Source organism: Amborella trichopoda, chromosome 10 (assembly GCF_054954075.1).
Source record: "Amborella trichopoda isolate Santa Cruz 75 chromosome 10, AtrichopodaSantaCruz75HAP2 v2.0, whole genome shotgun sequence".
In the NCBI taxonomy this organism is placed as follows: domain Eukaryota; kingdom Viridiplantae; phylum Streptophyta; class Magnoliopsida; order Amborellales; family Amborellaceae; genus Amborella; species Amborella trichopoda.
The window spans coordinates 1358676-1427118 of record NC_142345.1 but is presented as its reverse complement, the minus strand read 5'-3'; the positions used below and the strand labels follow the sequence as shown (position 1 = coordinate 1427118).

Here is a 68443-nt window from a genome sequence, read left to right as displayed (position 1 = left end):
TATATCTTGAGGACGAGATGATCAAATTGAAGGTTGTTTAGCATCAAAACAACATCTTCTAGTGAATTTTTGAGGTATGCTTTGATTTGATTATTTAGGACCTCACCCTAATATAATATTTTTTTAAAAATAATATATTAAATGATTAAACCAAAAATAAAAAATAAAAAAATAAAAATATTGACTTTTAATACGAGGAGATCGTAATCTCTCTTGTTCGATTGTAAGTATGTCATTGACCAGATTCAATGATTGTGACCTCCTTATAACAATAGTAATAGTCTCATAGTATACAATCCCATAAAATAAATAAAAAACATATATCAACCCAACATATGTACTAAAGTTCGTTTAACATAATCCCACATGATTATATATATAATGGTTGGACGCCGACAGACCCCGACCTAGAAAAGAGATAACGGCAAATATATTTTTTATTTAATTATTTTACATGAAATTTGGGATGGCCTTGCATGGAAACAAGGTGCACCCAATACAAATGGTGCAAATATTTTAAAATAATAAAATTGAAGAAATGATTCATCATTCATTAAAGGCATTTCGGTAAATTTTTTATTTGAAATTACCTTTTTATTAGCCAAAAGATATTTACTCCCTCGGGTAAAACCCCCTCCAGAGTTAACTTTATGATCTTAAATTTTTGGGATATAACCTCTTGAATCTATAGATTAACCTCAATAAAAAAATAATCTCCTTATTATGCCCTCTATGCACGTGAAATTTTTTTTTATGAGATTGAACACATACCATCCAATTTTTAGATTGTGATCTAAGTGTTAGGAAATTCATTTTTTATTTATTTAAAAATAATCATCTAGTAATTCTTAAGTGGTTCCCAAAATTGAATAATCACCTACTAATTCCTAATTGGTTCCTAAAATTTAAGGTTAAAAAAAACTTCTCAAGCAGGTCTCCAAACTGAGGGAATAGAAGTAAATTATGCTCTTGAGGTAGCATAGTATTTGTGCTCTTTTTATTATCTTCTTATTAAAAATAATTTATATAAAAAATATATATAAAAAAGGAAAGAATTGAGGATTGAAAAGGTACATAAGTGGAAGTACCTCATTTTCACACACATATAGTTGCAAGATCGAACCGAACTAGTAGCCTGACCGATTGGATTGCTGGCCAGTGTCGGCCAGTGGTCCAAGGTCAAAATCCAGTTGGTTGAGAACCTGTCAAAACTAATGTTTAACCGGTTTTGACTGGTCAGACTAGCTGATTTTAATTGAGTTTTTCAACTAAATGGAATTGCAATCATACACATGCACACATTGGATCCAAACATACCATTGGATCGCTAAGGTTGGGAATTTCATATTGATACCTAGAGTCTAGTTGTGCAATATATTTCATCATAGTTGTCAAAATCAAATCGGTCTTTCTGGTCAGATTACCAATCGATACCTTGGCTGGTCCAATTCAAAATGAAAATTAAGTTTGGTTAACAATTGGCTCAAACTATTATTTGATCAGTTTTGCCTTGTCGAGCTTATCGGTTTTGACTAATATATTTTTTGTATTATATTTTACTTTTTAAACTATTATTCTTTTCTTATAGTTTTAAAATATGGTCTAACAGGTCCATGGAGAGAATAATAGATCATGTGGTTATAAAACAATATATGCAATACATAAACAAATGAAGCATAACTAATGGCCAAAGCTTTCTATATTTCGCCTATTGCATAAAACTTATATACTTCTACCTATCCATCTGTCCATTATGAATGGATGTCTGAGATGATCTCAATCGCAATGTCACATCTCTAGACTATTTTATTTTTCATTTTTTCCTACAAACTATTTTTGATACCTATGTATAAGCTATTTCTTGTATAACTGAAGAATAAATAACTATAGTCAATACAGGATGAACTAATGAATGTAGTCAATAGATATACAAGTCAAATGTTGTTATATTATCATTATATCGGAGCAGATATATGAAATACTTTGCCCATCAAGTGGTTCGATTTAACTGCAGGAACGCCTGTAGATCACCTTAAACAATGGTATCTGAGGGACCACACCTGTCTTCAAGGCCTGACTCTAAATCCACAAGCATCTCCTTTGGTGGTCCTCCAATGGGTATGGACGAGCGTATGCGCCTCGGCTTTCTCTTCTCCATTACGTCTTGCACAACAATGTTGTTGTTAAGCTCCTATGACCACAATTCCGATGTCTTGACCATGCCAGATTTCTATTTCTAACCTAAATTTAAAAGGGCAATGATTTCATGCAATAGTTGTATAATAATATAATGCACCCCCACTTTTTAAAAATCGTGTTTGTAGCATTTATATCACTTCAAAAATTGCATATACCCTCTCTTTATCCCAATAATCCAATTTTCAAAAAAGAAAAATTGAATTTCTATCATAAATATGGCTAAAATGAGACCCCTCTAACAATGAATCTACGCCATCCATTTGTTCAATTTCACGATCTAGGCCTTTAGGAATTCAAAACCATTTTTTTTCTTTTTCAACATTGTTCATCTAATGATAACAAAGCTATCTAAAAATTTTGAACATAAAAAAAATTCTTCTAAGACCTAGATCTAAGCACCTTAACAAAGTGGACGGCTTACTTCTAGGGAGCATTTTCGAATATTATTTTTTTGTGATTGTTCAATAAAATGAAAAGAGTATATATTTAAAAATTGGGATCAAACAAATGGAACTAACATGGTTTTTGAAGGTCATTGCATTATATTACTATAATACTGTTGCATAAAATCACTCCCATATATATATATATATATATATATATATATATATATATATATATATATATATGGAAAAAGCTGGGATTAGCCACTAGCTCATATGAATATATGAGCTTAACTGCTCAGATTGAATATGGGTCGATCTGATGATCACGGATGTCCATTAATGCATGAATTTTATTTATTTTTCTACAAATATAAATTACTTTAAAGTTTAGGTGTGTGTTCTTCTCATCAAGGCGCACCTAATAAAAATATAAAAAAAGTATTCACTAAAAAAAATATCCAAAATACCCTATGAAATTTTTAGGGTTATTTTGGTCAATTTATTTCATGAAAAATATTTTTTTTGATATTTTTTAAAGATTCATCTATTTTTGATAAATATATGGCTAAAATTTCAAGTGATTTGGATTATTTTTTTTTAAAAAAATTTAAATATATAATATAAATATTTTATGTTTTTTTTTTTTTTTTTCTTTACAAACCCTCTTATTAGTCTTAAAAAGAGAAAATTGACGAATTATTGCCGAAATATTCTTATTAGATATTTACATATTTTTTGGTAATTTTTAATAATTTTTGGGGTTAACAGTTTAGGTTATAGTTTAATTTTTGGCTACTTTTTATATATATATATATATATATATATATATATATATATATATATATATATATATATATATATATATATATATAAGTTATTAGGTCCGGGTCCAAGTCCGGGTATGTGTCCTCCAAATAAATTCTAGGTCTAGGTCCCATGTATGGATTTTGGGTCCACCCGAACTGTTGTCGCTCCTAATTCTATTGTGCCCATATATCCAACAAAAATCCAAAATTATAGAAAGAATAATATAGAAACCGAGGTATTACAGGAGCAAAAAAATGAATAAAGGGGGACAAGTTTCAATTTTTATCTTTTTTGTGGACTTTAATTCACTTGGATTTCCTAACTAACTAATATATATATATATATATATATGAAACACTACGCAACGCCTATAGGCGAAAATGGCCAGTGATTTCGCCTACTTCCATCACCGTCCAAAGTTCATCACGCGGTCACGATTGCCTGGTAGTGTTTCATTTTTCATTTTTTTCTACACATTAGAATGACCTGAAATTTGGAGCTTGTATTCATAAAAAATAGGGGAATCTTTGAAAATTATAAAAAAAATATTTTACATGAAAATATTGGCCAAAATACCCCAAAATATTTTTGAGGGTATTTTGATCAATTTATTTTTTACAGATAAGTTTTTTTATATTTTTATTAGAAGCGCCTCATTAAAATGTACATACCTTCCAAATTTCAAGTCATTTTGATTTGTAGAAAAAAAAATAAAAAATAAAACACGATCAGACAATCGTGACCGTGCGATGAAATTTGGACGGTGATGAGGGTAGGTGAAATCACTATTTATTTTCGCCTATAGCATTAGAAAGACTATATATATATATATATATATATATATATATATATATATATATATATATATATATATATATATATATATATATATGGGTGCAGTTTGCATATGGATGCATTTGTAGGTGTAGAGGTAAGGTGCACCTTCAAATTTTATCATGATATATAATTTTGATGTAAAATGTTCTTAGTATGATCTCAAAATCTATTTTTATATCTAATTATAAATTTTAAAATTACAAAAATGGTTAAAATCAAGTAGATTTATAAACATGTGAAAATCTTGAAAATGGATGGTGTAAATAATATGTTGTAAAATGTATTATTTCTGAGACTTAAAATCTTTTTAATTTTCATAGTCATACATCTCGATGTCGAGATGATCAATCAAAAGGTTTTTCAACATTAAAACTACAATTTTCGATGGATTTATGAGGTGCATCTGTAGTTATATATATATATATATATATATATATATATATATATATATATATATATATATATATATATATATATATATATATATATATATATATATATATATATATATATATATATATATATATATATATATATGGGAAGGGATGTTGTGCACCCAGTGCGTACTACTACAGTAAATGCCCACGGCCCAGATTGAGTCTGGGCCGATCTAACGATCACAACTATCCGATAGTTTTTGAATTTTAATTTATTTTATGCAAATCCAAATCACTTAAAATTTTAGGCACATGTTTTTAAAAAATAGGCGAATCGATGAAAAATATCAAAAACATTTTTTACATGATTAAGTTGACCAAAATACCCCCAAAAATTTTTGAGGGATATTTTGATCAATTTGTTTTTCACGAATTTTTTTTTTATATTTTTATTAGGTGCACTTTGATGAGAAGAACACACACCTAAAATTTCAAGTGATTTGGATTTGTAGAAAAACAATTAAAACTCAAACACTATTGGACATCCGTGAGCATCATATCTGCCACAGAATGGCCCAGATTCAATCTGGGCCATTCGTGTATGGTCGTACAGCAGTGGCTCCATATATATATGTATATATATAATAGTTTATGTATTTTTTTATTTAATATTTACAAAATTGTATGTTTTATTAGTCTCAAATTGAGAAAATTGATGAATTATTGCTGAAATCTTCTTATTAGATATTTACATATTTTTGACAATTTTTAATAAATTTTTGGCACACATTTTTAGGTTTTTTTTAAATTTTTGGCTAATTATGTATTTATTTTTATATAATATGTTGGGTCCAGGTCTAGGTCTGGGTCTTACTCCAAATAAATTCTTGGTCCCGGTCTCATATGGATTTCGGGTCCACCTGACCCGTTCCCCCTTGATTCCTTGTTTGTGCCCATATATCCGAAAAAATCCAAAAATATAGAAAAAAATAATATAGAGAGGTATTAAAGGAGCAAAATGAAAAGGGAAAGCTTTCTATATTCCCCCTACAGCATAGAAGTTCTATTCTCCTGCTTATCCAACCGTTCATTTTTTAATGGAAGGCTAAGATTGCCCCAATCACAATATCACTTTTCTACACTATTTTATTTTTAATTGTTTTTCTATAAACTATTTTGATACTAAATTTTGGACGTCCATTCCTCTATTAAACTCGCATGCACGAAAAATATATAAAAAAATATTTTTAATAAACTAAAATGACCAAAAGACCCCTGAAAACTTCAAAGGGTATTTTAATCATTATATTTTATCAAAACATTATTGTTAATATTTTTTAATAGGTGTGCCCCAATGAAAAGATGGCATGTACCAAATTTCATATTAAAAAAAGTTGTATTAAAAAAACTAAAAATAAAATACTTTGAGATGTCGGATCTAAGATCAAATGGTGAGTGACTCTCTTGATAAAAAATGGACAGTTGGATGGTAGGGGAGGATAGAACTTCTAACTTCGTATATTTCCCTTTTTAGGTTTTCCAATTAGAAAATTTCAAAACTTAAAGTAAATGACGAAGGCGTACATTTCCCTATGAGGTTTTCCGATTAGAAAATTTAATTTCTCTCTCTTGCTCGCTCCTGAGATGGCATGAGCTACCAATGAATCACAAATGTCAGCAGTTTCATAGATGCACCATTAATTTAATTTATTTTATAATTAGATATAAAAAAAGATTTTGAGATAATCTCACAAACATTTTACATCAAAATTATATATTATAATAAAATTCAATGGTGCTCAGTAGTGGGATTATTTACGGTTGCAACCATATGAAAACCACACCCAATACATAAAGAGCTTAAAAAAACCAAAAAAGAAGAAGAAAAAAGGAGATTTTCTTCTATTGTTTGGGTTGGAGGGGCTGTTTTCTGGAACCAGTTCAATCTGTTCCTGTTCGATCTAGGTTGATTCCCTGACGGATCAGCGGTTCTTAAATCTTTTAGTTAAGAGAGGAAAAACTTTACTTTAAATATAACCATTGATTAAAGGATGGGATGGGCTAGGTCTGGGTCCAATCGACGTGCACAAGACTAGGTCCTATTTTTGTAGCCATGTCTAGTTCTACCCTTTTAAATAAGGGAAAAGTTTATATAGAGCTGAGGCTCTAAACAATCAAATTTGAGCTTTTTTTAAAAATTTAATTAAAAGAGGTTGTTTTGATTCCCAAATATCTTCAAATCGATCATCTCGATATCAAGATGAATGGACAAGAGAAAAAAATGGATTTTAAGTTTTGTAATAGTGTATTTTGTAACACATTTTTGGACCATCAATTTTTAAGATTTTCAAGATTTCATAGATCTGCCGATCTAAATTATTTTTGAAGCTTTAAAATTTATTTAAAAATATATTTTAAGGCTATTACAAAGATTTCCAATATTGAAACCATATTCTCGACACTAATTTGATTATTTAGAGCCTAGGTTGTATACAAACCTCACCCTTTAAATAAATTTTTTAACTTTATTTATTAAAAGTTCCATTGTCCAACTGGACCCAATGACCCGGAATTAGGGCCCTAGGGATCACTGTTTTCAACATTTCATTGAGTAATGGCGGACCTATATAGAGAAAAATATCTTTTACTTTCAAATATAAACCTTAAATATAAATTATATATGGAATTCCTCACTTAGCTTAGCTAGTTACTTCAAATTCTCAAATTTTGACCGAGTTTAGATTTATTTTGGTTCGAGACATGAAATAAATTCGAGCTTATATTGATGTCAACAAAGAAATATTGATGAAATTCAAATGAGAAGGGTGCTTTTCAACATCATAGATCATGAAGATGGCTTAGTCATTCAAGAAAAGGTATACTTGTAGAGTTTGTTGCAACAAGGGTCCTAAAATCAAAGTGGCACAGCGGAAGCATGGTGGATCCATAACCCATAGGTCTCAGGAACGAAACCTGGCTTTGATTGTTGTTTTGATTTTTTTTGTTGGATCGAAACCTGGCTTTGATTGTTGTTTTGATTTTGTTCTTTGACATTTCATGCTTCCTTTCTTCATTTTTACTGTTCATTGTTTTGTTTTCTTGTTGATATCCTTCCCCTCCCCCAAGTCCCCCACCCCAATCTTTGGCCTTTATGTTTTGAAAGCTTTCTCTTTTTTCTTTATTTTTGAATGTTTTTTGGTTCTTTGTCCGTTCGTGCTATCTTTTTTCCCTTTTTGCTTTCATATAAGAATAATTGTTTCATGCGGGTTGGACTACATTTTTATAAACACGTGGTCCATATTAGAGATTATGTATACTCCAAAAATTAAGATCAAATTATATTTAAAAAAATATATTTATTGTCAAGCCCGCATTTCTATAATATGCAAGCTGGCCACATGATTCTCTCTCTGTCTTTCCCTCCCCTACGATCCCCTTTTTTTTTGGAAGGTGAGGGGAATTGATTAAAAAAAAAAAAGGTGAAATGTGACATCAATATTTAATTTCGAGCATAAGTAATATTTAACCTATATACTAAAAGTAAATAGTCCCTTTTCATACATTTTGAACTTTTTAATGAATTCGCTTCAACTTTTTTGCTATTATGCTATTTGGAAACTATGTACTGGCTCTCTTCCATGCAAAGCACCTACTTAAGGGATTTTTTTTTAATCTTTTCTTTCATTTCAAATTTCTAATCTTTGACTTTGTCTGCCCCGATTGGATGGGTCAAAGTTGACCTCAATCCTGAGTCCCGACCCAACCAGGGGTGGCAATGGACCAAGACCCTACGGATAGTCCCAACCCAGGTCTGGGTATGGGTCAAGAAATTGAACTCGAAGGGTCGGGTCCAGATCCAAATATTAGACCCAAATACTATTTGTGTATGCGTCCGAGTTCATGTTGACCCGACCCAGACCCAATCTGAATAGTGTTGATATTTAAATAATAATTGAATAAATATATTATTTTGTCATAATATTTAAAATTACATGTATTTATTGAATAAATTCATGAAATATATTTAAATATATCGATACTTTTAATTTTAAATCAGGTCTGGGTCTCACAACATATTTTTGGGTCTAGGTCCGAGTCCCACAGTCGAATTTGGTTGGATCCGAATCTGAGCCCAACGAGATAGGGAACAAGTTGGACTAGAGCCGATCGGTTGAGTCAATGGTCAAGTTAGGTCCGTTGTCTTCGTCCAGACCTAAACCCAGCCCACTTTGACATGTCAAATGGACATGTCGATCCAATCCCACTCCCTTACCTACTTGGATGCTGCATTGAACTGGATAATAGTGGAGCCACGAAATCACCGTGCCATGACTATTTCTATGTAAAATTTAGGGTGAGTCTATTTTATGTTTATTAATTAGAATTTTTAAAATTATTTTAAAAGAACACGAATAAAAGAGAATTAAAATTTTGCTTGTTTATTTACTTATTTGTAGATTCTATTTCATTTGGATGAGTTCGCTACGACATATTTCTCTCCTTGGGGAGTTTTCAGTTAGAATTTTAAAAAACAAGCATAAGGAAGGGCTTTCTTGTTATGTATTTTATTTTATTAGATCAATTTTGAAAACTGAGTTCATATTTATGTACCCTTTAGTCTCTCTCTACGAATCTCATTCCAGGTTCGTGCCCATGTATCCAACAAAATCCAAAATTAGATAATAAATTTCGACATGGAGAGAGCAAATGGAAAAGGACAAGTTTCAATATTTAATTTCTTGTGGACTTCATTTCATTTGAATTTCCTAACTAATGAATGGTACATTTTTTCTCTTTTAAGGTTTTCTAATTAGAAATTAAAAAAATAATACTAAATGACAAAAGCAAGGTATTAGAGTATATTATGAGACCATATATTTTTTCTACAAGGAATTCACGATCATTTTTATCAAATAGATGTTAAATCTAATAGATGAAATTTTGGTTGGGGAAATGGCCGGACAATATTCCTTTGGAGGATTTGTTTCCTGAGGTTTATAGTTTAGCGGTGAATAAACAAGCTTACATAGCAGAGCTTGTGGAGGGGCAGGGAAATGAATGCTCCTGGAAGATTGATCTTAGAGTTAGAAGGGTAAATGAAAACACAGAACATCAGTACATTTCATTGGTTCAGAAATTAAGCTTCTTTTTGCTTCTTTCCTCACTGACAGGATTCACTAATATGGGAACTTTCTCCTTTTGGCATCTTTTCGTTTAGCTTCCTTCATGCTGAGGTTAGTAATGAAAGAATCTTTGCATTAATCAACAGGAACACCAAAGTTTAGGCAATCAAAACAACAAATCAAGTTTGAGGTTTTTTTGTGGCTATTGGAGCAAGGAAGGCTTCTTACTTGGGATCACATAAGAAAGAGGGTGAAGATTCTTGTTAATGTATGTTTCTTATGAAAGAATGTGGAAGAAGATTGACACCAACTTTTTATCCATTGCATTTTTGTGGGGTATTTGTGGTCCTGGGCTGCTGGAATTGCTAATTGACACTGGGTGATGCCGGAAGCATCACGGAACTTCGTGAAAATTGTCCTCACCCCCCCTTTTCTTAAACTTGGATCTCATCTATGGCGAATTCTGGTTGCAACAGTATGTTGGTCCATTTGGAAAGAACGAAATTATAGGAGTTTTGAGGCAGGTATGCATTCAATCGAACAGGCCATTAAGGGGATTAGGAGGCTTACAATTCTATGGGCTCAGTCTTATTTGAATCTAACGATGTATCCGAAAGAGCTATTCTTTACCAATTTCTCAGACATTCTTCTCCATTGTCCTCACTAGACTCGACGATCATCTCAATAGATTGCACCTCCCCTTGGCTGGTTGAAACTTAATTTTGATGGCAGTATTAGGTCTCAAACTCTTTGAACTAGTTTTGGTGAGCTACCTAGTAATCATGAGGGCTCCACTATCTTTTCCTACCACAGTAGCCTTACTTATTGTGAGATCAATGAAGCGGAATTAGAAACAACGCAAAGAGTCTCAAGACTGCAGAGCAACCATGTACGCATTTTAATTGAGGGAGATTCAGCGAAGGTTATCAATTAGTGCAAACATCCTCCCTCAGTCCTTTGGCATTGGACCTCCATTTTTTATCGTGTTCTTTGGCCATCAAGGGCAAGGAGGTTCAACTCTGCCACACGCTTAGAGATAGAAATGGCGATGTTGATTTTTTAACCAAACTAGGTTATTCATAGCTCCTTCTCTCTCTATCTCTTTTTTTTTTTTCCTTTTCGTACTCATCTCCCTCTCCTCTTTAGTTTTCATTGTCTTTTTTAGTTTTCTTTGTCTTTTTCTTTCTCATTTCTCCTTTTGTGCCTCCTTTACTCAATAAAATTACTGATAACGATGTAAAAAAAGAAAAGATGTGTGTGGTAACATTCAATAAATTTGTTTTAGACTTTATGCCTAAACAATGACACATCCTTAACTACCCGATTTTAAATCTACGAATAAATAATATTTGTCGGCTCCTCATATAAAATAAATAGTTTTATTATATATGTTTCCTTTATATATAAAGGTAGCGGATCCTCTATGTGGTAAACCATAACGAAAAATCAAGAATTTGAATTTTTAAGCTTAGTCAAGATGCAAGCTAGTAGTCTCTCTCTCAAAAATAGGAAAGCTTCTACGTAACCCTACGCACATATATAGTATATGTGACGCTTGATCCTTGCCTTTAGATCTGAGTAGATGGTTGAGATGGCTTGAGTTACAATGTCACAAGTTGGCTCTTAATAGTATGATCTTGATCGGACTGCTCATAGTTTTGTTTTTACTTTGATAATTTGTTTTTTACTTTTTTATTCTACATATCACTTTGAAAAAAAATTTGGGGCATGCATAGATCTGGCAGGGACACACGTGACAAAAATAAGAAATAAATATTTTCGGTGATAAATATTTATCAGAATACCCTTGAATATATCAGGGGCATTTTGGTTATTTATATATATGGGAAGTATTTGTTTTTTATTTTTTCCAGCTTCGCCATAGATTTATGATGGGACATCCAAAATTTCATCAAAAAATGTTTTGTAGAAAAAATTGAAAATATAGTGTTTGGTATGATATTGTAGCACGAACAATCGTAACTGTCGGTTTTGAATCAAACGGCTAAGAAGTGGGGTCACTTATAACTTATATGATATTGGGTCACATAGAAAGCTTTTTCCCCCTAAAATTCACGTTCCATAGTTTATCTTGTTGTTGCGTAGGGTTTCTTGGCCTATTTTAATTTTTTGTTTTTGTTTTGAGAAAGCTTAAATGAGAAATGAACAAATTTTATTTTATTGTGTTTTTTTATATGGATAGCAATTTTAAGTTACGATCCATATGCATTTGTACTTCATTCGAAGAGAATAGCTTACTGTCGCGTTTAGACATGGACACACACATAAATGATAGACAGCAAGAAGGGACGAAGTCGAAGGTCATTGGGATATCCCATCACTTGCATTATGGGTGCGAAATGGGTCGGGTCGACTTGTGGATCTGATGGGTCCACCGATTGGGTTTGGTCTTTGATCTTGATAATAGACTTGACGAGTTGATTCTAGCTTGGATCCTATTAGATTGGGTTTGGTTCAAGTCAACCCAAATCAGTATATATTGGTATAAAATATATGTGGAAAATACTTACAAACACTTACGAGTGAATTTTTATAGTAATTCACAAATGGTTTAACACCATCCACAGTCCATTACATAGTCAAAGATGAATTTGAATTTCAATATTTTTTTATGAATTAGATTCATCTGAAAATTGGAATGTACGTATACATCACAAACTCACACATAAGTAAAATATTAAAAATAATTCTCAAAAGTAAAATGATGAAAATATCCCTGAAATATTTATATTTATAGGGGTAAATATTTATTCAAAACACATGTTAATATATTCATATTTCTTACTTATTCCATCCTCTATGCTCTTTGGACGGGCCTACTTTTTCTCTCTTCAAGTGATCTACCAGCTTTAATCGGAAAGGTAAGACATTCACATCAGGGAGCACAAATGTTTTTGGGGTAAATTCGCGGGGGAGAGGGCGCCCTACCTGTCTTTCATTAATAAGTAAAACATATAAGGTTTACAACTCGTTGCAGTAAAATCCTAGAATAAAGGCTAAATTTGGTAAGGAAATGTATTTTTGCAGTAAAATCGTAGAATAAAGGCTAAATTTGGTAAGTAAATGTATTTTTATACCGTACATAAAATAAAAATGATAAAATTATTTTGCCAAAAAATGACTAAAATATCCCTTAATGTTTCATAAATATTTTGGTCAATATTTGTTCAAAATATTTTAATATTATTATTCTAAGTACACCATCTACTCACTAAATTATAATAAATATATTTTCTAAAAATTTAAAATAAATGAATAAGTACAAAACCATTTTATGGCCATTGGAAGTGGCCCTGTTCAACCTCGATCTTTGGAAGTCCACTATGGAGGTGGATTTCTGCAGAATATAGGCATCAATTTCTCAATAAAAGCACACATTCAATACCCCTCGGGCTAAACTTGAAATTTAAAATGCTTCATTTCATAATGCTACAAAAGGAAACAAATAAAAAGAAAATAAACATCAATCATATTGAGAGAGGGCAAAAATTCATATGTACATGGAATGCTGTAACTTAGTCTCAATCAAATGTCTAAATAACAAATGAAAGAATAAAAGAATGAGAGATAAAATGAAATGGGAAAAACTGAACTCTAAGGTTGGCCGGTCTCCCTACATTTTCCTGTCTATGGTAAACTCAAATAGGAGTTCACTAGTAACTAAATCACGATGAGCCCAAATATTCAATTGGTCTCCAATTTGCGGGGCATGTTTCTGTGTCAAATTGAACCAGTTCTTGCCACCGAAGAGGTAGGTTCTGCAAGAATTCCAATATTTGAAATGGATGGGATCCTCCTCTATCCCTCCAACCCATGTCCTCACCACTATTTCCTTTTTATGATGGTTTGCACCATCCCATTCCTCAGCGCTCAAGATGTTCGCAACATTCTCTGTAAATTGGTTCTTGGGTAAGAAGAGTCTGTTAAGGTGCCTCTCCAAAGCACTAGCAGTCAAGAGCTTTGATGCTAATAAAGTTTTAGCCACACTAGCAGTCATGATCTTTGATGCTAATAAAGTTTTAGCCACATTCTGGACAACGTCTGCCAGAAGGTTTAAACCATGTACGTGAGGATCCGAGTAAAACACGCCCTTCCCTTTCTCCATGACGCAAATTACTTTCTTCAATATCTTTTTGATAAAAAAACTGCAAATGTAAAAATAAAAATAAAAAAGTAATTCAGCCATTTAAGATTGAATCCAATAAAGCAGCGACTAATTCATCATCTCGATAACTAAATGTATGAATATGAAAAAAAAAAGATTTTGAGTCCCAAAAATAATGCACCTTACAACACATTATCTAGACCGTCTATTTTCAAGATTTTCATATGTTTATGGATCTACTCGATTTTTAACATTTTTGGAGTTTAAAATTTTATAAATAGATATGAAAATATATTTTGAGATAATCTTAATAACTATTTACATCAAAATTACATGTTATGATAAAATTTGGAGGTGCACCTTAATTGAATTGTTTAAAGTTGCAACCTTATAGAAACCACACCCTTATTTAAAACCCAAGACTAGTTCCATCCCAGTTGAATCCCAGTATGAATAAGTGGACATTAAAATCTTATAGTTAAGAGAGGACCATTCTACAACAAAGGGAAAAGTTTATATAGAGCGCTCTAAACAATTAAATTTGAGTCTACCTCAAAAATTTCACTAGAAGAGGACGTTTTGATGCTCAGATATCTTCAAATTGATCATCTCGACATCAAGATGTCTGGGCATGACAAAAAATTTCAAGTTTTGAAAATAGTGTATTTTGTAACGTATTTTTGGACCACCAATTTTCAAGTTTTCATAGATATGTCGATCTACACTATTTTTGAAGCTTTAAAATTTATAAATAAATATGAAAATATATTTTAAAGCTATCATAAAGACTTCCAATACTGAAACCACATTTCTCTAACTTGATTGTTTAGAACCTAGGCTCTATACAAACCGTACCCTTCCACAAATGCCCTCAAAAAATTGTATTCAAAGAGAAGCATTAATTAAAAGATGGGAGGTCCTGGTTCAATCAACCTGCACGCTACTAAGTCCTAGTTGTCTAGTCATGTCTAGTTCGACCTTTTTAAATAAAAAAAGAGGATACAATGAGACAATTTGTTTTTAGTACAAGGTGGTCACAATTAATCTTGACCATTGGATGTGAAATTAAATGGCTGCATTTTTTCCATTGACCGTTCTCAAACTTTAAAAGAAATTTTCTCAAAATTTGTGATATACCTAAGCTTTCAAATTTCACATCAGATGGATGTACATAATTGTGACCACCTTATATAAAAAGTAAGCTGTCTCATTGTATACAATCCCTTTAAATAAGTCATTTAAATTTCTTTATTAAAAGTTACATGGTCTAACTCGACCCGGTGACCCTGAATTAGGGAATAAAGAAAAAGTAAAGGAAATAAACGATGATAGATAACGAGAACATAAAACTTTAATCTCAAATTTTATTAACGTTTGCGCATATATAAAGGAAACCATCTATGCTTCCAAGTATAAACTGTAAATAAAAATTCTCTAGGGTATAAGAAAGTTAAAGTGTGTCACTATGAACTCCCTAGAGCCCCCAGGTACGTCTCTTAAGAAAATTGTTTCCCCTCAAGGTCTGTCCATATTGCCAATTCGCCGGGGCCGCATCGATCGATTCCATAGTTCTTCCGTCGCTTGTTGTCACCTGAAACGACAGGCTCTGTCCAGAGTAGTCGTTCCCGGTCTGCCACTTTTCGCCCCAATTCCTTTGTTCTCTCGAACCCTTGATCGCGACCTCCCTAAGATCCCCAGCTCCACCAACATTGTATACTAGAACATGTGTCCAATATTTGAATCCATTGATCTCGAACTGGATTCCCCCTTGTTTTGTTTACGTAGGGAACGCGTCTATAGTTCACAGGGATGATGCCTGCTACGTGCTTTCCTATTCTGGTGAATGTAGACTCAGAGAGATCGAAGTGTTCACGAGGCGGGTTGCACCAACCTCCCTTGTCAGGAGGGAGGGCAAAGTTCAGAGGGCAAAAATTGGTTGCAGTGACGATGATAGAGCTAGGGTGGCACCACTTTGGGTCCTGTTGTGAGTTGCATTGGATCTCGTAGCAAGCACCGAAGGTGAGGCCATTGTTGAATAGGGCAGTACTGAGCGCCACGTTGTTCATGCCATAGCCTTCCTTATTAAGGTCACCATAGCCACAAGCGCCCTCTGCAACAAAAAATATTTGAGTTGAGAAATAGACACACCCAAGTTTTGCTTCGCTTCGTGAAGATAAATGATGACATTGCTTTGAACAACTCATGGTAGACAAGCTAACAATTTTTTTCTTGTTTCCTTGCTAGGTCAACATAGTCGTAAATGAAAGGAAAAAGATTTCCAGGAAGACCACCAAGAACATAATTAAGCAAAATTTTTACTTTAAGAATTTTCAAGTCATCTTTGATTTACCTCGTGAATATCTTAAATGAAAGTTTTAAGCTAGTAAAAGGTAAAAGTTAAGACCCTAAGTTTATGGTCTCTCAAATGGAGAGTATGAGAGTTCTGGTGACTGAAGATGTTATATATTTTCAGATTAAAAGACATCCTCATGTTCTCAAGGGTCATAAATTTATCAAATCACACCTTATAGATCAAGTATTTAAATTTCACTCAACCAATAATTTCCAACAACTTATGAACTATGATTGTGTCCTTTGGTGAGTTACTTTTGAAATTTGATAAAAAGAAAGGTGCGGTTTGTAAGAGACTACCGTCAGCTAATGTCGAGAAATGTGGTTTCAATGCTTAAAATCATTGCGATAGCTTTAAAATGTATTTTCATAGTTATTTATAAAATTTAAAGCTTCAAAAGTAGTGTAGATCGATAGATCTATGAAAACTTGAAAATCTTTAAACTTGACGGTCCAAAAATACGTTGCAAAATACACTATTTCAAAAACTTGAAATCCTTTCTTTTATCATGTCCAAGCATCTTGATGTTGAGATGATCAATTTGAGGATATTTGGGCATCAAAACAACCTCTTACAGTGAAAATTTTGAGGTATGCTCTAATTTGTCTCGACTCTATATAAACTTTTCCCTAAAAAGAATGATGGTCTGTTTAAAATTAGAACAGAAGAATGATGTGAGAAGTTAAATATTTCAGTACTAGGTCTGATATGAAAAATGGAAATGAATGCAATGTTATCATTTACTTTTGAAACAAGGAGGCCACAATCATAATCGACGGTTAGGTTTGAAATCAGGTGGTTAAGGATGTATCATTATTTGGGCATAAAGTCCAAAATAAAATTTCTAGAATGTTGGGACATACTTTCATCTATTGGATTTCACATCCAATGGCTAAAAGTGATTGTGACCTCATAGTATTAAAAATAAAACAAAAATTTACATAAGGTTGCAACCTTAAAATGTAGAATTAAAGATGTACCTCAAAAGTCCGTCGAAATATGTCGTTTTAATGCTGAAAACCCCTCTAATTGATCATCTCGACATTCAAGTTTATGAATATATAAAAAAAATAAAAAAATTGAGTCTCGAAAATAGTTTATCTTGCATTACATTATCTAGACCATCCATTTCAATATTTTCATATGTTTATAGAACTATTGATTTTAACCATTTTTTGAGTTAGAATTTAATAATTAGAGATGAAAATAGATTTTCAGATAATCCTAGAAATTTTGTACACCAAAATTAATCTTATGATAAATTTTGGAGTTGCACCGTATTTGAATTTTGTAAAGTTGCAACCTTATACAAAGCACACCCTAATAATAAATAATGAATGGTCTAGTAGTATACAACCCCTTGAAAAATTCTCCTCCTTGTCAAGATGATAATATTTAAATCAATAAACAGTCGTATCTTAAGTGTACAGGAACTGAAACATATATCTTCTATTTCATAAAAGTACTCATCGGTTAGTGAATCTCAAAATTCTATATCAGAAAAAAAAAAGGAAAAAAAAAGAAAAAGAACAAAAAGGAAGCAGCTTTTTTAGTAGAGAGAATAACTGTACAATTACTTACCCACAAAAAAACAAGCATGTAAATCAAACTAGAGAGAATAACACTTGTACAATGTGCTCCTATAGAGTCCTCCATGACAGTTTTTGTATAAGAAAACAGCATGTAAATCAAACTGGTCTAATTAACAAAGCTATTTGTTAAGAGGAAAAAGAGCAATAAATAAAGAAAAAAATAGATGAAAATAATCATTGGTTCACACGATGAACATGAATACTCACGCATCGTTCCAATTCCATCAGGTCCTCCATAGAAGGTGGCGTGTTATGAATGCCAAACATCACCTACCACACACTTACCAAACACAATGGCCATTGCCATTGCTATGAAAATAGCCTTCACCATCTCTCTCTCTCTCTCTCTCTCTTATGAAAATAGCCTTCACCATCTCTCTCTCTCTCAATTTCAATTCATATCTATAGATGAGAAATGGCAGAGATTTTCATTTAGCTGGCTGAAACCAATGAATTAAGAAAAAAATAGTCACTTCTCTCTTTTTTTTTCTCTCTCTCTCCTTAAAAGAAATAAGGAAGTATTCTTCGTTTCCCTACACTTGGAAGAAAAGCTTAGTGAGGTATTCTCTCAAAATAATCATTTTATGTGTTCTTGTTTTTTTTTTTTGGAAGGGGGGGGGGGGGGGGGGGGGGCGAGTTAGTTTTGAATTTCACTTAATAATCATATATTATTTATTACAAATTAATGCTCCCTAAGAAAATAATATATACATAAATCTACAAAAAAAAAATTGAAAAAAATATTTGGAAAATTTATTAAGATACATCAAACTTATCACCAATTTAACAATGGTCTTGTGTATTTTGATGGGTATTTTGAAATCAAATCAAAATTATAAGTAAAATATTTAGTTGGTCTATTACAATAAATAAACATTATAATAATATATGTTACATCAAATATGGGAAATGATCTAATGCAACGTTTGTCTCATAATATAATGCAACCACACTTCTAGAAAATCATGTTTGTTGTATTTATATTATCCAAAATTTTACACACACTCTTTTCTTCTGAATAATCAATCTAAAAAAACTTAATTAATTTGCATCCTATATATGGTCAAAGTGAGTCCTCTCTAACAATTAATCTAGACCGTAAATTTGATGAATTCAAGATGTAGGCCTTTATGAATTGAAAATTATTTTTTTCTTTTTTAATATTGTTAATCTAATGATAATAAAGTTATATAAAAAAATTGGAAAGAAAAAAGATAATTCCAATGCCTAGATGTAAGCATCTCATCAAAATGGACGGCTTATGTTAATTGAGCTAAAAAAATACTTTCTATGTTGCTTTTTCAAATTTTTTTTTTTTGTGGTTGTTCATTAAAATGAAAAGTGTGTACATTATAAAATTTGGATAAAAAAAATGGCCCTAATATGATTTTTGAAGATTGTTGCATTATATTACTATACAACCATTGCATGAAATTACAAGCCAATAATCAAATATATTTATGTTTAAGACTGAGTTTGATAATGTGTTCATACGAATGCTATAAAAATTGACCAGTGGGCCGAACCTGTCACCCACATGTTCTGAGTCCGACCGACTTAGTGTAACTTGGCTTGACCGACTCAACCAACTTAAAAAAAAAAGATTTGTAAACCAAATATAAAATATTTAAATAAAGTTTTGGGGTCTTAATTCATTCTTAAATTAGTAGTTTTATGTACAGAAAACAACATTTTTTAATAAAAATTTCACACCTATTTAAATGAGATCCGATTTTAGCGATTTAATATGGAAATGTCTACAAAGAGTTTTGTACGCACAATCATTCTTGTCTTTTAAGTTTTAAAAAGTGCGGTCGTACGATTGTCATTGATTAAATACAAATTTTTTAAAAAAAATTCACTTCATAACTCACCTCAAACCATCCAATTAGGCATCCAATAGTTGAGAATGATTGTGACCTCTAGTCACAAAAGATAAATGATCTCTTTGTAGACATTCCTAGTAAATATTGAAATTCATGTGTATAGATAGCATGACTATACCATGCGTGTCATGCCTCAAAGAATAATAACTTAATAGTGTGAATTGATAGTGGCCATAAACATTGAGTGAACTATATTAATGACATCCTTTACATATCGTTAATTTATACTTAAAATAGTAAATGGTCATGTATTTTTTTAAAAAATTATTGCGAGATGGTAAAGTATTTTAAAAATTAAATTGAGATATTGGAAGCGGCCAATGTCTAACAAATTTGTCACTACTTTATCTGTATTCAATTGGTCTCCAATTTGCAGGGCATGTTTCTGTGCCAAATTGAACCAGTTCTTGCTGCCGAAGAGGTAGGCTCCGCAAGAATTCCAATATTTGAAATGGATGGGATCTCCTCTATCCCTCCAACCCAGGTCCTCACCACTATTTCCTTTTTATGATAGTTCACACCATCCCATTCCTCAGCGCTCAAGATCTTCGCAACATTCTCGGTCACTTGGTTCTTGGGTAAGAAGAGTCTGTTAAGGTGCCTCTCCAAATCACTAGCAGTCAAGATCTTTGATGCTAATAAACTTTTAGCCGCATTCTCGACAACGTCTGCTAGAAGGTTTAAACCATGTACGTGAGGATCCGAGTAAAACACGCCCTTCCCTTTCTCCATGACGCAAATTACTTTCTTCAATACCTTTTTGATAAAGAAAAACTGCAGATGTAAAAATAAAAATAAAAAAGTAATTCAGCCATTTAAGATCGAATCCAATAAAGCAGTGACTACATTATAGCTAAAAACTATCATTTCATTTAATTCTTATTATGTAATTGATGATTTGAGAAAACTAGGAATCACCCAACCAAACTCACTGTAACTCAATAACCAATGAAAGAAACAATCGAAGAAAATATATTCATATTACTACGAAAAGGATCACTTTTTATTCAATAACCAACTAAAATCAAGCTAAAGAAATCAACCAAACAAACTCATAATCAAATTACTTGATCTCAACATTCGCTTCCATCCAAAAACTCACAAAAACAAAATAGAAAATAAACAAGAAAAACCATTCGTTAAATATCTCTCCTCATATAAGAATTTCCATTTAAAATCTCTCCTCAGGTTCTAAAAAACTTTAAGGATGACGAAAGAATTCTATTGCAGAGAGAGAAAGTAAGAGAAAGAAGTCTTTGACAGGGATGGAGAGAGAGAAATTACTTGGTTTTCAAACTGTATACTACAATACCAAGAATGAAGAGGTAAAAACCAAAAAGAGTTGAGAAAAGCAATACAAAAAGAGAGCAAGAGAAGCAAACAGATAGAGGACAAAAGTAACCAATGCAGAGAGAGATGGAAGCATCGCCACATAACATAGAAGAATAAGATACCCAAAAAAATAAAGAAAGTCTTGAGGAAGAACGTACCCAAAAAGTAAAGGAATTGAAGAGGCAACTAGATGATGAAAATTGTAATAAGAGAGAGATGGAAGCATCGCCACATAACATAGAAGAATAAGATACCCAAAAAAATAAAGAAAGTCTTGAGGAAGAACGTACCCAAAAAGTAAAGGAATTGAAGAGGCAACTAGATGATGAAAATTGTAATAAGGGCTCTCTCTTTAGATCTTATCCCCAATTTCTCTTATAAATAAAATCCAAAAAAAAATCAATATCCTTTTTTTTTTTCTCTCTCTAAAATCAAGAACGTTCCCCGCTCTCCCTCTCTTTCTTGGAATAAGTTAGAGATAGATTACCCCCTCTCTCTCTCAAATTTAAATGCTTTCTCTATATAAAATCTAGATTGCTCTCTCTCTCTCTAAAATCAATCTAAATGCTTGTAATGTGAAAGAAATTCGAATGCCTTCCCTTCATCACACCTTATCCCTAGGTATTGGCATGAATGAGAATTATGAAGAGAAGATGATTTACGTGATGTTGTTTTCAGAGGGTCTGCTATTTAGGAGGTATGATATAGGAAACTGAAATCTCTTCAAATTCATGATCACGTCAATATTGTAAGAGATGATCTTCTCTTTTAAGACCTGGATGGATCTATGGGTTTCTTCTTTACAAAAGGTTGTTTTTGTAGAGAAAGAGATAATTAAAATTTTTCTCTTTCAAAATTTTCAAGTAGTTTCTCCATCTAAAATTTGATATACCTTTTATGTCTAAAATTTTAACATACTTTCTCTCTCTAAAACTTAAAATTCGATATAGTTTGTCTCTCTAAAACTTTTGAGTTATTTTTCTCTCTAAAACTTTAAATTTCATATAGTTTATCTCTTTAAAAATTTAACCCGATTTCTATGCAACCAAGCCAGCCCTGAAATTCTTTTCCACACGCTACTGCTACCATTCTCTCTCCACACCCACCTCTCCATCTCCATCTCCTCTCTCTCTCTGATCAAGAAAATGAGTCCCTCTCTTTTTAAGCAAGAAAACAAAAACATAAACACAGCGAAGAATCACTTTAAGCAAGAAAACAAAAAAAAAACACAGCGCATAAGAGTAAAGATGAGTTCAACAACATTCGAATACCTGCATCTTTCTTTTTTTCCATCTGTAACTAACAAATACAAATATGAAGATGATAAGAAGGAAGAGAAAGAAAGCAGTAAATGAACATACCTCCTCGCGTCGCCGTGAAAGAGAGAGACTGCTGAATGTCAAGACATCATGCGTATTTATTTGTGGTCATATATTTTAAACAATAAATAAAAAACCAATATCAAGAAAGGAAAGTAACTCTAACGGCCAATTCTTTCTCCCTTACTGCATAACGATCTCTATCTATTACTACATAACAACTCTATCTCTTACTACATAAAATTCTCTCTCCCTTACTGCATAACGATCTCTATCTATTACTACATAACAACTCTATCTCTTACTACATAACGATAGGGTGGTTTGGGTTAACGCCATACGATACGATACGATACGATACGATACGATACGATAAAGAGAGTTATTAGGTTGAAGGTCCTACGATTAGGAGAAGCGATGGGTCAGGCCTGATTCGAGGTTTAGCCATATCAGATCCGAAAATATAATGCGGAACCCAGATTCAGACCCTAACCAAAAATTAAAATATCTATATATATATATATACAAGTATATTTTATTTAAATATTATACCTAGGATATATAATTATATCTATTTAAATCTTATTTAAATATCACATATATATTTATTTAAATATCATGCATTAAATATTATTTAAATATTAATATTATTCGAGTCGGATCTACATGGACACAGATCCAAAACCAAATAGTGTTACCGAACTTGACCGGGGTCCAGTCTACCGGTCAGGTCCCGGGTCGGGTTGGGTCGAGTGCCACCCTACCTAATATAGAGAGAGAATTATTACGTTGATTTGGGTACCTTGGCCTTTTTCTTTCCAAAAACCTTTGGAAAAAGTTTATATAGAGCCAAGGCTCAAAACAATCAAATTAGAGCTCACCTCCATAATTTCATTAGAAAAGGTTGTTTTGATGCCCAAATATCCTCAAATTGATCATCTCGAAATCAAGATGCATGAACATCAAAAACAACAATGGATTTCAATTTTTGGAAATAATGCATTTTGTAATGCATTTTTGGACAGTTAATTTTCAAGATTTTCATAGATTTGTTCGATCTACACTATTTTTTAGGCTTTAAATTTGATAATTTAATATGAAAATATATTTTTAAGGCTATCACAAACATTTCCAATATTGAAATCACATTCCTCGACATTATTTGAAAGTGCGCTTTACTTTGATTGTTTAGAGCCTCGGCTCTATACAAACCACACCGAAAACTTGTTTCTCAACGCAAAGCAAAATCCAGAGAGAGATATTTTATTTCCATTTTTTTTAGAGAGAAAGAAACCAGATATATAATAAAATTAATAAAAGCAGTCGTATCCTTTAAGGCAAAAATAAACTAGAGAGCAAAACTATTACTGAATTAATCCAGAGAGTGATATTTTGCTTTGATTGTTGTTTTGATTTTTTATGTTGGATCGAAACCTGGCTTTGATTGTTGTTTTGATTTTTTTTGTTCTTTGACATTTCATGTTTCCTTTCTTCCTTCTTGCTTTTCATTGTTTTTGTTTTCTTGTTGATATCCTTCCCCTCCCCCAACTCCCCGCCCATCTTTTTGGCCTTTATGTTCTGAAGTCCTTCTCTTTTTTCTTTATTTTTTAATTTTTTTGTTTATTTTTAAATTTTTTTTGGTTCTTTGACCTTTCATTCTATCTTTCTTCCCTTTTTGCTTTCATACAAGAATAATTGTTTCATGTGGGTTGGACTACATTTTTATAAACAAGTGGTCCATATTAGGGATTATGTATACTCCAAAAATTAAGATCAAAATATATTTAAAAAAATATATTTATTGCCAAGCCTGCATTTCTACAATACGCAAGCTGGCCACATGATTCTCTCTCTCTCTCTTTCCCTCCCCTACCACCCCCTCTTTTTTTTGTAGGTGAGGGGAATTCATTAAAAAAAAAAAAGGTGAAAAGTGACAACAATATTTAATTTGGGCCATTAGTAATATTTAACCTATATACTAAAAGTAAATAGTCATTTTTCATACATTTTCAACTTTTTAATAAATTCCCATCAACTTTTTTGCTATTACGCTCTTTAGAAACTATGTACTGACTCTTCCATGCAAAGCACCTATTTAGGGGATTTTTTTTTCTTATCTTTTCTTTCATTTCAAATTTCTATTCTTTGACTTTGTCTGCCTTGATTGGATGGGTCAAAATTGACCTCAATCCTGAGTCCTGACCCAACCAAGGGTGGCAGTGGACCTAGACCCTACGGATAGTTCCAACCCAGGTCTGGGTATGGGTCAAGAAATTGAACTCGATGGGTCGGGTCTAGATCCAAATATTAGACCCAAACGCTATTTGTGTATGGGTCTGGGTTCATGTAGACCCGACCCAGACCCAACTTGAATAGTGTTGATATTTAGATAATATTTGAATAAGGATATTATTTCGTTATAAAATTTAAATATACATGTATTTATTGAATAACTTCGTGAAATATATTTAAATATATAGATACTTTTATTTTTAAATCGGGTCTGGGTCTCACAACATATTTCTGGGTCTAGGTCTAAGTCCCACATTATATTTTTGGGTCTGGCCTGAGACCAGTCGAATTTGGTTGGGTCCGGATCTGAGCCCAACAAGATAGGGAACAAGTTGGACTAGAGCCGATCAGTTGGGTCAATGGTCAAGTTAGGTCCGTTGTCTTGGTCCAGACCTAAACCCAGCCGACTTTGACGTGTCAAATGGACATGTCGATCCAATCCCATTCCCATACCTACTTGGATGCTCCATTAAAACGGATACTAGTGGAGCCACGAAATCACCCTACCATGACTATGTCTATGTAAATTTAGGGAGAGTCTATTTTATGTTTATTAATTAGAATTTTTAAAATTATTTTAAAAGAACAAGAATAAAAGAGAATAAAAATTCTGCTTGTTTATTTACTTATTTTTAGATTCTATTTCATTTGGATGAGTTCGCTACAACATATTTCTCTCATTGAGGAGTTTTTAGTTAGAATTTAAAGAAACAAGCATAAGGAAGGGCTTTCTTGTAATGTATTTTATTTTATTAGATCAATTTTGAAAGCTCAATTCATATTTATGTTCCCTTTAGTCTCTCTCTACCAATCTCATTCCAGGTTCGCGCCCATGTATCCGACAAAATCCAAAAGTAGATAAATAAATTTCGACATGGAGAGAGCAAATAGAAAAGGACAAGTTTCAATTTTTAATTTCTTGTGGACTTCATTTCATTTGAATTTCCTAACTGATGAGTGGTACATTTTTTCTCTTTTGAGGGTTTCTAATTAGAAATTAAAAAAATAATACTAAATGACAAAAGCAAGGTATTAGAGTATACTATGAGACATTTTTTCTAGAAGAACATCACGATCATTTTTATCCAATAGATATAAAATCCAATAGATGAAATTTTGGTTGGGGAAATAGCCAGACAATATTCCTTTGAAGGATTGTTTTCCTGAGGTTTATAGTTTAGCGATGAATAAACAAGCTTACATAGCAGAGCTTGTGGAGGGGCAGTGAATTGAACGCACTTGGAAGATTTATCTTAGAGTTAGAAGGGTAAATGCAAGCACAGAACATCCGTACATTTCATTGATGCAGAAATTAAGTTCTTTTTGCTTCTTTCCTCACTGACAGGATTCACTAATATGGGAACTTTCCCCCTTTTGGCATCTTTTCGGTTAGCTCCCTTCATGCTAAGGTTAGTAATGATAGAATCTTGGAGATGATCAATAGGAATACCAAAGTTCAGCAGTTAAAACAACAAATCAAGTTTGAGGTTTTGTTGTGGCTATTGGAGCAAGGAAGGGTTCTTACTGGGGATCAATTAAGAAAGAGGGTGAAGATTCTTGTTAATGTATGTTTCTTATGAAAGAATGTGGAAGAAGATTGTCACCATCTTTTTATCCATTGCCCTTTTGTGGGGTATTTGTGGTCCTGGACTGCTGGAATTGCTAACTGACAGTGGGTGATGCCGGAAAGCATCACGGAACTTTGTGCAATTGTCCTCACCCACCCTTTTCCTAAACTTGGATCTCATCTATGGCAAATTCTGGTTGCAACAATATGTTGGTCCATCAGGAAAGAAAGAAATTATAGGAGTTTTGAGGGAGGTACCCATTCAATCGAAGAGGCCATTAAGGGGATTATGAGGCTTACAATTCTATGGGCTTAGTCTTATTTGAATCTAACGATGTATCCGAAAGAGCTATTCTTTACCAATTTCGCAGACATTCTTCTCCATTGTCATCACAAGACTCGGCAATCATCTCAATGGATTGCACCTCCCCTTGGCTGTTTGAAACTTAATTTTGATGGCAGTGTTAGGTCTCAAACTCTTTCAACTAGTTTTGGTAGGCTACCTAGGAATCATGAGGGCTCCACTATCTTTTCCTACCACAGTAGCCTTGCTTATTGTGATATCAATGAAGCGGAATTAAGAACAATGCAAGGAGTCTCAAGACTGCAGAGCAACCATGTACGCGTTTTAAGTGAGGGAGATTCAACGAAGGTTATCAATTAGTGCAAAGATCCTCCCTCAGTCCTTTGGCATTGGACCTCCATTTTTTATAGTATTTCTTTGGCCATCAAGGGCAAGGAGGTTCAACTCTGCCACACGCTCAGAGATAGAAATGGCGATGCTGATTTTTTAACCAAACTAGGTTCTTCCTAGCTCCTTCTCTCTCTGTCTCTTTTTTTTTTTTTCCTTTTCGTACTCATCTCCTTCTTCTCTTTAGTTTGCATTGTCTTTTTCTTTCTCATTTCTCCTTTTGTACCTTGTAATTTCCTTTACTCAAAAAAATTACTGCTAACGATGTGAAAAAAAAAAAGAAGTGTGTCACAACATTCGAGAAATTTGTTTTTAGACTTTATGCTTAAACAATGACACATCCTTAAGCACCGGATTTTAAATCTAAGGAAAAATAATATTTGTCACCTCCTCATATAAAATAAATACTTTCATTATATATGTTTCCTTTATATATAAAGGTAGCGGATCCTCTACGTGGTAAATCATAACGAAAAATCAAGAATTTGAATTTTTAAGCTTAGTCAAGATGCAAGCTAGTAGTCTCTCTCTCTAAAATAGGAAAGCTTCTATGTAACCCTACCCACATATATAGTATATGTGACGCTTGATCCTTGCCTTTAGATCTGAGTAGATGGCTTGAGTTACAATGTCACAAGTTGGCTCTTAATAGTCCGATCTTGATCGGACGGCTCATAGTTTTGTTTCTACTTTCATAATTTGTTTTTACTTTTTTATTCTACATATCATTTTGAAAAAAAATTTGGGGCATGCATAGATCTTACGGCGACACACGTGATAAAAATAATAAATAAATATTTTCGGTGCTAAACATTTACGAGAATACCCTTGAAAATATCAGGGGCATTTTGGTTATTTACATTTATGGGAAGTATTTGTTTTTTATTTTTTCCAGCTTCGCCATAGATTTATGATGTGACATCCAAAATTTCATCCAGAAATGTTTTGTAGAAAAAATTGAAAATATAGGGTTTGGCATGATATTGTAGCACGAACAATCGTAACTGTCGATTTTGAATCAAACGTCTAAGAAGCGGGGTTACATAAAACTTATATGATGTTGGGTCACATAGCAAGCTTTTTCCCTCTAAAATTTACGTTCTATAGTTTATCTTATTGTTGGGTATGGTTTCTTGGCCTATTTTATTGTTTTTTTTTTTGTTTTGAGAAAGCTTAAATGAGAAATCAACAAATTTTATTTTATTGTGTTTTTTTATATGGATAGAAATTTTAAGTTACGATCCATATGCATATGTACTTCATTCGAAGAGAACAACTTACTGTCGCGTTTGGACATGGACACACACATAAATGATAGAGAGCAAGAAGGGACAAAGTTGAAGGTCATTGGGATATCCCAACACTTGCATTAGGGGTGCGAAATGGGTAGGGTCGACATGTGGATTTGATGGGTCCACCGAATGGGTTTGGTCTTTGATCTTGACAATAGACTTGACGGGTTGATTCTAGCTTGGATCCTATTAGATTGGGTTTGGTTCAGGTCAACCCAAATCAGTATATATTTGTATTAAATATATGTGGAAAATACTTACAAACACTCACGAGTGAATTTTTACAGTAATTCACAAATGGTTTAACACCATCCACAATCCATTACATAGTCAAAGTTGTATTTGAATTTCAATATTTTTCTATGAATTAGACTCATCTGAAAATTGGAATGTATGTATACATCACAAACTCACACATAAGTAAAATATTAAAAATAATTCTCAAAAGTAAAATGATGAAAATATCCCTGAAATATTTATATTTAAAGGGGTAAATATTTATTCAAAACACATGTTAGTATTTTCATACTTCTTACTTATTCCATTCTCTGCGCTCTTTGGACTGGCCTACTTTTTCTCTCTTCAAGTGATCTACCAGCTCTAATCGGAAACATAAGACATTCACATCAGGGAGCACAAATTTTTTTGGGGTAAATTCGTGGGGGAGAAGGCTCCCTACCCGTATTTCATTAATAAGTAAAAAAATATAAAGTTTACAACTCATTGCAGTAAAATCCTGGAATGTAGCCTAAATTTGGTAAGTAAATGTATTTTTGCAGTAAAATCCTAGAATAAAGGCTAAATTTGGTAAGCAAATGTATTTTTATACCTTTCATAAAATAAAAATGATAAAATTATTTTGCCAAAAAATAATTAAAATATCCCTCAATGTTTCATAAATATTTTGGTCAATTTTTGTTCAAAATATTTTAATATTATTATTCTAAGTACACCATCTACTCACCAAATTATAATAAATATAATTTCTAAAAAATTAAAATAAATGAATAAGTACAAAACCATTTTATGGCCATTGGAAGTGGCCCTGTTCAACCTCGATCTTTGGAAGTCCACTATGGACGTGGATTTCTGCAGAAAATAAGCATTAATTTCTCAATAAAAGCACACATTCAATACCCCTCAGGCCAAACTGGAATTTAAAATGCTTCATTTCATAATGCTACAAAAGGAAAAAAATAAAAACAAAATGAACATCAATCATATTGAGAAAGGGCAAAAATTCATATGTACATGGAATGCTGTAACTTAGTCTCAATGAAATGTCTAAATAACAAATGAAAGAATAAAAGAATGAGAGATAAAATGAAATGGGAAAAACTGAACTCTTAAGGCTGGGCGGGCTCCCTACATTTTCCTATATATGGTGAACTCAAATAGTAGTTCATTAGTAACTAAATCACGATGAGCCCAAATATTCAATTGGTCTCCAATTTGCAGGGCATGTTTCTGTGCCAAATTGAACCAGTTCTTGCCGCCGAAGAGGTAGGTTCCGCAAGAACTCCAATATTTGAAATGGATGGGATCCTCCTCTATCCCTCCAACCCATGTCCTCACCACTATTTCCTTTTTATGATTGTTCACACCATCCCATTCCTCAGCGCTCAAGATCTTCGCAACCTTCTTTGTCACTTGGTTCTTGGGTAAGAAGAGTCTGTTAAGGTGCCTCTCCAAATCACTAGCAGTCAAGATCTTTGATGCTAATAAAGTTTTAGTCACGTTCTCGACAACGTCTGCGAGAAGGTTTAAACCATGTACGTGAGGATCCGAGTAAAACACGTCCTTCCCTTTCTCCATGACGCAAATTACTTTCTTCAATATCTTTTTGTTAAAAAAAAACTGCAGATGCAAAAATAAAAATAAAAAAATAATTCAGCCATTTAAGATCGAATCCAATAAAGCAGCGACTACATTATAGCTAAAAACTATCATTTCATTTACTTCTTATGCTGTAATTGCTGATTTTGAGAAAACTAGGAATCAACCAACCAGACTCACTGTATCTAAATAACCAATGAAAGAAACAATCAAAAAATATATATTCATATTACTACAAAAAGGATCGCTTTTTTTTCAATAACCAACTAAAATCAAGTTAAAGAAATCAACCAAATAAACTCATAATCAAATTACGTGATCTCAACATTCACTTCCATCCAAAAAGTCACAAAAACAAAATAGAAAATAAACAAGAAAAACCATTCGTTAAAACTCTCTCCTCATATAAGAATTTCCATTTAAAATCTCTCAGGTTCTAAAAAACTTTAAGGATGAAGAAAGAATTCTATTGCAGAGAGAGAGAGAAAACCTAAGAGAAAGAAGTCTTTGACAGGGATGGAGAGAGAGAAATTACCTTGTTTTGAAACTGTATACTACAATACCAAGAATGAAGAGGTAAAAACCAAAGAGAGATGGAAAAACCAATACAAAAAGAGAGCAAGAGAAGCAAGCCGATAGAGGACCAAAGTAACCAATGCAGAGAGAGAGATAGAAGCATCGCCACATAGAAGAATAAGATACCCAAAAAAATAAAGAAGGTCTTGAAGAAGAACGTACCCAAAAAGTAAAGGAATTAAAGAGGCAACGAGATGATGAAAATTGTAATAAGGGCTCTCTCTTTATATATATATATGTAAGGTCGTTAATGAAGATTAGTCTTTTAGATCTTATCCCCAATTTCTCTTATAAATAAAATCCAAAAAAAATCAATATCCTTTTTTTTTTTCTTTCTCTAAAATCAAGAACGTTCCCCGCTCTCCCTCTCTTTCTTGGAATAAGTTAGCGATAGATTACCCCCTCTCTCTCTCAAATTTAAATGCTTTCTCTCTATAAAATCCAGATTGCTCTCTCTCTCTCGAAAATCGATCTAAATGCTTGTAATGTGAAAGAAATTCGAATGCCTTCCCTTCATCACATCTTATCCCTTGGTATTGGCATGAAAGAGAATTATGAAGCAAAGATGATTTACGTGATGTTGTTTTCAGAGGGTCTCAGATTTAGGAGGTATATAATATAGGAAACATAAATCTCTTCAAATTCATGATCACGTCAATCTTGTAAGAGATGATCTTATCTTATTCCTAATACGAGTTGTAGACCTGGATGGATCTATGGGTTTCTTCTTTACAAAAGGTTGTTTTCATAGAGAGAGATAATTAAAATTTCTCTCTTTAAAAATTTTCAAGTAGTTTCTCCATCTAAAATTTGATACACTTTTTATCTCTAAAATTTTAACATACTTTCTCTCTTTAAAACTTAAAATTCGATATAGTTTCTCTCTCTAAAAATTTTGAGTTATTCTTCTCTCTAAAACTTTAAATTTCATATAGTTTCTCTCTTTAAGATTTTAACCAGATTTCTATGCAGCCAAGCCAGCCAGCCCGCCCGCATATGCAGAAATGCGGGCCTCTTAATAAATCTATTTTTGAGATGAATTTTAATAAAACCAATAATTCAAACAGAAGGGACTGCCGATCTATAGTATTTTTTAAGTTTTAAAATTATTTAAAAATATATTTTAAGGCTATCACAAAGATTTCCAATATTGAAACCGCATTTCTTGACACTAATTTGATTATTTAGAGCCTAGGCTGTATACAAACCGCACCCTTTAAATAAATTTTTTAACTTTATTTATTAAAAGTTCCATTTAGTTTTTTCATGTTGATAATCTTTTGGATTCGTTTTATTTGATTTATGTGGGTATCAGGAGCCTCCCTTGCTTTCATCCCAAAATTGGAAGAATGCTTCGTAACTTTTATTAATGATCTCAGTTTTTTAAATATTTATTTAATTATTTCTTAAAAAATATCTTGCCATGTAATAATTTGAGGTAAAAATCCATTATCTTATTTTATCAAAAACGTCTGAGCAAATTACTAAAATCTTTGGGTGGTTAACGAGGTATCTAATTGTAACTAGTAACCTAGAAAATCTTTTGAAAAGATGAAACTCATGTATAAAACAATATAGAAATCAGTACATACCTTTCGGAAATGGTTGACCTCTCTATTTTTGTTTTCTTCTCTTGCTACAAGAACCAAAGTATTGATCAGTGGCACAAACCAGAAACGGAGTTTCTTGGTTTATTTAAGTAGAGATAAAATGATGGTTATGTTTCTAGGATATTTAACACACAGAGGACGAGCTTTTCTTTCTTAATTTCTTTCAGAAGATGAATTGAGGTGGCTGCTCTATTTTTTCTCCAATTTATATTAAAGAAAATCTGATTTAGATTTGTTGTAGTATGAATTAAATAGGCTTCAAACTAACTTGAGTGAAAATAGGAGTTAACGAAGGTGTACCATCATGCCACTAGTGTCGCCAAAGAAAATCTCAGCCCTTCAATATTTATTTCAAATAAGCAAATAATATTTGGTCCACTAGAAAAAAAGGAACCACAAACGTATATCTTAAAAAATTAAATGATGTGATAAGGATATGCGATAGGTTTAAGTGAAGCCAAAAGATAATGGAAAACTTACACATATATCCGTCATTTATGAGTTATTACAATTTTACTTAAAAGTTTCACTTATTATATTTAAAATTTTGGATATTTCATGTATATCGAGCCTCGAAATTTTTTTCCAATATTGTCCTGTTTTAGTATCGTCATCATCCGAAATAAAAAATAGAATTCGGAATTACAAGATCCAAAATTTACCTAGTTTCAGATCTCTGCGATCCCAAAAAAATACAAATCCAGATTATCAAAGTCCGTAATTTCCCTACTTTTGGTTCTTTAGTATCTAAAATAAATAACATTTTGGACTCCGAAATTGTGCATTTTTTATTTGATATTAGAAAATTCAAAAAAGTCAGATTTTGAAAATTCAAAAATTTCAATCATACTCAGTCCATGCAAAAATAAATTTCGGATTTTTAAAATCCAAAAAGGGCAATTTGGTTATTCTTTAAATTATTGACAAAAAAATTGGGGCCCCTAAGAACGGGTATACATTTAATATCCCAAAATTCGAATGTACTAAGTTTAAATTTCAGGTAAAATAGTAATACTTAACAAATATATGAGTAATTTTCCCTAAAGAGTTTCTTATTTATACCCACTACGCAGTTGAAAACATAATGTCTCGGTTCAACAAAGATCATAAAAATTTTAGATTTTGAGATCTAAGTGCCAAAAAGCTCAAATTTTAGATATTTTTTTATGATAATAATTATGAAGTGATTTTTAGGTGATTCCTAAAATTTCAAATTGAAAAAAAAATTCTCCTAAATAAATATTCTGACTGAGGGAGTAGAAGTATACTAGACTTGGAAACATAGTGTACATGCTTATAAGGGGGAGAAGATACGGAAGAATTGGTAAATGCGTGGATGCAAGTATATTCCTGTTTCAATTTCTTTTGTCTATGGCCTATTATAAAATTCTGATATATAAATATCGAAACAACTTTTTTCATTACAATAATCAAAGAAAATAATCAGTCGTATACAATCTCAAGCCATGCAATTGTACAATGCATGTGCAAAAAACACAGGCAAGTAAAGATCCAGAGAGAGTAATATGTAAAAAAAGAAAAAAAAAAACGATTCGGATAGAGTATGATGTACAACACCCAAGTATTGGATCAATCATGCATAATATACACCAACCATACAGTGTTGTTTTTGGAAAAATCATGGACTCCTTGCATGCATGTAAATACCATATTAAATAAAGGGTGTGGTTTCTATAAATTGTAGATTTTTTATTTTATAATTTTCGAATTTTGAAATTTTGAAAATTAAAAAATTTTAGATTTTTGAAAATTCGAAAAATTCAATCATACTTAGTTCAAGAAAAAAAAATTCGGTTTATGAAAATCCAAAAAGTGCAATTTAGTAATTCTTTAAGTTATTGACAAAAAATTTTGGGCCCCTTAAAACGGGTATACATTTAATATCCCAAATTTCGAATGTAATAAGTGAAAATTTTAGGTAAAATAATCATTCTTAAAATAACAGATATATGTGTAATTTTTTTAAAAAAGTTTCTTAATTATACCCACTACGCACTTGAAAAAATAATGTCTCGGTTCAATAGAGATCATCCAAATTTTAGATGTTGAGATATAAGTGTGAGAAAACTCAAATTTCAAAAAAAAAATTTAATGACAATAATTATGACGTGCTTCTTAAGTGATTCCTAAAATTTCAAATTGAGAAAAAAAAAAACCTCCCAAATAAGTATTCTTTGTGAGGAGTAGAAGTAGATATGGAAGAATTGGTAAATGCTTATGTACAAGTATATTCATGTTTCAATTGCTTTTGTCTATGACCTATTATAAAATTATGATATATAAATATGGAAACAACTTTCTTCATTACAAGAGTCAAAGAAAAGAATTGTATACAATATCAAGCCATGCAATTGTACAATGCACGTGCAAAAAAACAGGAGAGTAAAGATCCAGAGAGAGTAATTAGTCCAAAAAAGAAAAAAGAAAACAAGATCCAGATAGAGTATGATGTACAAAACCCAAGTATTGAATCAATCATGCATAATATACACCAACCATACATTGTTGTTTTTGGAAAACTCATGCACTCCTTGCATGCATGTAAATACCATATTAAATAAAGGGTGTGTGGTTTTTATAAGGTTATAACCTTAAAAGCTTAACATGTAATTTTGATGTAAAAAATTTTTAGGATTATCTCAAAATCTTAACATGTTATTTTGATGTAAAGTTTTTTTAGGATTATCTCAAAATCTATTTTCATGTCTAATTATAAAATTTTAAACTCCAAAGATGGCTAATATCAAACGTATGGAAAAAATAGACAATGCGTAGCAAGATGCATTATTTTTGAGATTCAAAATTTTCTTCTTTTTCATATTCATACATCTTGATGTCAAGATGATCAATTAGGGAGTCTTTCAACATTAAAACAACATTTTCTGATGGATTTTTTGGCGTGTCTTTAGTTTTACATTTTAAAGTTTCCTTAAATAAATAACAAGAAAAAGAAAGTAAGCGTGTCATGTAAAAAAGAAAAGTAAGAGTATGATGTAAAAGTGACTGTCCATGCACTATTGGAATTGGACCAAGAAACTGACTCTCTAGAGTCTAGAACCCATCTCCTAGCCTCTCTCCCTCCTCTCCTCTCCTCTCCTCTAACTCCAGTCATCCATCTCCTCTCTCTCCCTCTCTTGCCTAGAACTCTCTTTCTCTCTCCACACGCTACAGCTACCATTCTCTCTCCACACCCACCTCTCCATCTCCTCTCTCTCTGATCAAGAAACAGTGTCCCTCTCAGTTTTCTTTAAGCAAGAAAACAAAAAATAAACACAGCGAAGAATCTCTTTAAGCAAAAAAACAAAAAATAAACACAGCGCAGAAGAATAAAGATTTTCTCCCTTTGTAACCAACAAATACAAATATGAAGATGATAAGAAGGAAGAGAAAGAAAAAAGAAAATGAACATACCTCCTCGCGTCGCCGTGAAAGAGAGAGACTGCTGAATGTCAAGACATCATGCGTATTTATTTGTGGTCATATATTTTAAACAATAAATAAAAAACTAATATCAAGAAAGGAAAGTTCCTCTAACGGCCAATTCTCTCTCCCTTACTCCATAACGATCTCTATCTATTACTACATAACAACTCTATAAAGAAATAAAACCAATAATTCAAACAGAAGGGAAAAATATGATGAAACAAGAAAAAGGATATGAGTCAATAAGATGAACTTACCCTTCAAGTACCGGAGAATTAGACAGACAAAGGCTCTGCCTTAATAAGGCAAGAAAGTTAGAGCGATGGGATAATCCAAAACTTGGTTTTAGAGAGAGAGAGGAATAATCAGAAGAAGACAATGAATTGAGTAAGGTTCCTATATTTTCATATAAAGGTCGGTAGATCCTCTAGGTAGTAAATCGGAAAATAAAGAATTTTGGATTCTAATAGTCTCACTTACTAGCTTCTCTCTCTAATATTCACATTTTAGAGTTTATCTTAAGGCAGGGTACGTTTTTTGATATCTTTTTTGTAGATAGAATTGTAATCTTGGGTTGTGGTCCCTAATCCTATGGGATTGATTTTTAAAATCGATCCTACAGGATGGATTTTAACCTTGTCTCGTGGTCGGATATGGACACAAATGATAATTAAAAATGATAGAGAGCGAGAAGAGAGGAAGTTGGAGCTCTTTGGATACTGGCATTAATGGAAAATCAAAAGATTGAATTTTAAAGCATAGTCCAGATGGAAGCTAATAAATACTCTCTCTCTCTACTTCTCTCTCTCTAAAATTCACATTGTACAGTTGAAGGGTCAAGTCTAGATTGGAACCTATTAGAATGGGTCCGGTTCGGGTCAACCCAAATCAATATGTATTAGTATAAAGTATATGGAGAACACACTTAGGAAACACTTATGAGTGAATTCGTTAGGTCCGGGTCCGGGTCTGGGTCTGGATCCTTAAAATAAATTCCGAATACAGGTCCTTGTCCGGATCCGATGTATGGATTTCGGGTCGGGTCTAGGTACACGTTCGTGCCCCTAATTCCAAGTTTGTGCCCATCTATCCGATAAAATCCAAAATTATAGAAAGAATAATATAGAAATTGAGGTACTAATGTTTTTGTGGACTCTTTTTCATTTTCATTTTTTTGTCTTTTTTTTTTTTTGTGGGTTTATTTCATTTGGATTTCCTAACTAAGTAACTAACTATAGTATACTTTTCTCTTTGAGGTTTTCTAATTAGAAATTTCAAAAAATTAAATTAAATGACAAAACAAGGTATTTTATACCTCTATACAACTTTTTCTCTCTCTTGCTATACATTGGAGCTAAACGGTATGGGCTACCAATGAATCCAAGAACCAGCAGTTTAAAAGGTGCACCATTAAATTATTTAAAGGAAAAAGTTTATATAAGGTTGCAATTTTAAAATGTAGAGTTACAGATGCACCCCAAAAATCCATCAGAAAAAATTGTTTTAATATTGAAAAATCATGTAATTCATCATCTCGATAACTAAATATCTGAATATGAAAAAAAAAGATTTTGAGTTCCAAAAATAATGCACCTTGCAACACATTATCTAGACGGTCCATTTTCAAGATTTTCTTATGTTTATGGATCTACTTGATTTTTAACATTTTTGGAGTTTAAAATTTTATAAATAGATAAGAAAATAGATTTTGAGATAATCCTAATAATTTTTTACATCAAAATTACATGTTATGATAAAATTTGGAGGTGCACCTCAATTGAATTGTTTAAAGTTGCAACCTTATAGAAACCACACCCTTATTTAAAACCCAAGACAAGTTCCATCCCAGTTGATTCCCAGTATGAATAAGTGGATATTAAAATCTTATAGTTAAGAGAGGACCATTCTACAACAAAGGGAAAAGTTTAAAGAGAGCGCTCTAAACAATCAAATTTGAGTCTACCTCAAAAATTTCACTAGAAGAGGAAGTTTTGATGCTCAAATATCTTCAAATTGATCATCTCGACATCAAGATGCATGGGCATGACCAAAAAAAATTGATTGCAAGTTTTGAAAATAGTGTATTTTGTAACATATTTTTGGATCATCAATTTCAAGCTTTCATAGATATGTCGATCTACACTATTTTTGAAGCTTTAAAATTTATAAATAAATATGAAAATATATTTTAAAGCTATCACAAAGACTTCCAATATTGAAACCACATTTCTCTAACTTGATTGTTTAGAACCTAGGCTCTATACAAACCACACCCTTCAACAAATGCCCTCAAAAAATTGTATTCAAAGAGAACCATTAATTAAAAGATGGGAGGTCCAGGTTCAATCAACCTGCACGCTACTCAGTCCTAGTTGTCTAGTCATGTCTAGTTCGACCTTTTTAAATAAGAAAAAGTATATAATGAGACAATTTATGTTTAGTACAAGATAGTCACAATTAATCTTGACCATTGGATGTGAAATTAAATGGCTGCATGTTTTCCATTGACCGTTCTCAAACTTTAAAGGAAATTTTCTCAAACTTTATGATATACCTAAGCTTTCAGATTTCACATCAAATGGATGTACAGAATTGTGACCACCTTATATAAAAAGTAAGTTGTCTCATTGTATACAATCCCTTTAAATAAGTCATTTAAATTTCTTTATTAAAAGTTCCATGCTCTAACTCGACCTGGTGACCCTGAATTAGGCAATAAAGAAAAAGAAAAGGAAATAAACTATGATAGATAACGAGAACATAAAACTTTAATCTCAAATTTTATTAACGTTTGCGCATATATTAAGGAAACCATCTATACTTCCAAGTATAAACTGTAAATAAAAATTCTCTGGGGATTAAGAAAGTTAAAGTGCATCACTATGAACTCCCTAGAGCCCCCAAGTACGTCTCCTAAGAAAATTGTTTACCCTCAAAGGTCTGTCCATATTGCCAATTCGCCGGGGCCCCATCGATCGATTCCACAGTTCTTCCGTCGCTTGTTGTCACCCGAAACGACAGGCTCTGTCCAGAGTGGTCGTTGCCGGTCTGCCAATTTTCGCCCCAATTCCTTTGCGTGGTTTCCCAGTTGCCCTCTCTCGAGCCCTTGATCGTGACCTCCCTAACATCCCCAGCTGCACCAACATTGTATACTAGAACAAGTGTCCAATATTTGAATCCATTGATCTCGAACTGGATTCCCCCTTGTTTTGCGCAGGGAAAGCGTCTATAGTTCACAGGGATGATGCCTGCTAGGTGCTCTCCTATTCTGATGAATCAGAGAGATCGAAGTGGTCACGAGGCGGGTTGCACCAACCCCGCTTGTCAGGAGGGAGGGCTAAGTTTGGAGAGCAAAAATTGGTTGCAGTGACAATGATAGAGCCACGGTGGCACCACTTTGGGTCATGTTGTGAGTCGCATTGGATCTCGTAGCAAGCACCATAGGTGAGGCCATTGTTGTATTGGGCAGTACTGAGCGCCACATTGTTCATGCCATAACCTTCCTTATTAAGGTCACCATAGCCACAAGCACCCTCTGCAACAAAAAATATTTGAGTTGAGAGATATGCCTTAAGATCCACAGTACTAGAACACTAGTAATGAATAGCAAACACAGACACAACCAGAGGACAACCAGAAGTAATTGTCACACTATATAAAAGGAGACTTCACCATAGTCCAACAGACTATGGTCTATAATGGTACTCTAGGGATGCAATCATCCACCATTTCATTAATGGGTAGATGAAGATTTATTATGGGACTGTATACAATGAGACTATTTACCTTTGGTACAAGGAGTCACAAGTACTTATAACCATCTGATGTGAAATCCGATAACTTGTGTGTGTTATTACGTTTGAAAAATTTTCTTTTGATCTTTGAGATTGATTAATAGAATACATGCGGTCACCCAATTTTGTATCTAAACATCAAAATTAATTTTTGACCACCTTGTACCAAAAGTAAATTATTAATTGCATGCTTTATTTTTATTCTAGAGGTCAATGGGACAGCCACCATGGATGGTTGTTAGTATTGTGGTGCATCATGCAGCTTGGTTCTTGAACTATGATTTTGTTAGTCCAATGGCTATGTTTTACTCATAATGCCAAGAAGTAGTCAAATTAAGGTGTGAGAAGGAAACTAGAGGGATCTCTCTAATAAGAAAATCTACGAACCTTCCTCTAATTGGTAGGAAAACAAAGTAATTTAGTGCTCCGGCACACTTAATAAATATTTAAATTCTTTATTAAATAATAAATATTTATATAAAAATATATTTAAAACACAATTCTATGCTTCGGCCGAAGAGGTCAAATCAGTGCAGAAATAGACACAACCAAGTTTTGCTTCGCTTCGTGAAGATAATATGATGACATTGCTTTATTTGAACAACTCATGGTAAACAAGCTAACAATTTTTTTCTTGTTTTCTTGCTAGGTCAACATAGTCGTAAATGAAAGGAAAAATATTTTGTGGTCCAGGAAGACCACCAAGAACATAGTTAAGCGAAATTTTTACTTTAAGAATTTTCAAGTCATCTTTGATTTACCTCGTGAATATCTTAAATGAAAGTTTTAAGCTAGTAAAAGGTAAAAGTTAAGACCCTAAGTTTATGGTCTCTCAAATGGAGAGTATGAGAGTTCTGGTGACTGAAGATGATATATATATTTTCGGATTAAAAGATATATCATCATGTTCTCAAGGGTTTCAGAAATTTATCAAATCACACCTTAGAGATCAACTATTTAAATTTTACTCAACCAATAATTTCCAACAACTTATGAACCATGATCGTGTCCTTTGGTGAGTTACTTTTGAAATTTGATAAAAAGAAGGGTGCGGTTTGTAAGAGACTACCTTCAAATAATGTCGAGAAATGTGGCTTCAATACTTAAAATCATTGCGATAGCCTTAAAATATATTTTCATATTTATTTATAAATTTTAAAGCTTCAAAAGTAGTGTAGATCGATAGATCTATGAAAACTTGAAATCCTTGAAACTTGAAGGTCCAAAAATACGTTGCAAAATACACTATTTCAAAAACTTGAAATTCATTCTTTTATCATGTCCATGCATCTTGATGTTGAGATGATCAATTTGAGGATATTTGGACATCTAAACAACCTCTTATAGTGAAAATTTTGAGGTATGCTCTAATTTGATGGTTTATAGTCTCGACTCTATATAAACTTTTCCCTAAAAAGAATGATTTAAAATTAGAACAGAAGAATGAAGTGAGAAGTTAAATATTTCAACACTAGGTATGATATGAGAAATGGAAATGCATGCAATGTGATCCTTTACTTTTGAAACAAGGAGGCTACAATCATAATTGACGGTTAGATTTGAAATCGGGTGGTTAAGGATGTATTATTATTTGGGCATAAAGTCCAAAATAAAATTTTTAGAATGTTGGGACACACTTTCATCTATTGGATTTCACATCCAATGGCTAAACGTGATTGTGACCTCTTAGTATTAAAAATAAAAATAAAAATTACATAAGGTTGCAACCTTAAAATGTAGAATTAAAGATGCACCTCAAAAGTCCATCGGAATATGTTGTTTTAATGCTGAAAACCCCTCTAATTGATCATCTCGACATTCAAGTGTATGAATATATAAAAAAAATTGAGTCCCAAAAATAGTGTATCTTGCATTACATTATCTAGACCGTCCATTTCAATATTTTCATATGTTTATAGATCTATTGATTTTAACCATTTTTGGAGTTAGAATTTTATAATTAGAGATGAAAATAGATTTTCAGATAATCCTAGCAATTTTCTACACCAAAATTAATCTTATGATAAATTTTGGAGGTGCAATGTATTTGAATTTTGTAAGGTTGCAACCTTATACAAAGCACACCCTAAAAATAAATGGACTAATAGTATACAACCCCTTGAAAAATTCTCCTCCTTGTCAAGATGATAATATTTAAATCAATAAACAGTCGTATCTTAAATGTATAGGAACTGAAACATTTATCTTCTATTCCTAAAAGTACTCATCGGGTAGTGAATCTCAAAATTCTATATCGGAAAAAAAGAAGAAAAAAAAAGAAAAAGAAAAAAAAGGAAGCAGCTTTTTTAGTAGAGAGAAAAACTGTACAATTACTTACTCCCAAAAAAACAAGCATGTAAAGCAAACTAGAGAGAATAGCACTTGTACAATGTGCTCCTATAGAGTCCTCCATGACAGTTTTTGTGTAAGAAACATGTAAATCAAACTGGTCTAATTAACAAAGCTATTTGTTAAGAGGAAAAAAGCAATAAATAAAGAAAAAAATAGATGAAAATAATCACTGGTTCACACGATGAACATGAATACTCGCGCATTGTTCCACTGCCAATAGGTCCTCCATAGAAGGTGGCATGTGCTGAATGCCAAACATCTCCTACCACATACTTATCAAACACAATGGCCATTGCCATTGCTATGAAAATAGCCTTCACCATCTCTCTCTCTCTCTCTCTCTCTCTCTCTCTCTCTCTCTCTCTCTCTCTCTCTCTCTCTCTCTCTCTCTCTCTCTCTCTCAATTTCAATTCATATCTATAGATGAAAAATGGCAGAGATTTTCATTTAGCTGGCTGAAAGGGTCCAATGAATTAAAAAAAAACTAGTCACTTCTCTCTTTTTCTCTCTCTCTCTCCTTAAAAGAAATAAGGAAGTATTCTTCGTTTCCCTACACTTGGAAGAAAAGCTTAGTGAGGTATTCTCTCAAAATAATCTTTTTCTGTGTTTTTTTTTTTTTTAGGGGGGAGGGGGAGAGTTAGTTGTCAATTTCACTTACTAATCTTATATTATTTATTACGAATTAATGTTCCCTAAGAAAATAGTATATACATAAATCTACAAAAAAAAAATTGAAATAATTATTTTGAAAATTTATTAAAATACATCAAACTTATCCCCAATTTAACAATGGTCTTGTGTATTTTGATTGGTAGTTTGAAATCAAATCAAAATTATAAGTAAAATATTTAGTTGATCTATTACAATAAATAAACGTTATACTAATAAATGTTGCATCAAATATGTGAAATGATCTAATGCAACGTTTGTATCATAATATAATGCAGCCACACTTCTAGAAAATCATGTTTGTGGTATTTATATTATCCAAAATTTTACACACACTCTTTTCTTCAAAATAATCAATCTAAAAATAATTAATTAATTTGCACCCTATCTATGGTCAAAATGAGTCCTCTCCAACAATGAATCTAGACCGTCAATTTGATGAATTCAAGATGTAGGCCTTTCTGAATTGAAAATCATTTTTTTCTTTTTTAATATTGTTAATCTAATGATAATAAAGTTATATAAAAAATTTGGAAAGAAAAAAGGTAATTCCAAAGCCTAGATCTAAGCATCTCATCAAAATGGATGGCTTATGTTAATTGAGCTAAAAAAATACTTTCTAGGTTGCTTTTTCAAAATTTTATTTTTTGTACTTGTTCATTAGAATGAAAAGAGTGTACATTGTAAAATTTGGATCAAACAAATGGCCCTAACATGATTTTTGAAGATTGTTGCATTATATTACTATACAACCATTGCATGAAATTACAACCCAATAATCAAATATATTTATATTTAAGATTGAGTTTGATAATGTGTTCATACGAATGCTATAAAAATTGACCAGTGGGCCGAACCAGTCACCCACATGCTCTGAGTCCAACCGGCTTAGTGTAACTTGGCTTGAATGACTCAACCAACATAAAAAAAAAAAAGATTTGTACACAAAATATAAAATATTTAAATAAAGTTTAGGGGGTCTTAATTCATTCTTAAATTAGTAGCTTTATGTACATAAAACAACATTTTTTAATAAAATGTTCGCACCTATTTAAATGAGATCCAATTTTAGGATAAAATCGGATAGGCTACCCGCCGTTTCCGGTTTGGTTTCTGAGTCGAACAGCATTGTTCATATAAATGAAAGCAAACCATCAATTCTTCAATGTATTACTCAAAAATAGAATAGGAAAACTTGATTTATTAACTAATATTTAAATTTCTCTGTAAATAAAGAAAAGATCAATTAAAGACGCGGTAAATCTTTTTTCCATGAATCCTCCCATTATATGAAAATTTTCTATGAAAAGATATTTATATTCTTGGACCTTTAAGTTTCATGTCTCACATTTGCCATAAAAAGGAAAGATTCTTTGTATTGTATTTCTTGTTTCATGTTCATTGTATTTCCCATTTTACCACTTACAATAAAAAATTAAAAATGGAACATGTCTCAAATTTGCCATAAAAAGGAAAAACTTTCAACAACTTCTCTCTGTATTGTATTTATTGGTTCTTGTTCATTGCATTTCCTGTTTTACCACTAACCATAAAAAATAAAAAAGGAACATGCCTGAAGGAAAATCTCTTTGTATTTTGAAGTTCCTATTACATTCATACCATGCAAAGGAAAAAACTTTAATTGATGCGCTTTCTATTTTAAAAGCTATATTTCATGTTCACCATTAGAAAAAGTAAATTTTCAACAAATTCCTCTTTATATAGAAAAATTTCCTAACGCGCTCAAAACCCACCAACCCTAAATTTCTATTTTTTATAATTAAGTTTAGCTTATGGGTTGAAGAGGTTATATCCTCAAATTTTGGGGTCCTACAATCAGTATTAAAATGACAATATGCTCCCTCTAGAGCATGAGATCTTTCGTGTGAAAGGAAACTCTTTTTACCATGGAAAAATATTAGCAAAGGAGATGAAGCCCCTTAAAAATTATTAAAGAGTTTCAAATTATTCCTATTAACATTTGACGGCATGCTATTTTATTTTTATTTCACTTAGATACCTTCTCCTAAAAATTTAAAAATCCCCAAGTAACCCACTGAGGAGAATTTTAATAATATGACCCCCCAAATAGGCCTCACTCAAAACGATGAAAATACCCTCGATTCCTTTGTATCAGAAATAAGAAACATACTACTCAGTATTCCTAATGCATATCAACAAAGGATATTTTCACAATTTAATACATACAAAGTATTTAAGTGTAAAATGACAAAAGTATGCCTAGTTGTTTTGTATTATAATATGGACTCGGCTTCTATGCATCCAAACACGCGCATGTAAAAATGCATACTTCTTAATAAATCTATTTTTGAGATTTTAGGACTTAATTTTTAAGGACATGAAATCTCCAACATGGAGATCATGGATATGAAAACAATAAATAAATTTAAAAAACTAGAAATAACAATTCTAGTAAGAAACATTTGAACTGTTAGTTTTCATTGTTTTTAGATAGAACACCTACTTGCATCCATCTTTAAATTGGATGCTTCACACTTTCTAGACTGCATATGTAGAAATGCGGTCTGGCCCTCATGAAACAATTTTCTTTATAATATTGAACAATGTGTTATTTATTTGTAAGATAAAACTACTATAGGTATTTTCATCACTTTGTTGAAACCTCTTAAGGCCAAATAACAAAAATGTCTATGATTATTATGCATTTCATATACCATACAAGGGTAAGTTGGATATTTTAATTTTTTTAGGTGGTATTTAATTGAATGAAAAATAACAAATTAATGCCATCATTTTGTTGAAACCTCTTAGAGCTAAATTACAAAAATGTCTGATTATTATGCATTTCATATACCATACAAGGGTAAGTTGGATATTTTAATTTTTTTAGGTGGTATTTAATAGAATGGAAAGTAAAAATTAATGCCATCAAATATTAATAGAGATAATTTAACTCCTTTACTAATATTGTAATGGGCTGCATCTCCTTTAATGATATTTTCCCTTTAAAATAATCCTTCTACTTCACGCTTATTACAAAACCAAAAACAAAACAAAAAACAAAACGCCCATGTAATCCTTTTTACATAGCAACTAGCAATTAGTTATGGGTGCGGTTTGTATAGAACCGAGGCTCTAAACAATAAAAGTAAATCACACCTTCAAATAGAGTTAAGAAATATGATTTCAATATTGGAAATCTTTGTGATAGCTATAAAATATATTTTTATCTTTAATTATAAAATTTAAAGCTTCAAAAATAATATAGATCGAGCAGATCTGTGAAAACTTGAAAATCTTGAAAATTGATAGTCCAAAAATACATTACAAGATGTACTATTTTCAAAACTTGAAATCCATTTTTTTTCTCATGTCCATGCATCTTGATGTCTAGATGATCAATTTGAGAATATTTGAGCATCAAAACCCTCTTTTAGTGAAATTTTTGAGGTAGGCTTTAATTTGATTGGTTAGAGCCTCCGCACTATATAAACTTTTCCCATTAGTTATTAGTCATTTTACATTCGTTGATCCATTTTTTGTGCAAGTTCACAATTTAAATTAAACCCGATATTATTCAGAAGATTAATTAGTGGGATATTATCGACAAGCTATTAATTATCATGATAATTTCTTGGCATCAAGATCATTCCATGCATAATATCGCCTTCCTAAATTATCATGAGAAAAATCCAGTACTTTCATATTATCAAGGATAATTTTCACTGATACTATAGGCCTGCGTGGGAGCACATTGTGTACTCCCGTTGGTGAAAACGTTTATTCGGGAGATCTTATGGGCCACTTAAGAATCACTAGATAATTATTTCAAAAGGGAAATGATTGTGAGACCCTCTCACATCCATGTGTGTAGGACCCCAAGGGATCACCATTAAATTTGGCACCGATCACTAGAAAAGTCAAGTCCCATACCCATATGATAACTTTTCTAGAAATCTATACCAAATTTAATAGTGATCCTTTGAGGTCTTACACAAATGAGTGTGGGAGGGTCTCATAGGATCATTACTCATTTCAAAATATGAAAACCAAATCTTGAGTACTTTAGCACTTAGGTCTTGCCTGCAAAAAATTAGATGGCCTATGTTCAATCTTGAGACATTATTGTTTTTGGGACTATAGAGTGTGAGATCTGATTTTTTTTTTTTTTTTTCCCTTTTTTTTTTCTTGAGGTTGCAGGAGTGCAAATTTCGATTATTTTTTTTTCAAAGCATAATCTTGTGATTTTTTAGGTGAATCCCAAATTTATGAAATTGACAAAAATTCCGATTTTTTTTTTTTTCAAATGGTCTCTGTTCTCGTAGGAGCATACCTTCCAACTCTCTTGGGCAGAAGCCAAGCTAGGAGTATTAAAACTCTAAATTTTGAGGAAGTAACCTCTAGATTCTAGTGTAGGAGTATTAAAACTCTAAATTTTGAGGAAGTAACCTCTAGATTCTAGTGACTAATGTTGTCTGATTCACTTCAGAGGCCTCTTCATTTGTAGCCAAGAAAGCAAAGCGCCTCCGTGTTTAGGCCAATTGGAGGGAGGAAAGTATATTTGATAAAATAAAAGTTGTTAAAACATATTCCAAATATTCTCTTCATGAGAACATTAGCCTCCATCTTTAATTATACAACAAGCTTGTAAATATGGAAGAAGTTTACATGACGTTGCAACCTTATCCTACAAAAGTAAGGTACACCTAAAAAATACTGTAGAAAGGAGTGTTATGAAGTTGGAAAACTTTCTAAATGAATATTTCGACCTTGAGACGCACAAATATTACAAATTTGGGAATTTTGAGTCTTAAAAATAATACATTTCATAATAATTTATCTAAACCGTTTATCTTCAAGATTTTCAAGTGTTTATATATCTGCTCGATCTACAGGGTTCTTGAAATTTTAGATTTTATAATCAGGTTGAGCATAGATTTTCAAGTCATCCTAACATATTCTAACACTGAAACGATATCTTTGGGTAAAATTTAGAGGTGTACTTTACTTTTATGATGTTTTTTTTTTTATTATTTATTTCCTGCTGTATTTTTGTTGCTTGTTGTTATCGATTTTTTTTTCTTGTATTTTATTTACCAAAAATCAACCCGTCGGGTTTAGAGCTTCTGCACGCAACAAGTAGTATTAGAGCACTACAAGTGGTATCAGAGCCCTGGTTTGGGGTTTTGAGTAAGGCAATAAAGGTTTCGAATGTAAGGTTCGAGGTGGAAATATTTGATGGAAACACTATTTTTCAACAAAAATGATGAAGAATTTTATTTGGCAAAAGATTAATAATTTGTGAAGCTATCCAATGGATGTTGGCATGGGGGGCAGATGATTTTGATATCAAGGTGGAGATTGTTGGATTTAGTGCTATCTAAAATCACCCACATAACGAAATCTTATATTTTGTGGGATTATTTGAGATTGATCCATATAATGTGGGATTAAGATATACACATATTATGTGGGATTGAAATTGATATTGATAAGTTTTCTAAGAGAAATAGAAATCCAAAAAGGATTAGGACCCTTGGATGTACCTCTTAGTCTTTTAAGATATATGTAAGATCTATAGAAAGTTTCTTATTTAGTATGGATTCCTAACCTTATATATATGGGATGAAAATGTAGAGAATTCGTGTGTCTTATTTGGTCACAATATGGGAATGGTGGTTCTTCTATAGAGATAGGGAGGCAAAGCCTCGTGTACATAAAATGTAATTACCTCTTAGAGAATAGAGCTTCCTATAAAGAGAAACATTGATGGTGCCCAATGAAGACTCTTGCAGACCCCCTAACTTAGACTTTGTAGATAACTTCCCCTTTTTTTTTCAACTTTTGCTCCAAAACATTTTTTGTAACGAATACCCCTCCATTCAAAAAATCATATTTGCTTAGGCCAAAATTCCCTTATCCGTACAAGCTCATATCACATCCTCGTCATGAGGTGCACTCGGTTCGACACTTCCAACTGTTGGTCTGGCACTTCGGTCCGACATTGTACTCTTTGTCGGCATAGTGTGCTCGTGGTTAGGCACAAGGTGCCCTCAATCCTACAAATATTCAATGGCCGACTGTGATTTTAGCTCGGTCCGACACAAGGTGACATATGTCCAGCACTCTTTTACATTGGTCCAGCATATTTTTCATGTAGTCCAGCAGTGGTTTTATTGTACCGGTCTGATAGGTTTTTAATGCGGTTCGACAGTTAACCTTTGGTCATTACACATCCAACTGTGATGTGACGCGAGCTTGTACAGATAAGGGTATTTTGATCCAAATAAATATGACTTATTGAGTAAGGGGTATTTGCCAGAAAGTATGTTTTTGGGTTAAAAGTTACGATAAAAACGTTGGTTGGGGAGAGGTTGTCTAGAAAGTCTAAGTTGGGAGTATCTGCAATTTTCCCTATTCTTATTAACCATTAATCTTTTGGATAAAATTCAATATATAGAAACTCGGATTGGTCATAAGACAATGGATCTTCAAAAACATTGAAATAAGAATGCACAAATAAAGACGGGATACATCAAAATAATCATATAGAAAGAGAGATTGTATACGACGTGACTGATACTTTTCATATCGCAGAAGTCACAAGTACCTCTAGCCATCATCTGTGAATTTGGTTTGCTAGATTGTGTTATTTGTCAACAAAAAATTTAAGTAATATTTCCTCGGATTTGAGCACGAGTCAATAGTATACCCTAAGTTGCTTGATTTCATATATGAGTGTTAGAGGCGATTATAACCTTTTTGTACCAAAAATAAACGGTTTTATTATATACTTTTTCTAGATAAACATAATTGCATTCTCATTTTAAAAAGGTTTTGAACCATTGGACAGAGTCCTTTGGATATCGCTTGAGCTTGTCATTATAATCTATGAAGTAGAGGCCGAATCTCGAAGTAAATCCAGCCGCCCATTCCCAATTGTCCAAGAGAGACCACACAAAATATCCCTTCACGTTGCATCCATCCTCCCTGCAAAATTCGAATTGCCAAATTTTGAAAGCTTATGGAATTTCGAAGTATATTGGAAAGCAATTTCCATGTTCTACACAAAAATTAAAGGCTGTGGATTGTATAGAGCCGAGGCTCTAAACAATCAAAGTAAAGTGCACTTTTAAATAGTGTCGAGAAATGTGTTTTCAAAACTAGAAATCTTAATGATAGCTTTAAAACATATTTTCATCTCTAATTATAAAATTTATAGCTTCAAAAATAATGTAAATCGAGTATATCTATGAAAACTTGAAAATCTTTCAAAAAATGCATTTCAAGATGCACTATTTTCAAAACTTGAAATCTTTTTTTTTTTTTTTTGTCATATCCATACATAATATTTGGACATCAATAGTGAAATTTTTGAGATGCGCCCTAATTTGGTTGTTTAGAGCGTCACACTTATACAAACTTTTTCCAAACTTAAAAGGACAAGGTTTTTATGAGTCAGCGGAGTCACCTATTCAAATGAGTCCTCCATCTAAAATCTATTTTAGAGATAGATTTTAGATTCAAAATTTTGAGGAATGTAGAATCTCAGCAATGATAAATAGTCCTTTAGAAAAAGAAAATTAAAAACACAAAAATATTTTTTTTGACATAATTTTAACGCTATGGATTTCAAACTTGGAGCTATCATTTTCGAACATCTGTCTCCATGATCAATGTTACATGCCTCAGGGGATGCTATTGTAGAAGTGCGTCGCTGATGCACACACTACTTTTCCAAATTAGGAACGGGGGCCAACAAAAGCCATGAGATTTAAATTTGAGTGGGAAAAACGTATTAGATTTAAATGATAACAATTTAAAAGTTTGAGACTACAAAAAGTATTCGGTGGACCTTGCAGCTTTGTAAATGTCTTAACATTTTGTAAAATGCAATTTAAAATTTAAAATGATTGCCATATTTTTCTAGCATTATGCAACTCATATAATGACTTCATGGTTTAACGAATAGAAAAGGGCAAGTTTTCCATGCTTTCTCGACAACATAAAACTTATATGCTTCCCCTTATCCAACCGTCCATTCTGAATGGAGGGCAATCTCAATCACAATGTCAGGTTTTTACACTATTTTATTTTTAATTTTTTATCTATAAACTATTTTGACATCAAATTTTGGACGCCCAATCTTTTATTAAACTCATACTAGCAAAAAATATAAAAAACATATTTTCAATAAAATAAATGACCAAAATACCCCTGAAAATTTCAAGGGTTATTTTGGTCATTATATTTTATTGAAAAATTATTTTTAATATTTTTTATAGGTGCACCCCAATGAGAAGATGGCACATCCCAAATTTCATATTCATACAATTTGTATAAAAAACTAAAAATAAATACTTTGAGACGTCGGATCTAAGATCAAACGGTGAGTGGCTCTCTTGATCAAAATTGGACTGCTGGATGGTAGGGAAAGCATAAATCTTCTATGTTTTAAGGGAAGTATAGAAACCTTTCCCAATAGAAAATTGGCCAAAGTACACATTGATTACTCGTGACAAGGGTGATTCTGAAATTTATAATGGCCAAATTTTTAGCCCTAGGGATGGTAATAGGTCGGGTCTGGGTCGGGTGGGACCCAAACTCGAATAGTATTCTTGTCTTGGATTTGGACCAGGACCCGACCTTTCAGGTCTAAAATTTGAACCTATACCCGGACCTGAGGTCGGGTCTACCCATCAGGTCCTGAATCTGGTCGGGTCCATTGCCACCCTTATTTAGCCCTCGTTCATCCTAAACTAAAGGGGAAAAGTATGCAATTTTGCAATTCAAATTGAGAAATAATGTAATTTCACAATTCAATAAAACCTACCTTATGGAAGCCAACAAATTTGTGAGGTAGTCATTATGGTATTTGATCCTCTTCTCATCCTTCAACGCGTCCTTGATGGGAATTAGGGAGTTGTTTGGATCATCCATCCCTATAAACACACAAGATAAAAATAGTAATATATATTTTAAAGGGATTGTATAAAAATGAGACTATTTACTTTTGGTACAAAGAGGAGACAATTACTTATAACCATCCGTTGTGAAATATGATAGCCTAGGTGTGTTACAAAGTTTGAAAAAAATTATTTTGAATTTTGAGCTTGGTCAATGCAATACATGTAGCCACCCAATTTCACATTTTACTGATCAAGATTAATTATGACTACCTTTTACTAAATATGAGTGTATACTTTTTGCATTTTAAAATGACAGTGTTCATGGCCTACTTGTAATTGAATGGAGCTATGCAACTGGAACACATATATCTAATGTTTTGAGCATGTGCCGAGTCATAAATGACAGAAACTCGTGTTTGACACTTTAAAAAACATGAAAAATTTATATTTAAAATGTTTATTTAAGTTTTATGGTGAAACATTTTAATGTATCCTAGAATTCTACCTCCTACTTCTGTTAAATGATGTACATACGTATCCTACCTGAAAATCAACTTTAAAGTTGCCATTTCTAACATGCATTGACACTTATATCCATATCCTTGGACATAGAAACATACACAAAACAAATCATTATGACAGTCACAATGGTGTAAATTTAACCTCTTATTATTTGAGGGCTAATGATTTAAATGTTTTACTTATGTGCTTATTAGAACTTTGAAGGAATTTATCAATCACCCACAATAACTAACTCCTTTTACTTAATAGATATTACACAATCATTTAACAAATCATGCATGAATCACATAGCATGGACTATAATGGACCAATATCAACCATTCCTTATTCTCACCCAAAACAAAACATAAAAAAAAGAAAAAATAATGGGGGAAAGCTCATTCTCAATAATCCAAAACAAGCAAGAAGGCCAAAAAAGGGACTTATTTGCCAAGTACACAACCATCCAAACCATCAAGACCCAAATCATATGAACTTTAGAAAAAGTAAAGACTCTAATATAATTGAGAGAAATAATGAGAGGATAATTACCATTTTCTGTGATAATGACCACTGGATTCCCATACTTTTGCTTTATATAATTCATTAAGCTTCTAATTCCATGAGGCACGATATACAACCATATGGATGATGCCTGCAAATCCATATCAAATACCCTCAAATTAGAGTATGACTATTTCTCCAAAATCACAATAATAATGTCAACAATTAGCAGGGTGTTTGTCTAATCTAACGAGTCAGCCGACACATCTATAGATGCATCCCTGCTCCAAAATCTATCTTAGAGATGGACTTTTTATCCGAGTTCTTAGATGTCATTAATCTCAATCATGATAATCACAAATCTAACCAAAAAATTTGACATCTCAAAATGGCATTTTTTAAAAAATTATTTTGCACCATTCATTTTAACTTTCGACGGAGTGCCATTTTTGTTGCAAATGGACCCCAATGGACATTTGATCATCGGGGACGCAAATCAACAATTGTCCCCTGACGCATCAAGTACGTCCCCTTTTCTATTATCACTATTAGCTTCATTATTATTACCGTCGTCATCATCATCATCATCATCATCCAAAGGACGAATAGGAGTAGCAATAATAATATGAAAGGCTTGGTCTAAGGGAGCAAATGCACATTTTGTTCCTTTTGAGAGTAGAATTTACATATGCTTTCCAAGGTAAATGACCTTAAGCTCTTGTATACAATGAGACCATTTACTTTTTGGTAAAGAGATGTCACAATTATTTATATCCATTCGATGTGAAATTTGATAGCTTAGGTTTGTGACAAAGTTCAAAAAAATTCTTTTGAACTTTCAACATGGTCAATGAAATAAATGCAGTCAACCAAGTTCACATCCAATGGTCAAAATTAACTGTGACCACCTTATATCAAAGATAAATGATCTACTTTCCCTTAAATAACCATACTAGTTTTTAAGTACTAATCATTATGATCCAACCATTTAAACAATTTCTTTGCAATCGACAGTGCGATTCTTTTCATGCGGTTCTAAGGTGCTTATCGAACATTTTTTTTTCTTTTTTTTAAGGTTAGTAGCCAAGTTAGGCAAGTCATATCACCAAATTTGGGGTCTTCAAAGTACTAGCTAGGGTTTTGATTTCGCTCTCACATTTTGCTCTTCAATCATGGAAGCATATAATATTTTTACATTACCAATTATTTTATGTAATGAATAATATTCATTGAAGTAACGAGGTTTGAGCTGGAATCATACCTTGTCTCCAATGGGTTTACCATTTCTAAAAGCTGTAAATGCATCAAAGGAAATAGTGAGTAACAGATACACATAAAACATAAGCCAAAAACGAAGAAGTTCGAAATATTTAAAGGCAAAATAACAACAGTAATGCCACTGCCCCAAGGATTATTGGAACTAAAAATTGAAATTGCTAAAGCCATCAAATTTGATGAGGCTTTGGTGTGGCTGAGGTTGTCTGTGACAACAACTAAAATTTAGGGGTAAAAACACTGGAAATCCGTCATGTCCACAACTCCACTTCTATGATCATGGATCTGGTAAAAATGAATTTTAAGCCCTAAAAAGTAGTTTGTATTGGACCATCAATTTTAAGTCTTTATACATACACACTAGATCTGCACCATTTTTTTGAGCTTTAATTTCCATAGTTAGGGCATAAATGGATCTGCAAGTCACCAAAAGGTGCTTTGGGTCCTCAATCCATCTTCAAAATGGTTATTTCAGGTGTTGCCTCATACGAAGTACGCTCCGATCAAATTTTACATATGACCTTTAAACCCATTCATAATTTTGCAAAAAAAAAAAATCATAATTTCCAAAATAAATCCAAATTAAAATTATCAAAATCAGTCTAAATTAATCCAATTTATTGAATTTTAACGAAGCAATTGAAATCCAGATAAATGAGACTTACGTAGGGTGAGAGCCCCAGAGTCTGATAGGGAATCATTGAGAAGGTCACCAATAATGTTAGAGGTCTTTTTCTGGGCATAATAAGTTGTGTAGTGATTGATGCCCACAAAGTCCAAGGAGCCCTTAATCAAAGCAGATTGGGCTTTGCTGAATTGTGGCAAACGGCTTCCAACCCGGGTTTTCATTGAGCTCGGATAGTCCCCGAAAAACAAAGGGTCCATGAACCTGCATTTTGTTCATCGAAATTTGTTGTCACTATAGTGAAAATCAGCACAGCACGTATACACACACACATGCACGTATAGAGCTAGAGATTCAACCTAAAAATGGGGAGATATAGAAGTGGCATGATGTTTTTTGTCGAAAACAATGTTTTAGAAATCGTGAGCCAGGCTTGGACTTAGCAGGGTATCAGATCTGGATGACTAACCCTTAAATCGGGATCGAGAAGAATCTGACATCTCCATAACCTCATTTTGAGAAGTATGGTGGTTGGACTTCAGGCCGGCCTCTAACTCCGGCTTAAGACCGTGGCACGCCCGAGTCTTGACATGAGCTTTTAAAGTCTTGAGCCAGTATCTAGAAAATCGCTTGGCCAATATTAGCCTATCCAGATTTTGACCGACCGAATCAAGTGCCAAGCGATTCAGGGCCAAAATACCCTAGAATCGCCCAATTCTCTAGGTTTTAAATAAGTTCTTAATTTTACTTTTTATCATGATCTCTTTTTTTTTTTTTGGTACACAAGACTTTTATCTCTCTCTCATGACTTTTTCACTCTCTCTCTCTCATATGTAAATAAGCATGTGTGTGCACAAACTCACAAACGAAGGTACCTTAATCAATCACTTGTATTTCTATGCTTCTTTCTCTCTCTATATATTTATTATTGTACTTTTAGAGTTATTTTATTTATTTAAACGAAAGTAATAGTTAAAAAATAAATTACCACATTCAATCTTTCTCAAAAATTAAAATTATATTCTAAATTATTATTTAATAAATGGGACTGTATAATATGAGATTATTTATTTTTACACAAGGAAGTCCCAATCACAATATGGAATTGAATAGATGAAAGTGTGTCACAACAATCGAAAAATTTTATTTTGGACTTCGTGCCCAAACAGTGACACATCTTCAACCATCTAATATCAAATCTAACGGCCAATGACAATTGTAACCTCTTTGTATCGAAAGTAAATGGTCTCATTTTATATATTTTCAGAAGAATTTCAGGGAAAAATGCAAATATCATATGGGCAAGTTAATTACCATCCGAATTGGAAATCTTGAGCTCTTTGAGTTGCCGCGATGTCCACTGCGGAATTAGACATTGGTTCATACCACATCACATCAAATGAGATTCCAATAGACCCTTGTTGCTTTGCCTGTCTTAATGCAAAGGGAGAATAGAAAGGGTAAATTTGTCAAAATATGTTGGAGAGGAATTGCTTTACCATTTATCAATGTTTTTTATTTAATTTCAAAATTTTTATCAACAGGCACATGATTATGAGTTGGAATAAAAATTAAAGGGAAAATTTCTCCTTACACCCTATTTTAAAAAATCATTTTTCAAAAGAGATAAGGTTTTAAAATCTTTGTGACGGCATATGACTTCAAATTATTGTATCTTCCAACTTTTAGAACCCAAACAAGCTCCTTTTGACCACACACACCTCTTTCTATTTATGTCCCTTCTGTCTAAATATCTCTCCCTTCTATCTAAACATCTTTCTTTCTCTCTCTCTCTCAAACCAGCAAGAGAGAAGTTTAAGAAAGACACATTATAGAAAAACATTTAAATTGAAGGAATAGATATTTAAATTAAAGAGACCCAAATAAAAAAAAATGTGTCATTTAACATTATGTTTGGATCAAGAATCTGTTGTCAAATGGACTTATTTGGGTCAAGGGAGTTAGAAGATACAATAGTTTGAATCTTTATTCCACTAGAAAAGTTTTGAATATTTGGGTCTCTTGAGAAATAGTTTTTCAAAACAGGATATATGAAAAAAAATTGCCAAAATTAAACATTTAATATTTTAGGTATATTATTATAAAATCTCAAATAGAAACGAGAACAAGTAAAGTGGAAGAGGATATGAAGGCAAGGAAATATTCTATTTATAGCATTCAAAAAATAGAGAAAATTAAAGAAATAGTTAGAAGTTGGAACTCTGTTGGGCAAATATCCTTCTTCACAAAAAAAATTTATCTGAAATTTTGGGATCCACTTTGTAAACACCGAATCATTACTTAAAAAAACTAAGAGAGAAAATATTCGAGTTCCTAGATCTGTCCTAGAAAAAAAAAAGTTGGACGGTCTGTGTGCAGCTCTAGGTTTTGACTTTTTTCGTATTGATGTGAATGTTGTTGCCTTGCTTTTTTTTTCAGGTTGAGCGCTTGGTTAGGTAAACCACATACCAAATTCAGGGTCCTATGGATACAGTAAATTTGATCAGAGAAAATAGTAACTTTTGTTCCCTCGAACACATTAAGTATAGCTAAAAATTTACCCATTTTGGATATGAAACTGAATTTCGAATCTTACCCGAACCCCTATATGAATCCAAGATATGGATCCAACAGGTCAGATCTAGATCCAAAGAGTAGTTCAGAGCGAATTCATATATAGGTGGATCCGATCCAGTTTCCTATGTTATATAGTATTATTTTATATTGCTTTATATATAAAAGAATATATAAAAATAATTTTTTGGATCCGATCGGGTCTAATCTGAATCCCTTGTATACTGTTTGGATTCAGATCTAGATCTGAATATTTTGGATCCGGATCCCATGTATTTTTTTTAGATCCAAATCTAGATCCTAATGGGAAAAACTAGTTGTGAATCTTTTTATTTTCACAACCATAATGATCAAGGTAGAGATGATAGATTTGAGGAGTTTCATATCCAAATCCAAATCAAAACTCACCAAAAATTGCAGTTCTGGCGTCGAAAAAACCTCAAATCCATCATCTCGACCTTGATCATTATGGTTGTGAAAAAAAAAGATTCACGACCTAAAAGTAGTGTATATTGTAACACATTATCTAGACCGTCCATTTTAAGTTTTTCATATTCGATGTTGGAAATTGATTTTAGAGCCATAATAGAGATTTTCGAGGGCCAAAGTGCTTCCAAAAGAGGATTTGAGGTGAGGATTTACTTTGTTTTAAAAAAAACCTAAACTTACAGAAACTGAATCTTCTAAATTTTGACAAAAAAATTATTTCAGCACCATTTTTCAACAATCATTAAAATGCCCTTAAAAGAGAAACAAGTAAATAAGAAACCCGAGTGCATGCAGTCCCCTTCTTACAAAGTTCACAAACACCACAACCCATCTAATGTAAACCAAAGTACAAAGCGTTCACAAACACCACAACCCATCTAACGTAAGCCAAATGATATTATACTTCATTCCATGGGAGTATAATGTCCATTTACTCCCTCAGGTATAATTAATTTTAAAACCCCAAATTATGGGGATGTAGCCCCTTCAATCCATAGATTAATCTTAATAAATAAATATACCTAATTGCACTCTCTATACTTGAAAGAAATGATATTTCGAAATTGAATAGAGACCATCCAATTTTTAGATGATTTAAGATTTAGAATAATCAAATTTCAATTTTTCTTTTTTTTTTTTTTTGAAAATAATCATATAGTACTTCTTAGAATTTTAGATTGAAACTGTCTCAAGTGTTTTGACAAATTGGAGGAATGAATGTGTCATTTCTATATACAAGGCTCGAGGAACATTTCCCCAAAGTTTGCTTTATCAATGGGGAATCGCCAAAGTTTGCTTTATCAATGGGGAATCCCCAAAGTTTGCTTTATCAATGGGGATTTCACATTAGGTGACTAGGGCTTGCTCAATGGCAAACTCCCAACCGCCCGATATCACATCAGATGGCTCTTGTTTTATTCTTAGCAAAGGCAAACGATCTTATTGTATAATTTGACCAAAAAGGGAAAAGATTTACCTTGTATTTTGTTCTATATATGTCAACAACTGCAGCATGTGAGAGAAGAACATTATGCCCAACAATGTAGGGTTCTGTGGCCGAATTTCCGGATCTACAAAAGAGGTGAAGGAGAACAGAGCATCTTCCTGGAGCTTGTAGACCTACATCATAGCCCTGAATGGCAAAGGTGTGTGGTTCATTGAAAGTGATCCAGTGCTTCACCCTATCGCCGAAAAATTGAAAGCATGTTTCGGCATAATTTGCGAAATCCGCTCTGTTTGAGAAGAAAATAACAACAATCACACACTAAACATGTTCCACAAGCACTTTGAATGGCAGGTTATTTCAACAAGCAGCAATAACAATGAATATATTTTTATGGAAAAGTCTATTATGCTGAAAGTTTGGCATCAAACAGTATGCTTCGACTCCTCAACCACCTGATACCAACAACGGATGGTCGAGATGTGCCGTTCCTCAGCTTAATGTCCGTAAAAATTCTGAATAACTTTGAGCTGAGGGACTTCTCAACCATCACCTGTAGGAAAAGGATACTTCAGGAGCTGGTATCATACTTTTTGAAAGCCAAATGCAGTTGTAGCATAGAAACACTGAAATCTTTTCACATATTATTGTTATCATTTGTTGTTGAAATTGAAAGATAAAAAAATGGAATATATTACATGATTGTTGAGTTGAGCCATCCAATGTATTTGTCTTCGAGGGCTTGAGGGAGGTCCCAATGATACAAGGTGACATAGGGTTCAATGCCTGCAAAATTTTCTTTACTAATGTTAGAGGTGATTGCAATGTTGAAATTAAGAGAGAGAGAAATTCTTTCTACTTAAAGACCATTTAAAACTGTTAGATATAATCGCAACGTTCAAATTGAGAGAGAGAGAGAGATTCTTTCTACTAATCTTAAAGACCAAAGATATTTTTCACTACAAGATATCTAGGGGTGTAAATGGACCCAAACCTGACCCGGGTCTAGGTATGGGTCCAATAATTGGACCCTGTGGGTTGGGTCCGGGTCCAAATATTGGACCTGAACACTATTTGGGTCCAAGTCCGGGTCCATGTAGATCCGACTCAAATAGTATTATTATATAAATAATATTTGGAAAATGGTTCGATGGCGCTACAGCATTATCAAATTAAGTAAGGCACACCTCGTAACTCATCAAAAATTGCTAGTCAAGTGTTGAAAAACTTTTAAATCGATCATTTCAACCTGAACATTATGATTGTGCAAAAAAATTAGGATTTTAAATTCTAAAAATAGTACAAATTCTAACAAATCATTTAGGACCATCCATTTCGCTCTAAAAATAAGTGTTTACATATCCATAAGATCTGAACCAGTTTTTTAGTTTCAACTTTTATTGTTAGTGCTGGAGGTTAAGGTTTGAACCGTCATGAGGATTTCCGATGCCGAAAGTGCATTCTTGATAAGGATATGAGGTGATGCTTTATTTTATATTCATAAAGCCCAGGTTCTATGGAAACATCATCCATAATATTTACTATATAATATTTTAATAACATTTAAATAAAGGGATTGTCACAAAGAAACTATTTAATGGTTTTGTTAGGCTACTGGTTTATACCCTTAAAGCCCTCAACCTTTTTGGACACTTAAATACATTTGAATTGTAATACAAAATTTTTCAAGTAGGGGCATTTTTTGTTATTTAGAAAGGTAGAATGAATATTTTTATAAAAAAATAGTGGCATTCTATTAGTAGTTAAAAAAAAATTAGTATATCTTGTGAGTGATGTCACGCACCATGTCGGTGATGTCATTGTCTATTATTGTTAATAAAAGATTTTTTTTCTATTAAGAATTTCCGGTTTACTCTTGACTAATTACTTAAAATACCCTTAAACAAAAAGTTACTATACTATAGGACAAGGGTATTTAAGTGTTTAAAAATATTCAGGATTTTCACAGTATACACTACTCAGTGGTGTAGCCTAACAAAACTCTTTATCTTTTGTATATTGAAATCACAATCATTATTGTCCCTTAATTTTTAAAATGGGCGGTTATAAGAGTATCATTGACTAGACACAAAGTTCAAAAAAAAAAAAAAATTATGATTTTGTGACTCACTCCAAGCCATCCAATTTGACATCTAATGAATGAAAATGATTGTGATTTCATATACAAAAGATTAATAGTCTCCTGATAGAAAATTCCTTAAATAAATATAATTATATATTTTAGTTACAATATTTATATATATATATATATATATATATATATATATATATATATATATATATATATATATATATATATATATATATATATAGGAAAAGTCTTTCCAACACCTATAGGTGAAAATGAATAGTGATTTCGCCTACCTTCATCACCAATCAAATTTCATCGTGCGGTCACGATTGTCCGGTAGTGTTTTATTTTTTATTTTTTTTCTACAAATCAAAATTACCTGAAATTTGGAGGGTAGTACATCTTACTGGGGCGCATCTAATAAAAATACAAAAAAAAATTATCCGCAAAAACAAATTGATCAAAATACCCCCGAAAATTTTGGGGGGTATTTTGGTCATTCTTTTCATGTAACATATATTTTTTTATATTTTTCGAAGATTCCCCTATTTTTTATGGAAACATATTCCAAATTTCAAGACAATCGTGACCGCGCGATGAACTTTGGATAGTGATCGGGGTAGGACAAATCACTGTTCATTTTCACCTATAGGCGTTGTGTAGTGTTTTCTGCACATACACACACACACACACACACACACATATATATATATATATATATATATATATATATATATATATATATATATATATATATATATATATATATATATATTCTTTTCTTTTTGGGTCCGGTCCGAGTCCAATCAGGCCCAAGTCTAGGTCTGACTAGATATGAGTGTGGGTCCAAAACCGATAAATGTTTTCGAGTCCGGGTCCAGCCGAGATGTTTCATAACATGACCAAAGATTTTCACGAGTAATCAAATTGAGAGAGAGAGAGAGAGAGGGATTTTCTCTAATAAAGTTAAAGATGAAAGATATTTTTCACAACAAGAGATCAAATTGAGAGCGACAGAGAGATTGGTGTACCTTTGGCTAAGAGTGCATCAATGAGTTTATTGTAGTGATCGATTCCTGCCTGATTTATATAGCCACTACCATCTACAAACACCATATAAATTAATTCGGCAAATTATTAACAAAGAAACGCAGGCCATACAGCTCATTTTTTTTTTTTGGTCCGATTCGTTAAGTACAAATCACATTTTTTCTTCATTCTAGTTGGTCGGGTACTTCAAGTTCTGGATCCAGCAAAAAACAAGTAGTCGAGTCAGGACTTCTAGTGCCAGACTGCCTTTTTTTTTCTTTTCTTTTTTTTTATTGTCATCACTCGAGCCATTTTTTCATCATTCAAGGTGGTTTGGTACTTCAAGTACCACAACAAATTTAAAAAATAATAATAATAAATAAAAATGGAGGATTCAATCCAGTTCTTCAAGTTCCAGACAGAAATATAGAAGAAAAAAATCTTCAAGTTCTAGACAGAAATATAGAAGAAAAAAATCTTACATGCCATTTGGAAGTTAAAATACCAAATAGGGGTTATTTTGGGGGGAACATAAAATATGGAAAAAATAAATAAATATATATATATATATATATATATATATATATATATATATATATATATATATATATGTATATATATATATATAAAGAGATCTATAAGTTAATTTCCCAAGCAAAAATTGGATTATTTGACCAGTAAATGAAACTTACTTGGATATATGCGTGACCATGCAATTGAGAAACGATATGCATCCATTCCCATGTCCACCATTAATTGGATGTCTTCCTATAAAAACAAATAATAGTTAATATTATAATTTTGTTTATGGACACAAAATAAGATTTTATTTCTTAGACCACATACTAAAAAATTCAAAATTACAAATAAAAATTGAGAGCTGATGGACTTACATTAAATCTGTGGTATTGATCCACTGCGACATCGCCGTTACTGAAATCCAGCACCTTACCTAATGATATATGAGATTTTTGTAAGGGAATTTATTAACTAATTTCATAATATACTAGGTGGAATATAATTTCCTAATTTTCTTGCACATAAATTCATAGAAATTATATTCGAAAAAGGGAAAGTATCAACAAAATTGTCAAAGCACCTCAAAAATTCTATTAATGGTTACACAAGCCCAATGACCTAAATAATATATCTAATTATTTCGGGTTCTGAATCTGGGAAATGTTTTCATTAAATAATATCATTCCAACTTTGCAAACCGAAATAAAGAAGGAAGGGTATTTACATCTTTTAGCATAGTGCTTAAGTGAGGTCAAATTACCAACTTGTTTTTCTTTAAGATTATGAATGTGGAATAAGATTTTTCAATTCAAGAAACATGCTCAAGGTTTAATAACCAGAACAAGTGGGGTTATATAATTCATTTGGCTCAAAAATTAATCTAAGTGGAACAAATGACTAGAACACCCTTAATTGCTTTGGATTACACACTCATAATAATTTAGGGTTCTTCAACAAAATTCTTGATGAGTTGCTTAAATAAAGGAACTTTAAAAGTCACCTATGGTAAAATTGTTTACTTAACATGATCCTTCAATTTAGAACAAAGTTTATATAAAGTGCGAACCTTATACCGTTGAAGTAAGGTGCCCGGAAAAGGTTGTTTCGAAGCTAAAGAAACTTGAATTTGATCATCTCGATATTGAGATGTATGAATATAAAGAAAAAAAAAGATTTCAAATAATGAAGGTAATGCATCTTGTGATGCTTTATCTAGACCATCCATTTTTTGAGTTTTGCAATTATTCGTAGATCTGCTCAATCTTACTATTTTTTGAGCTTTAAATTTCATAATTATCGCTAACGAAAGATTTTTGTGCCATCGCAAAGCTTTCCAACATAACAATTGTGTCTTTCACCATAATTTTGAAGCACGTCTTATTTTAATTATTTAAAGTTGATGCTTTATACAAACCTCACGCTTCTTTATTTTTTTAGGTACTTTGACCTACGTATATAAAAATAACCATTTATTTTTACTACATAGAGGTCACAATCATCCTTATATATCAAGTTTCAAATTGAATGGTTGTGAATCTGTCTTTAACTAGATTCAAAGTTCAAGAAAAAAAAATTTTGAACTTTGTGATATACCTCAAACCATCCAATTGAATCTCTAATGGCTAGAAGTAATTGTAACCTCTAAATAGTCTCAAAGTATACGATCCTTTTTAATACTATATTGGCTTCAAACAAATTGCATTACCAAAAGAATGAGCAAAAGTATCCCAAACCGTTGGTCCTCTTCCATCCACTTTCACAGCTCCTTCATACTGAAAAGCGACAAGACAAAAGAATAATAACATGTGCTCAAAAAACTAAAACTTGTTACTATTGTTCCTGCTTATATTTCAACGTTTAATGAAAATTAAATGGAAATAAAACAAATTCAACTCCCGAACGACCTCTCATCAAATAGTTCTGAAACGTTAAATGAAGTAAAAAATTCAGTATTCTTATAATTATCTTCTGAACTTTATCCCAACTATTTGGAGTCGACTAGAATTCATAAAAATACACTGTAAAGTTTTATACCGGTTGCCAACCTAACACGGCCCCCCTCCTTTATCTTGGCTTAGGACCGGCATGATTTGCTATGGCGGAATTTGAAAATATAATACTCTTAACATTTTAAATTACTTAAAAAGTTACTAATCTAAACATCACATTGATCTAATAATTTTCTTTTCGACTCGAGGAGATATCCAAAGCAAGAGAACCGTGAATAATAAAAAAAAAGTTACTTTCTGTCACAAAAAAAAGAAAAGATGAAAGAATCGTGATACTTGTTTCATGCCATGTTCAATGTTCGACCATATATAGTGGAGACGAGCGATTTTTCAGCCCATATCCATTATACACGGCTCAAGAAGTCATATTGTGTATGGACGACGAGATGATATTTACCATACTATTGGCATGCTACAAATATCGCATAAGAAACCCGGATTAGCATCTCACTAGATAAACAATTAAGCCCAAATATATTCTACTCCCTGGAGAGTAGAATGTTCATTTACCCCTCGGATAAAATCCCCCATAGAATTAATCTATGGCTTCAAATTTTGGGGACGTATTCTCTTCAATTCATAGATTAATCTCAATAAAAATTTTATAATTGTTCACTCTATGCACGTGAAAAAAATATTATCTCTAGATTGAATAGATACCACCCAATTTTTAAATGGTGAGATAGTGAGATTTGTAAAACCCAAATTTCAATTTTTTTTGTAAGAATAATTATCCAATAATTATTAGGTGGCTTCCAACATTTCAGAAAGACAAAAAAAAAAAAAAAAATTACACATATATCCATTATTTTAAACGCAATTACAATTTCATATAGAATTTTTACTTATTACATTCAAAATTTTGGATATTACTTGTACAGCGTTCTTAGAAGCCCCAAAAAACTTTTCCAAAACTACCCTATTTTTAGATCTTTAGGATCCGAAAAACAATATATATATATTTGGAACTTTAGGGTCCAAAATTGCGCTATTTTCGAATCTTTAGGATCCGAAATAAACAAAATTCAAACCTTGAAAGTCCCAAAAAAAAAGAAAAATCGAACTCCGAAACTATAGATTTTTTATTTTGTAATTTTTGGATTTTAAAAATCTGAAAATGAAAAATTTTAGGAGTTTGAAAAAAAAAAAAAAAAAAAAAAAAACTCAATTATGTTAAGTTCATGCAAAACTAAATTCCGATCTTGAAAATCTAAAAAGGGCAATTTGGTCATTTTTAAAAAATTAACAAAATGTTGCAAAAATGGATATAAAATGGGTAAAGTAGTAATAACGGAGAAATTTTAGGTAAAATTATAATAATATTTACAATAATAAATATAAGTGTAATTTTCAAAAAATAAAATCCTCCCAATTGTGTTTTTTTGACTAAGGGAGTAGAAGTAATCAATGTTGGAGGAAACATAGTACACATATTAAAAAAAAATTGAAAAGTAGCCACAATAATTTGTACTGTGCTTCTGCAGGCCTACCAATGTGTGTGTGGTTGGGGTGGAGAGAGAGAGGGAGAGTTCGGACGAAGAAACGGTCCCATAACAAACAATTGAGACAAAGAAGATCTGAAGAGCGAGAAAGTTGATTGCAGAAGATAGAGAAGAGAGGAGAGAGAGAAGAGAGAGGAGAGATAAGAGAGGAGAGAGAAGAGTGAGGAGAGATAAGAGAGGAGAGAGGAGAGAGTGAGGAGAGAGTGAAGAGAGAGAGAGAAGAGAGAAGAGAGAGACCTGGTAAGCTGAAGAAGCAGTCCCAAAAACAAAACCAGTGGGGAAACTCGCCCTCTTCAATCCGATGGAATCAGCAGTTGCAGAGTAGCAGCTCTGAATCAAAAAGACAAGCACAAGAAGAGAGAGAAAGGCCCCTCCAAATCTCATCTTCTTACACAGAACAAATCAATCAATGGAAATAAGAGAGGAAAACAATTAGGAGAGAGACACCCAAATGAACAAAACTAAGAGAGAGAAACCCAAATTCACAAAACTAAGAGAGAGAAATCCAGATGGTATGAACGCCTTGCGCGCATTCATATATATATTGCCAACAATCGTTGTGGAGTTAAAATAGGAATATGTTTTATAACATCACTCTTATTTATATCCGTAATCAATGGGGATGAACTATTTCTATTTAAAGGTTGCAAAAAATCTAATTTTACTTTTTGGGTTTTTTGAAATAGACTTGTGTATTTAATATTTTACACTAAATTTCTGCTTTTACTCTAAATTCAATTTCTTTTATATACCAGATTAAGCTTAAATTTAGATGTTCATATTTATCACTATAAAAAAATATAATAATTCAATAATTTCAAAGTTAAAATAGATCTATATTGTAATATGTATTTTGATTTTTTTATTTTTTATACGTGTGATAGTCAGAAGATACACGTATCAAATTTTAGCTTAATCGAAAGTATAATAAAATTCAATATATATATATATATATATATATATATATATATATATATATATATATATATATATATATATATATATATATATATATATATGCTCTCAAAAGTGGGATTTGCATATAAAACATCAAATGTAGGAGACTATATTTAGATTTTTAAAATAGAATGTGATTTAATTTGTAAATTCCCCTAAAAGATTTTTTTTTGTTTTACTTGTTCTTCTAAAACGAGATAGAAAATATAGTTACACCGTCTAGATATTAGAGTGGGAAACGGATTTGTTGAGAATTGAGAGAGACCAAATACCTTTCTATTTAATATTCATGAAAGTGACCTTTGGAGTTGCAACCTAGGTTAAGGAATATGATTTAATTTAATACAAGGAAAAAGTTTATATAAGGAAGGAACTTTATAATGTAGAGCTATGATGCACCTCAAAAATCCATTGGAAAAGGTAGTTTGTATGACCATGAAAAATAAAAAGATTTTAAGTCTTAGAAATAGTGCATTTTACAACATATTATCTACACCGCCCATTTTTAAGATTTTCATATGTTTATAGATCTACTTAATTTTAACCATTTTTGAAATTTAAAATTTTATAATTAGATATAAATATAGATTTTGAGATAATTCTAATAACATTTTACATCAAAATTATATACCATGATAAAATTTGAATATGCACCTTACCTCAAAAGCCACTCCGGATACATATGTATGTCAACTGCATCCTTAATACAAAGAACTATGATTTAATGGATCCAACTGCTTTCATCAAAGGAAGATAATTATGTGAGCCCAACGGCAATCTAGGCTGGACGGCTCAGATTGTATAAAAAGAGGTAATCTCAAATGGCGAACATATTTGCCGTATCAAAATTTAGATTTTTCATATCATTACTCTTTTTGGAAAAAAAAAAAACAAGGTGTTTTACTAACATACAAATCTAGTCATTCTGTCACTTTTTTTTTCTTCAATATCGGCTGTCTAACTCGTAGGCTCATGTAATCATTTTCCTGATTTAGTCTTAGAAAGGTTCAAATTTTGGTTGTTCTGATTGAATCAATTGGACCATTTTTTAAAAAAAAGGAATTAAAAATAATTATTTAATGTTATAAAATACATGATAGAAACTAAAAGGAGATGTCGAACTGTATTAGACAATCTAATCCATCTAAATTGATTGATCCGACAAGCCAAAATTGATCCAACTTTTGCTGTACGCTACACCAATCGTGGACCACGATATGATTTTTAGGAGAGGGAGGGAATATAAGATGAGTGTGCATAGCACGCTTGTGCAGGATCAATGTACAACTCCCTTAGGCAATAGAGCAACTTTGAGAGAATTTTTTCTGTCTGAAATGTTGGACTCTAAATATAACAAGATGGTTTTCTTTCAAGAGAAAAAAAAAGAAAAAAAGAAAAGATTTTGAGTTCTATAATACCTCGATCTTTTTTTTTTGAGTAAATGATCCTATGAGACCCTCCCATGCTCATATGATAACTTTTCTAGATATATGCGCTAAATTTAATAATGATCCTTTAGCGTTCTACATACATAAGTGTTCATGAATTTAGGGAATTAGGCTATCTTCATTAGCCTCACAATAAGTTATTACATAAATCCATGACCTCCAACCATATTGTCTACAATCTCCAACGTGGTTTTAACTCCTTTTTATTATTTTTATTTTTATTTTGGGTAATTCAATAGGGAAGACAGACCCCGACTCGTTTTTTCAAATAGATTAAAGAATTAGAGATTTTGAAAGTGCCACAACGTGGTAACCAAGTAGAGGGGTGCTACCACCATGACACAACCCCTTTCCTAGGTTTGGACTCTTTTCGGCACCAATTAATGAAATTTAGAGAGTGTCATTCAATGATACACCGACTGATTTGTCTAGGCCCTACGGCAAGTTGTTGTTTGTTGTTGTTGCCTTTAACACCCCAATCTTGCCCTCTTAAAATTAGATAGTTCCTATTCAATCTTGGGACATTATTTTTTTAACAGTGTAAATCAAATTTATTTAAGTTTGGTTATTAAGTTTTTAGAGGTTACAGCTCTAGAACATAAGGTCGAAAATGCATTCTTCTGAT

General features: G+C 32.2%; 1 protein-coding gene and 2 pseudogenes across 3 annotated transcripts; all 3 read right to left on the bottom strand.

Annotated features, from left to right (window-relative positions):
• Nucleotides 1–15267: 15267 nt before the first annotated feature.
• LOC18427983 (expansin-A8 pseudogene) lies at nt 15268–18107 on the bottom strand (annotated as a pseudogene).
• Nucleotides 18108–38558: 20451 nt separating this feature from the next.
• Nucleotides 38559–42084, bottom strand: LOC105420176 (expansin-A8-like; annotated as a pseudogene).
• Nucleotides 42085–49201: 7117 nt separating this feature from the next.
• On the bottom strand, nt 49202–65950 carry BGLU40 (beta glucosidase 40). Of its 3 annotated transcripts, XM_088850347.1 has the most exons (13): nt 65651–65950; nt 63608–63674; nt 62277–62335; nt 62076–62151; nt 61386–61457; nt 58961–59048; nt 58296–58551; nt 55571–55686; nt 54297–54520; nt 53618–53649; nt 52405–52507; nt 51276–51384; nt 49202–49432 (listed from the first exon to the last, which is right to left on the bottom strand). In XM_088850347.1, the coding sequence occupies exons 1-13, from the start codon at nt 65795–65797 to the stop codon at nt 49264–49266; spliced, it is 1518 nt and encodes a 505-aa protein (XP_088706473.1). In that variant the 5' UTR covers nt 65798–65950; the 3' UTR covers nt 49202–49263. The 3 variants fall into 3 exon arrangements, with proteins under 3 accessions (XP_088706473.1, XP_088706474.1, XP_088706475.1); XM_088850348.1 differs by lacking the exon at nt 61386–61457; XM_088850349.1 differs by lacking the exon at nt 49202–49432 and having other exon boundaries at nt 51205–51384.
• Nucleotides 65951–68443: the final 2493 nt, after the last annotated feature.

What these genes read in the sequence shown, in the direction of transcription:
- BGLU40 (XM_088850347.1), bottom strand. Translation starts at nt 65,797, where the DNA reads ATGAGATTTGGAGGGGCCTTTCTCTCTCTTCTTGTGCTTGTCTTTTTG. An exon ending in TGATGCACTCTTAGCCAAAG is followed by an intron (nt 59,049 to 61,385) that starts GTACACCAATCT and finishes AAAATTTTGCAG; the next exon opens with GCATTGAACCCTATGTCACC. An exon ending in TGGCTCAACTCAACAATCAT is followed by an intron (nt 58,552 to 58,960) that starts GTAATATATTCC and finishes CTTCTCAAACAG; the next exon opens with AGCGGATTTCGCAAATTATG.